At 36.3% G+C, this 72089-nt stretch overlaps 4 protein-coding genes across 6 annotated transcripts; all 4 read right to left on the bottom strand.

Annotated features, from left to right (window-relative positions):
• Nucleotides 1-20089: 20089 nt before the first annotated feature.
• Nucleotides 20090-27198, bottom strand: LOC135644643 (enoyl-[acyl-carrier-protein] reductase, mitochondrial-like). 2 transcript variants are annotated; one of them, XM_065162410.1, is made up of 11 exons: nucleotides 27036-27198; nucleotides 26732-26938; nucleotides 26425-26522; nucleotides 24011-24142; nucleotides 23752-23895; nucleotides 23555-23657; nucleotides 21757-21856; nucleotides 21499-21575; nucleotides 21323-21401; nucleotides 20439-20557; nucleotides 20090-20283 (listed from the first exon to the last, which is right to left on the bottom strand). In XM_065162410.1, exons 2-11 carry the CDS (start codon nucleotides 26902-26904, stop codon nucleotides 20190-20192), a joined length of 1119 nt encoding a protein of 372 aa, XP_065018482.1. In that variant the 5' UTR covers nucleotides 26905-26938; nucleotides 27036-27198; the 3' UTR covers nucleotides 20090-20189. The 2 variants fall into 2 exon arrangements, with proteins under 2 accessions (XP_065018482.1, XP_065018481.1); XM_065162409.1 differs by having other exon boundaries at nucleotides 26732-27131.
• A 1333-nt stretch (nucleotides 27199-28531) lies between these two features.
• On the bottom strand, nucleotides 28532-36972 carry LOC135646204 (zinc finger CCCH domain-containing protein 11-like). 2 transcript variants are annotated; one of them, XM_065165489.1, is made up of 8 exons: nucleotides 36634-36972; nucleotides 36439-36523; nucleotides 36177-36323; nucleotides 35429-35517; nucleotides 30572-30760; nucleotides 30267-30397; nucleotides 30086-30185; nucleotides 28532-29075 (listed from the first exon to the last, which is right to left on the bottom strand). In XM_065165489.1, exons 1-8 carry the CDS (start codon nucleotides 36805-36807, stop codon nucleotides 28878-28880), a joined length of 1113 nt encoding a protein of 370 aa, XP_065021561.1. In that variant the 5' UTR covers nucleotides 36808-36972; the 3' UTR covers nucleotides 28532-28877. The 2 variants fall into 2 exon arrangements, with proteins under 2 accessions (XP_065021561.1, XP_065021562.1); XM_065165490.1 differs by having other exon boundaries at nucleotides 28532-29069.
• A 1105-nt stretch (nucleotides 36973-38077) lies between these two features.
• On the bottom strand, nucleotides 38078-40238 carry LOC103994823 (uncharacterized). The gene is made up of 3 exons (XM_009415262.3): nucleotides 39872-40238; nucleotides 39651-39800; nucleotides 38078-39585 (listed from the first exon to the last, which is right to left on the bottom strand). The coding sequence occupies exons 1-3, from the start codon at nucleotides 40151-40153 to the stop codon at nucleotides 38221-38223; spliced, it is 1797 nt and encodes a 598-aa protein (XP_009413537.1). The 5' UTR covers nucleotides 40154-40238; the 3' UTR covers nucleotides 38078-38220.
• A 7089-nt stretch (nucleotides 40239-47327) lies between these two features.
• LOC103975084 (probable LRR receptor-like serine/threonine-protein kinase At1g67720) lies at nucleotides 47328-67796 on the bottom strand. Its single transcript, XM_065162097.1, has 15 exons — nucleotides 67522-67796; nucleotides 65394-65925; nucleotides 55985-56490; nucleotides 55762-55894; nucleotides 55557-55628; nucleotides 55379-55447; nucleotides 55225-55296; nucleotides 54892-54960; nucleotides 49930-50081; nucleotides 49621-49862; nucleotides 48748-48874; nucleotides 48615-48683; nucleotides 48344-48527; nucleotides 48029-48164; nucleotides 47328-47927 (listed from the first exon to the last, which is right to left on the bottom strand). Exons 1-15 carry the CDS (start codon nucleotides 67589-67591, stop codon nucleotides 47592-47594), a joined length of 2769 nt encoding a protein of 922 aa, XP_065018169.1. The 5' UTR covers nucleotides 67592-67796; the 3' UTR covers nucleotides 47328-47591.
• Nucleotides 67797-72089: the final 4293 nt, after the last annotated feature.

Raw genomic sequence — 72089 nt, 5'->3', positions numbered from 1 at the left:
ATGAAACCGAGTGAAACCATTGGCGACATGTTTACCCGTTTCACGGATGTCGTCAACGGTCTAAAAGGACTCGGAAAGAGCTTTTCGGATTTTGAGCTTGTTAATAAGATACTAAGATCCCTTCCTAAGAGTTGGGATCCTAAAGTCACCGCTATTCAAGAGGCAAAAGATCTGCGAAATTTCCCTCTTGAAGAACTAATCGGGTCATTAATGACCTACGAAATGACTTGTAAAGCTCATGAAGAGCAAGAAGACATCCTTCCAAAGAACAGGAAGGATATGGCACTCAAAACTTCAGAATGCCACTTGAGAGAAAACTCAAGTGATGAGGACTGTGATGATGACTTGGCACTTCTAACAAGAAAGTTTAAAAAGTTCTTTAAAAGAAAAAAGTTTAAGAATGATGCAAAAAATAAACTTGAACCCAAAAAGGACTAAGTAATCTGCTATGAATGCAAAAAACTGGGACACTACAAGAGTGATTGTCCCCAAGTCAAGAAAAGAACAACAAAGAAGAAGGCGCTCCAAGCAACATGGGATGATTCGAGCGCATCTGAGGAAGAGGAGTCCAACACCGAGCAAGTTGCTCATTACGCCTTAATGGCCATCGAAGATGAGGTAACAAATTCAATAGATGCTGATTTATCTTTCGATGAATTATTAAATGCTTTCAATGACTTATTTGACGAATGCAAGAGTATAAGTAGAAAATATAAATTGCTGAAAAAGATGCATGATAGTCTTACGTGTGAGTTTGATAAGTTAAAAGTCGAACATCATGATAGTTTAAATTCATGTATCAAATGTCATGATTTAGAAACTTTGCAAAAAGAAAACCTGCTACTCAAGGACACCTTGAAGAAATTCGAGATTGGTAGCAAGTCATTAAACATGATCCTTGCAAACAAGGGTCACATTCCAAAAAGGAGCGGAATTGGATTTGTGAGAAGTCCTCACCAAAATCCAACCACCTTCATAAAAGGCTCCATCTTACATGTTCAACACCAAACCAAGTGCAACTTTTGTTGCAAAACTGGACACAAGACACATTGTTGTCCATTCAAGAAAATAAGTCCAAACAAACTAATCTGGGTTCCTAAAGGAACCATGACAAATTCTATGCAACATGATAAGAAATGTAGATCTATTTATGAGGCACCCAAAAGCAAATGGGTACCTAAACATCATCCTTTCTTGTAGAAAACTAAACCATCGCAAGCTAGGAGCAAGAGATGGTACCTTGATAGTGGATGCTCAAGGCATATGACCGGAGATCCATCTCAATTCTCTAAGCTCACTAGCATAGACGAAGGATATGTCACCTTCGGAGACAACAACAAGGGTAAAATCATTGGCAAAGGAACCATAGGTAACAAATCCAACTTCTCTATTGAAGATGTTTTACTAGTTGATGGTTTAAAACATAACCTCTTGAGCATTAGTCAATTATGTGATAAAGGATATATTATAAGATTTGAATCTAATGCTTGCATCATTGAAAAACCACACAAAAATATATCTATGATTGCATTAAAACAAAATAACGTATACACTATTGACATCAATGACTTATGTGATGAAATGTGTTTTGCCGTTATGAATGAGGATGCTTGGCTATGGCATAGAAGATTAGGTCATGCTAGCATGAAACTAATCACTCAAGTATCATCTAGAGAACTTGTAAGAGGAATTCCTCATATCAAGTTCATCAAAGATAATGTATGTGATGCTTGCCAATTAGGTAAGCAAATTAAGGGTAGCTTCAAAGCTAAGAATCAAATAAGCACATCTAGGCCCTTACAATTGATCCATATGGACTTATTCGGACCAATCTCTACATCGAGTCTAGGAGGTAGCAAATACGCCTTTGTCATTGTTGATGACTATAGCAGATATACATGGACCTACTTCTTAAAACAGAAAAATGAATGCTTTAGATATTTTACCAAGTTTTGTAAACTTGTTCAAAATGAGAAAGGATCTATGATTTCGTCAATTAGAAGTGATCATGGTGGAGAATTTCAAAACCATGATTTCCAAGAATTCTGTGAACTCAACGGATACAACCATAATTTCTCGACTCCAAGAAATCCTCAACAAAATGGGGTAGTAGAAAGAAAAAATTGAAATTTACAAGAAATGGCAAGAACCATGTTGAATGAACATATCCTACCCAAATATTTTTGGGCCGAAGCTGTAAACACTGCATGCTATATTTTAAACAGAGTCCTAGTAAGACCCTTACTCACCAAAACTCCTTATGAGTTATGGAATAACAAAAAACCCAATGTCTCATATTTTAAAGTCTTTGGGTGTAAGTGTTTTATCTTGAATGAAAAAGATAATTTAGGAAAATTCGATGCTAAATCTGATGAAGGAATCTTTCTTGGTTATTCTTCGGTTTCTAAAGCTTTTCGCATTTTCAATAAAAGAACCTTAATTATTGAAGAATCCATCCATGTTGTTTTCAATGAGATTTCAGAAATTAAGAAAAATGATCTTGATGATGATATTAATTTTGATTCCTTGAATTTAAACGAAACCCCGTCTCCAACTAGCAACTTGGATGCATCCACTTCCGAAACATCCTTACCCAAGGATTGGAAGTATGTAGATGCTCATCCTAAGGAGCTAATCCTAGGAGACACATCAAAGGGGGTTCAAACACGATCTTCTTTTAAAAACTTTTGTGCCAACGCCGCCTTTCTCTCCCAAATTGAACCCAAATGTGTTGATGAGGCCATGAAAGATGATTCATGGATTATCGCAATGCAAGATGAATTAAATCAATTTGAGAGAAATGAGGTGTGGACGCTTGTTCCTAGGCCAAATGACCATTTAGTTATTGGTACTAAATGGGTCTTTAGAAACAAGCAAGATGAAAATGGTATCGTGGTTAGAAACAAGGCTAGATTAGTGGCCAAAGGTTTCAACCAAGAAGAAGGTATCGATTACGAAGAAACCTTCGCACCTGTGGCTCGATTGGAAGCCATAAGGATGCTCCTTGCCTATGCTAGTTGTAATAATTTTAAGTTATTTCAAATGGATGTTAAAAGCGCTTTTCTAAATGGTTTTATTTCCGAAGAAGTTTATGTTGAACAACCTCCTGGATTTAAAAATAATAGCCTCCCTAATCATGTGTTTAGATTAACTAAAGCTCTCTATGGTTTAAAACAAGCCCCAAGGGCTTGGTATGAGAGACTTAGTTCTTTTCTCATTGAAAATAATTTCATAAAAGGCAAGGTTGATACTACATTGTTTATCAAGAATTTTGAAAATAATTTTCTCATTGTTCAGATTTATGTTGATGATATCATCTTTGGCTCTACAAATGAATCTTTTTGTGAATCTTTTGCTAAAACTATGAGTCTTGAATTCGAAATGAGCTTAATGGGAGAATTAACATTCTTCTTAGGTTTACAAATCAAACAACTAAGCAATGGCATCTTTATTAGTCAAACTAAATATGCCATGAATTTATTAAAAAGGTTTAACATGAACAACTCAAAGGCTAGTAACACTCCTATGAGCACCTCCACTAAGTTAGAAATTGATGAAAGTGGAGAAAGCCTTGATCAAAAAACTTATAGGGGTATGATAGGAAGTTTACTTTACCTCACTGCAACCAGACCAGACATCATGTTCAGTGTAGGACTTTGTGCTAGATTTCAATCAAACCCTAAGATATCTCATCTCAAAGCAGTTAAAAGAATATTTAGATATCTTAATGGTACCACAAATCTAGGATTATGGTATCCAAAATCAGAGAATTTTGAGTTAATTGCTTATGCTGATGCTGACTTTGCTGGCTGTAGATTAGATAGAAAAAGCACATCAGGATCATGTCAATTTTTAGGACATGCCCTTGTTTCCTGGTCATCAAAGAAACAAAACTCGGTTGCACTATCAACAACCGAAGCTGAATATATTGCAGCAAGTGCATGCTGTGCACAAGTTGTATGGATGAAAAATACCTTAGAAGATTATAAAGTTCATCTCAAAAATATTCCAATTAAATGTGATAACACAAGTGCAATATGCTTAACCAAGAATCCTATACAACACTCAAGAACGAAACATATTGATATTAGACATCACTTTATACGAGATCATGTCACCAATCATGACGTAACCATAGAGTTCATTGATACTAAACATCAACTAGCTGACATTTTTACAAAACCTCTAAGTGAAGAACAATTTGATTTCATTAGAAGAGAATTAGGAATGTTGATGTGTCCGAACAGATAAATTTGTTAAAATCATTTTTTCGGACAATATTATCACTTGATTATATGTGAAAATCTGCAACAAAATCTTGTCCGAATGCATCTTATTTATGGAACAGATTTTCTCGTACACCTTCATGAAAATTGAGTTTCTGAAATAGATTTGATGAAGTGATTCATGTGTATGTATTCCATCCTGCAAAATCTTTATAATGGATTATAACACAAAGGGGAAGAAGTATTTAAAGCAATCTATGTAAAATTCCTCTATAAGCTTGCTATTATTATTTTTTGGTATCATGATTACTATGCTTTTTGTTGATGACAAAGGGGGAGATATATATATGAATTGATAAACACTGCCATGATTAGAAATACTATGAATGATGCTATGAACACTGCTATGATTATGCCATCCTTGCATCACCAAGAGATATATGAACATGTGCTAAAGTTTGCATTATGCCCTGAGTTGATATCTTATCATGTGAAGAAAATGCAAACCTTGCTAGAATATTTCAAATGTGTGCATCATGTAATAAGTTTCACGGCTTTAAATGATAATGTTCAAACTACATGATGAATAGTTACAAACACATCATACAAACTTGATGATGTATGTCAAGCCCTGACATCATCTTTGAAGAGATACATCATGATGAGTATCATGATGGGAGTATTGATAAGTTTAACTGATCTAACTTATCAATACGTCACTTGAATTCTTAGGTCTTGAATTCAAGGTTGACTTATCTCAACGATGGCATATAGACAGGGGGAGTTAAGGATAACTCCATAATCAATTGATTGTCATCATCAAAAAGGGGGAGATTGTTGAATCTCGGATTTTGATGATGAAGTCAATTGTCATTTGTTGTCTAATCTATGTGTTGAGATAAGTGTGCAGGATTAACTACGATGAAAGATAGACAAGCAGCAGGAGTTGCGCCGGAGTCAAGTTCATGATCACGTTGGGAGTTCGAGAGTTCGACGGAAGTTCGGACGGTCGTCGGAGGTTCTGCGAGAACAGATCCGAGAAGTCCAGAAGCTTGCCAAGCGAAGCTCGTCGGAACTTGCCAAGTGGATCGTCGCAAAGTCCAGGAGTTTGCCGGAAGTCCGCAGGAGCATCACCGAGGGTTCATCGGATGATCGACGGAAGTTCGCCGGAAACTCGCCGGAAGGAGCGATTGACGCACCGAAGCAAAGCTGCAGAAGTTGTCTTAGATTTAATCGTAGTTAGCATGTTGATTAAGTTGGAAAATGGGAGGTGATCCCATTGGCTTAATCTTGGGGCAATTGGGCCCCTGAAAGATTGAAATTGGGCCGAATGGAATGAACCATTCGGACCCTGATTGCACTAGGAGGTGCAACCGCCCAGGCCAGGAGGTGGCACCGCCTGGGCTAGGCCTTCCAGCGAGACTGGGCGGTGCAACCTCCCCAGCCGGGAGGTGGCACCGCCTGAGCTCAGTCTTCGAGCAAGACTGGGCGGTGCAACCTCCCTGGCAGAGAGGTGGCACCGCCTGAGCTCAGTCTTCGAGCAAGACTGGGCGGTGCAACCTCCCTGGCAGAGAGGTGGCACCGCCTGAGCTCAGTCTTCGAGCAAGACTGGGCGGTGCAACCTCCCTGGCAGAGAGGTGGCACCGCCTGAGCTCGGTCTTCGAGCTCTGCCAGGCGGTGCAACCTCTCCAGTCAAGAGGTGCAACCGCCTGATCCCAGAATTCCGGGATTTGATTGTTTTGAGCTCCAAATTTGAATTGGGTTGGGGCCTATAAATTCCCAACCCATTCAGCACTGAAAAGATACAGACCTACACCGAAATCTTGATCTTTTCTGTGATTCTAAGAGCTCAAAAGTGTTGTAAAGCCTTTAAGTCTCCTCCTTCTGTTCTTCAAGTTTTCAGTTGTAAAGTGCGGAGAGAAAGGTCTGTAAAGGTTGTCTCCTGAGCCTGTCAAAAGGAGAGAAACTGTAAAAGGGAAGTTTGGCCTTCGCCTATTGAAGGAAGGCCCCTAGTTGACGTCGGCGACCTCGTCGGTGGAGGAAGCCAAAAGTGGAGTAGGTCAAGGCTGACCGAACCACTCTAAATCTCTAGTTTGCGTTTATTTTTTAGCACTTTATCATTACTGCAAATCTCCTTCATTACTACTGCTCTCTGCGCTTTCACGAACAAGTTCTAAGTGCTGTTCTTCCGAATCTGCATTCAGACGTAAATTCGTATTTTCGTACATTACAGTTTACGTTTACGTTTGATTCTGCAGAACTGTCTTCCGTGCTTTTACGAACGAGTTTCTTTGCAGTTTACACTTACATTTTGATCCTAGTGATAACTGCAAACTGTCCTCTGCAATTTTACGAACGAGTTTCAACATTTAGACGTAAAACTACATTTAGACGTAAATCGGCTTTCCTCGCACAATCATCAGATCTCAGTTCACGTTTACGTCTTAATTTCAACTGCATACTGCCTTCTGCGAGTATACAAACGAGTTTCAAAGTTCAGACGCAAATCTGCGTTTAAGACGTAAATCTGCGTTTAGACGTAAATCTGCGTCTAGACGTAAATCTGCGTTTAGACGTAAATCTGTTTTTTGCAGATTACTTTTTGAACTGTACAACAGCAGCACATTGTCTTTATACTTCTGCTTAAACTGCTCCTAGACGCAAACTGTGTTTAGACGCAATCTGCGCTTAGACGCAATCTGCGTTTAGACGCAATCTGCGCTTAGACGCAATCTGCGCTAAGAAGCAAACTGCGCTTAGACGTAATCTGAGTTTAGACGCAATCTGCATTTAGACGCAAACTGCGTTTAGACGCTAACTGTGTTTAAACGTAAACTGCACTTAATCATAAGTAATCTTAGAATCGGCTTTTGCATCAAAATAGTCTTTATCGAACGAACGCAGCTTTCGTTTTTTAATCGCAGAAAAATATCCGCTGCACTAATTCACCCCCCCCCCCCCTCTTAGTGCTCTCGATCCTAACACCTCTTAGATTAGTGGATCTCTATCCAATAATCTCTCATCGGCTCTTATTGGATCTTATCTATAGGTTCCAATAATTCATGGGCTTAATGGATATCTACTAAGATAGGAGCTCCGGTGGATATCTTATATTTGAATCTCTACTTGTCGTAACACCTATCATGTGTGTGAACCTCTAGGCCCAATAACGAGCTGGTCGTGAGTCATACTATTGGGAAATCTGGAGTGACATCACATGCGCAGCAGAAGAACAGAAAATAAAATCCCAGAATTCCCATAAAAAAAAACGAAGGTTCCATCGTCATGTAAAGATTAGTGCGCAAAAACTTGTAAAATTGAAAAACTACACATATAAGAAAGATATGTTACCTAAGAAGATCATATATCCCTGAAAACCTATAGATCTGTAGGAGAGGATGAAGGAGGCCAATTGTCCTCCTCTCTAGTGGTGATCCATATAACAGGGGCTACGAAGACACTCCTTAAATCATTACTCAAATCTCTTCCTCGCGTGTACCACATAATTAAGAAGAGGCTGCCCCTTCTTGCTGTCCACATGCCCCAAATAGGGGTTGTAGTATAAGGAGTAGAGGGAGAGAGGAGAATAGGAGGTGACAGCCAAAAAGAACCTAGCCCATGGCCCTTTGGTTCCCTTATATTTATAGAGGTCCTCTATAACTTGCCATAATAGATCCTACCATATTGGGTACTGGATCTCTATCCAACTACCCATGTTTCTTATATTAGTGGGTCTCTACCCAATAATCTCTTATTGGCTCTTATTTGATCTCATCCATAGGATCGAATAATTCAGGGCTTATTAGATATCCAATCAGATAGGGGCTCTAGTGGATATCTCATATCCAAACTTCTACTCGTCACAACGCCTACCATATATGTGTGACCCTCTATGCTCAATATCGAGCTAGTCATGAGTTATACCTGTTATAACTCATTCTAGCTCAGTGAATTATTTTCTCCATAATAATTCACTTGACTCATCGACTATGGATGTACTAGGCCACTACGTCGTAGTCCCCAAACGATATAGGGGAATCCAATCCATTGGACTTGTTTATCCTTAGTTACCATATATCTATAGTCCATCATCTATCTAATACCCTAGAGACCATATATCGGCCATGGTGTTGTCAGGCTCATATGATTTCTACTCGAGTCTCGCTTTAATCGAATTTTCCCGGAGAACTCTTTCTCTCTCAATCCAAATGACCCTAGCCAAGGATTTGTCTAAGTAAGAATATATGAGATATTTCTCTCAAAATATCAAGAGCGGATAATCCTCTATTGACACTCAATAGCCCTCGTAATGTTGGCAATCACTCCCGATGATCGATTGTGTTAGATTTGAAACTTTCGGGCCTCTAAGTCTGGTCTCAAATAGTAGAGTGCTCATATAGGACATTCTTGGTGTCTCAAGTCTAAGGACCAAATACACCACTAGGACTATGGAATCATTATTTGACAATAAGACATCATCAACCATCTAACATTCCATGACCAGAGCAATCAATGAACTTATTATCTAATGAGCGCTTACACTATATACCTAGTGTCCCTATACAAGCAGCTATGAGACCAGTTGCCTCCATCATATAGACGAGTATATAGTATACCAGTCTGTCTGGTTATCTCGATGTCCCTCTCGAGTAACCTATTGTTGGGATTATTTAGGGTTTATGTTTAAAGGTGAATCGGTCTCATTATCGTAATCTCATCATGATCCGATTCTCATTGCACAAATCCATAGACATCACAATATATATTCATGGAATAAGCAATATAAAATGATAAAATATCAAATAATATAATAAGAAAAAAGAGTGCGTGTCATACCACACGTGACATCCCTCACGTGATTGGCTTGTAGGGCACCTATTATTGGGAAATCTAGGACGATATCACATGCATAGAGGAAGAACAAAAAAACAAAATCCTAGAATTCTCATAGAAAAGAAGGTTTCATCGTCGTACAAAAGTTGGTGCGTAAAAACCCACGAAACCGAAAAACTATGCATAAGAGAATTACATATGGAGATCGTATATCCCTAAAACCCGACAGATCTATGGGAGAGGATGAATGAGGTCAAGTGTCCTCCTCTCTAATAGTGATCCACACGGTAGGGGCTACGAAGATGTTCTCAAATCGTTGCCTAAAACTCTTCCTCGTGTGCACCACGCAATCAAGAAGGGGTTGCCCCTTCTTGTTGTCTGCACACCCCAAATAGGGGCTGTAGTATGAGGAGAGGGAGAGAGGAGAATAGGAGGAGGTAGTCAAAAATAACCTCTAGCTTATAGGTTTTTGGTTCCCTCCTATTTATAGAGGCCTCCTATCAACTTAACAGTAATGGATCCTACCATATTGGGCATGGATCTTCATCCAACTATCCAAGCCTCTTAGATTAGTAGGTCTCTTTCCAGTAATCTCTTATTAGCTCTTATTAGATATGTTGGGTACTCTTGGGGGCAACATCACATGCGTAGCAGAAGAACAGAAAATAAAATCTCCAATTTCCCAAAGATTTGTTCGTCATTGTGTGAAGATTGGAGTGCAAAAATTCACAAAACTTAAAACTACGTATAGAACATATTGTGTTACCTAGGGAGATCGTATATCCCTGAATCCTTGCAGATCTCTAGGAGAGGGCGAAGGAGGTCAAGCGCCTTCATCTCTAGTGGTGATTCACACAATAGGGCTACGATGACACTCCTCCAAACTCCAGGCCTGCTCTAAGGTGGAGAGGGAGAGGAGAATAGGAGAGGCAAGCAAAGGCTCTAGCCTATGAACCACTGAATCCCTCATATTTATAGAGGTCCCTTGTCAACTTAACCCTAATGGATCCTCTCCTATTGGGCATTAGATCTTCATCCAACTACCCAAGTCTCTTAGATTAGTGGATCTCTATCCAATAATCTCTCATGGGCTTTTATTGGATCTCGTCCATGGGATCCAATAATTTAGAGGCTTATTGGATATCCAATAAGATAGGGGCTCTAGCGGATATCTCATATCCGAACCTCTACTCATCGCAATGCCTACCATATGTGTGTGACCCTCTAGGTCCAATATCGATCTGGTTGTGAGTCATACCTATTAGAACTCCTTCTGGCTCAGTGAATTATTATCTCCATAATAATTCACTCGACTTATCGACTACAGACGTACTAGGCCATTACGCTGCAGTCCCTAGACGATACAGGAGAATCCAATCCATTAGACATGCCTGTCCTCAGTTACCATGTACCTATAGTCCCTCATCCATCTAATATCCCAGAGATCGTATACCGGGCATAGTGCTGTCAAACTCATACGGTTTCTTCTCGAGTCTTGCTCTAATCGGATTCTCTCGAAGAACTCTTTCTCTCTCAATCCGAATGACCCTAGCTAGGGATTTGTCTTAGCAAGAACACATTGGATATTCCTCTCATAATACCGAGAGTGGATGATCCTCTATCGACACTCAATAGCCCTCGTAAGGTTGACTAACACTCCCGATGACCGGTTGTACTAGATCTGGAACATCCAAACCTATAAGTCCGGTATCAAAGAATGGAGCACTCATACAGGATATCCTTGGTGTCTCAAGTCTAAGGACCAAATACACTACTAGGACTACGGAATCGATGTCTGACAATAAGGTATCATTAATCATCCAGCATTTTGTAAGCGGATCAATCAGTGAACTCATTCTCCAATGAGCACCTATACTGTATCCCTAGTGTCCCCACATGAGTAGCTATGAGACCAGCTACATCCATTATATAGATGAATATACAGAACACAAGTTTGTCCGGTTATCTCGATGTCCCTCTCGAGTAACCTATGATCGGGATTATTTAGAATCTGTGTTTAAAGGCGAATAGGTCTCATTATCGTGATCTCATTACAATCTGATTCCTATTGCATAGATCCAACGACATCATAATATATACATTCATATATGCAATAGTCAATATAAAGTGATAAATGCCAAAATATAATAAGCAAAACGATTACATTTCAAGTCACACATGCCATTAGTCACGTGATTGGCTTGCTAGGCACATATGACTAGTAGGATCTCATTCATAGGATCCAATAATTTAGGGGCTTATTGGATATCCAATAAGATAGGGGCTCCAACGAATATCTCATATCCGAACCTCTACTCGTCGCAACGCCTACTATATGTGTGTGACCCTCTAAGCCCAATATCGAGCTGGTCGTGAGTCATACCTGTCAAAACTCTTTCTAACTCAGTGAATTATTATATTTATAATAATTCACTTGACTCATCGACTACGAATGTACTGAGCCACTACGCCGCAATCCCTAGATGATATAAGAAAATATAATCCTTTGGACCTATCTATACTCAGTTACCGTGTATCTATAGTCCCTCATCCATCTAATATCCTAGAGATTGTATACCGGGCATGGTACTGTCAAGCCCATATAGTTTCTATTCGATTCTCGTTCTAATCGAATTCTTTTGAAGAATTCTTTCTCTCTCAATCTGAATAACCCTAGTCAGAGATTTGTCTGAGCAAGAACACATGGGATATTCCTCTCATGATACTGAGAGCGGATGATCCTCTATCGACACTCAATAGCCCCCGTAAGGTTGGCTACCACTCCCGATGATAGGTTGTACTAGATCTGGAACCTCTATACCTATAAATCTGGTATCATAGGGTGGAATACTTATACAGGACATCCTTGGTATCTCAAGTCTAAGGACCAAATACACCACTAGAACGACAGAATCGTTCTTTGACAATAAGGCATCATCAACCATCTAACATTCCATGAGCGGATCAATTAGTGAATTCATTCTCCAATGAGCACTTGTACTGTATCTATAGTGTCCCCACATGAGTAGCTATGAGACCAACTACATCCATCATATGAATGGGTATATAGCACACCAGTCTGTCTGGTTATATGGATGTCTTTCTTGAGTAACCTATGACCAGGATTATTTATGATCTGTGTTTAAAGGTGAATCGGTCTTATTATTATGATTTCATCACGATCTGATTCTCATTGCACAGATCCATGGACATCATAATATATTAATGCAATAGGTAATATAAAGTGATAAAATATCAAATAATAATAATAAGAAAAAATACTACGTGTCAAATCACACGTGTCATCATTCATATGATTGGCTTGCAAGGCACCTATAACTAGCACGTATGATTAGCTCATACCTGTCAAAACTCCTTCTAGCTCAGTAAATTATTATCTTTATAATAATTCACTCGACTTATCGACTATGGACGTACTAGACCACTACATCGTAGTCCCTAAACAATATAAAGGAATCCAATCCTTTGGACCTATCTATCCTCAATTACCGTGTACCTATAGTCTCTCATTAATTTAACATCTTATATTTCGTATACTTGGCATGGTGTTGTCAGGCCCATATGGTTTCTCCTTAAGTCTCACTCTAATCAGATTGTCCTAGAGAACTCTTTCTCTCTCAATCAGAATGACCTTGACCAAGGATTTATCTAAGTAAGAATACATGGGATATTCCTCTCATGATTCCGAGAGTGAATGATCCTCTATCGATACTCAATAACTCTTGTAAGGTTGGTTGTCACTCCTAGTGACCAGTTGTACTAGATCTATAACTTTCAAACCTACAAGTCTGGAATCAAATAGTGGAGTACTCATACAGGACGTCCTTAGTATCTCAAGTCTAAGGACTAGGTACACCACTAGAATGACATAATCATTGTTTGACAATGAGGTATCATCAACCATCCAGTATTCCGTGAGCGAATCAATCAGTGAACTCATTCTCTAATGAGCACCTGCACTATAGCCCTATTGTCCCCACATGAGCAACTATAAAACCAATCGCCTCTATCATATGGATAGGTATACAGCATACCGATCTCTCCGGTTATCTCGATGTTCCTCTCGAGTAACCTATGACGAAGATTATTTAGAGCCCGTGTTTAAAGATGAATCGATCTCATTATTATGATTTTATCACGATGTGATTCCCATTGCATAGATCCATGAATATTATAATATACTTATGCATCAAGTAGTATAAAGTGAGAAAATATCATAATAATAATAAGCAAAAAGACTATGTGTTATGTCACACGTGTCATCACTCACGTGATTGGCTTATAGGGCACCTATGACTAGTAAATGTGACTAGGCTAGTGGTTCATATTGGAAGTACAACCTATGAAATGAACTGTGAGCCCATTATAGTTTGGAGCCACTAATGAACATAGTATAGCATATCATTTATCAAGCATAGTCTCTCATAATATTTAATTATATTGATTTCTTCATGATGCGTGAGTGATTGGATGAATGTAAATGAATGATCATAAATGTTTATGTATCCTTGCCGAATGCAGGTACGACGATTCCCTTCGGGGATTATCAAGCCATCATACGTGACAGTTAGATGATTCCTCTATCCATTGTTGAAAGGAATGTGTCTCCACTTGGGCAGGTGAGGAATATCACTTCATCCGTTGTTGGGAGTACGATATGGGTTATCTCCATCCGCTATTGGGAGGAATCCATCTCGTGGAGTATGCCTCTCCATTCGCTGTTGGAAGAGTGCACTATCAAGTGTGATATATGCCTTTGTTATCTGATTATTATGTATATATTATATGTGGCTAATGCATGATTTTATTTATTATATAAGAAATTATATTATATTTCTGATGCATAAAACGTTTTATGAGAAATCGATATATTATCATTTTTATTAAATTATTGATATTTTTATATATTTTATAAATATTGAAGATTATTTTTATGATTTTTCAAAGGTTCCTACTAGCATTTGTGGTTGTTGATATGTTTTTATCTTATATTTATTTTCAAAGTAATCTATTATTTTATAATATATCTGAAGGTTGTGTGGACGAGACTTATGATCCTACCAAGAATGTGATCCTTTTTCTAGTTAATAAAATATTTATCATTTTAAATAAAAGAATTTGAATTCAAAAATAAAGAAAAAATAAATTATGAATAACAAAATAATAATTTATTATATTTTATAATTCTAGGATGTGACACTTTTGGCTTATTTATTTATTGCCAAGGATGGATCCCCTTCCCCGGGAGCTCGAATGCATCTAAAGGGATTTCATAGGCTTTGAGGGATTTACTTTGCCTTATCAGCAAAAAGAAGCTTTAGGAAGCTTATTGGTAAGGAAACTACATTTATTAACATAGATGAAATCAATAAATTTCACAATGTAGCCGAGCTGCTGCATAACTATTCAAGTGCTATCTGTTATTCTCACACGATCTAGTGGAAGAGGTCTTAGCTATTCTGGTCCCTATGCTTCCTTTTGCTTATAGATATGGACGCCACACCCTCTCAATGCCAATAGCATTTAAGGTGCTTACAAGTTTTTGATAGCATCTGGATTGCTGAAAAGATGGTTTGAGCCCTCAATATACCTCCAAAGGTAAAAATATTCATTTGGAAGATTATTTGGCGTCAGTGCCCAATTTCATCATAGTTATCGAGAATTTATTATTCTCAAATATCTCCCTGTCATATCTATAATTTATTTCAGGATTTAGATTTTTATATTTTCTTTATATGCTCCTATGTCTCCTCTTGCTAGATATTGGTGGAATCTAAACTCAATTACTCTTTCAAATTCTTCAATTCTTGAGAACAAGACACTTGGATCAATGAAGAATCTAATCTTGATAAGGATTATGATATTTTCCTATGTAGGTTAATTGCTAACTCTCTACAGTGTTCATATATCTATTGAAACAACCAACTATTACGCAATCGTCACTCCACATTGCTATCAACTTGGTGTCATGCTATTATTATGTCTAATGATTACAAGATTCAACACAAGTCTACAAAGATACATAGACCCTTATCTTTTGTTACCCAAATAACAACTCCTCATCATAGTGATAAGACCCTAGGATTTTATCATGAAAGAAAGGGGAGAAAAGAGAATGATCGCTTTGAGGGGATCAGCCTCTTTGATCACTTCGAGAGGATCGACCTCCTAGGATTTGTCAAAAGACTGAATAATATTTCATTGTCTTACATCACTATTCATAGAGTTACACATAGAGTCAACCAGGACTTAAACTCTAATAATAAATATTAAATAAACTTCTATCCGACCCTAACTAAACCAAACAGACTCAATAAATATTATTCAAAAGCTTAGAAAATAATGGGATCCTAACAATTCCTCTCTCTTCAAATCAACCTTGTCCTTAAGGTTGAGCAGCATTAAACTCGGAGAGCTTCTCTTTCAGTACTTCAGTCATAGGCTATCTATAGCACATCACAATACGTTGATCAAGTAAGTATGGTCTCCACTTTTTTATAGTGTAAGCAATAGGTCAACATTTCAGTATAGTAATCATTGCAAGAAACTCCTAGTCATGTATAATCAATTTTATCTTTAAATATTTACTATCACAAGTTAAAATCCGTCCATCAATGATCTTTACTTCCAATATGTCACAACCTTCAATCTGGTAGGCTAATCGATCGGCAACTTTACTGTCCACAAAATTGTTAGTGCTACCAGTATCAATCAAAATAGTGAGAGGCTGATGTTTCAAAGTTCCTCTAATTTTCATAGTTTGTGGGTTAGCGTAGCTAGCCAATGCATGCACTGTATGTGTGATAGCTTCAGTATCTTCATCAGTTTTCACACCTTCATGATCGGAATCCAACTCTTCTGCTTTCGGTTTCTCCTCATTTGACTCAATCATCAAAAGTTTCCCTTGTTTTCATCGGTGCTCCTTACTCCACTTTTCATCGCAATGCCAACACAAACCCTTCGCTGATCTTTCTTTGAGCTCTTCTCGAGTTAGTCTTCGAGTGTTAGGATTTCGACTGGGAGTAGATGGGGTGGGCTGCTTATTGATCACCTATTTATTGACACCTCTGTTTCGACGATATTCTATGCTGATTTTTTCCTTATGTAGGTATGCAAATGAGATCGTAGCTATCATAGTGCATGATTGACGAGCCTTAACTTCACACCGAATATCTAGATTGAGTCCTTCGATAAATGTATACACGAGTTGTCGTTCAGACCAAGCTCTAGCTTGATTTGATAATCTTTCAAACCTGCTATGATATTCCAACACTGTAGAAGTCTGACGAATTTTGGCGAGCTATCCATCAACGTTCTCGTATTCTGATGGGCCAAAGCGAACAAGAAGCCCTCTCTTGAACTACTTCCACGAGGGAACTCCGTGGTAAGTTTCATACTAATCATACCACTAGATTGCATCTTCGTCTAGTTGGATTGAGGCTATTTCTACCTTGGATTCTTTTAGGATCTAATGGAAACGGAAAAAATTTTCTGCCCTAGAGATCCAACTGGTCGGATCTCCATCTTCCCATCTCGGAAATTCCACCTTCATGTGTGAGTAGTTTGTGTCACAATCTTGGGGCCCTTTTCCTATATTTATATATCTGTGCAACGTAAAACTTGAGCCCCCATCTTGTTGAAATTTGCTGAGGCTCTCCAATAGGCTTTTTTTGAAATCATTAAGTGTTTCTTACAACTGGTTCTCAATTCTAATTTCCAATGCTTACATTTGTACTTTCATTGAGTTACCGATGGCCATTGTGTAAGACTGCAAATCTGTAATCTCAACTCTTGTTTCTGGTGTCGGGACTAGGTCATCAATCACTGCCCTATTCGGTGCTGTTGTTGTGATGCAATCGGTGGCAGCATTGTGGGAATGAAGGGTTGCTACGAGGATGCGAGGATGTAGTTGTGATCGTTGCATGGAAGGCAAGTTGCTTGTTGCGATCGCTGCGTGGAGGGATCGTTGTTGCTAAGGGCTAGGAGGCAGCGATGGTGGTGCGGTTGGGGGTAGCGCCGCCAAGGGCTCACCGCTGCGGTGGTTGCGACGACACGAATGGAAGGTAGCGTTGCTCTATCTCTGTCGCACTAAGGAAGGAGGCGCTGGTGATGCCAAGGGATCGCATGCAGTTGAGGAAACGACGGTGGCTATGGCAGTCACGGTTGCCTTGTTTTGATCGCTACAAGCAGGGATGGTCGAGCGACTGCAGTTGCGACCCAAGGGAAGGCAACGATGGTGGCGTGGAGGGATCACTACTACTAAGGGCTGGGAGGTAGTGATGGTGGTGCGGCTAGGGGTAGCGCTGCCAAGGGCTCGCCGTTGCGGTGGCTGCGACAGTGCGGATGGAAGGCAGCGTTGCTTTGTCTCTATCGCACTGCGAAAGGAGGCACTGGTGACGCTGAGAGATCGCATGCGGTTGAGGAAACAGCGGTGGCTGAGGTGGTCGTGGTTGCCTTGTTTTGATCACCACGAGGAGGGATGGTCAAGTGATTGCATTTGCGACCCAAGGGGAAGTAGTGATGGTGGCGCGGTTGGGGCCAGCATCGTTGACCGGGAAGCAACGACGGCGATGGGGCTGGCCAAAAGCAAGGGAAGTAGGGGCCCCTTTCGAGCAACGTCATCGACGGTAGAAGTGATAAGGGGGTTGGTCTGCTGGCCAAGAAGAAGCGGCTGCGGTCCTTCTCGCTCGAGCAGGGTGGAGCAGCAAGGAGGGAAAGGCTACTGGCCAGGGAGCAGTGACGACAGTAGTCGTTGACCGGGAAGCAGCGGCGGTAGTGGGCCTGGCCAAAAGCAGGGGAAGTAGGGGCCCCTATTGACCAAATGGGCTTCAGATGGGGGAAGATGTGGTTGTGGCGGTTACGGTGCAACGAGGAGGGGAGGTTGCTGGCTGAGGTTGGGAGGCTACGTGTAGGCTGAAGGCTGGGTGGCTGCGGCGACGTTGACAAGGTCAAGAGGTAGGGGAGGGTCTGGTGGCTGCAACAGCAGAGGATGCTCTGTTGTTGATGCCGATGGAGGAGAGGAAGTGGTGGTCATCGAGGCTAGGAGCAAAAGGGAAGACGGTCACGGGGCTACGACGGGATAGGACATTGGCAACGTCATCTCCAGCGAAGGATTAGAAGGATGACTACGGTGGAAGGTGGGATGAGGCGCCCTTTTCTCGCTCGAGTGGGATGGGGGCATGAGCGGCTGCAATGCAACGAAGGGGGGAGGGGCGCTGGCCGGGAAACAGTGGTAGTGATGGAGAACGGGTTGCCCTGCAGTGGCGGTGGAGAAGGGGAGCAGGGCAGAGTCGGTCGCTGGCCGGAGAGCAACGACGGCGGGTGGGCTGGCTGGAAGCAGGGGAAGCATGGGTGCATGGCTACAACCTCTTCATTTTTTTTTTTCTTTTTATGATGATAGCTACGACAACACTACACCGAGAACACCAAGGATCACCGCTCTAATACCAATTGATAAGACCCTAGGGTTTTATCATGAAAGAAATGGGAGAAAAGGTAATGATCGCTTCGAGGGGATCGGCCTCCTAGGGTTTGTCAAAAAACTAAATAATATTTCATTGTCTGTCGAAAAGAAATGATTACATTACTATTTATAAAGTTCACCTAAAGTCCACTAGAACTTGGACTCTAATAATAAATATTAAATAAACCTCTATCCGACTCTAACTAAATTAAATAGACTCAATAAATATTATTCAAAAGCTTAGAAAATAAATGGATCTTAACCCATATTTACGGTGATGAAGAATTGTTATTCGGTGGAATCAATAGATTTATAGAAACCAAGAGAGTTAGCAATCATAGTTACTAGAGATTGGTGGAATCTAAACTCAATTACTCTTTCAAATTCTTTAATTCTTGGGAACAATGCACTTGGATCAATGAAGGATCTGATCTTGAAAAGGATTCTGATATTTTCCTATATAAGTTAATTGCTAACTCCATGTGGTTTCTATAGATCTATTGGAACAATCATTTGTTACACAACCGTCATTCCATGTTGCCATCCACTTGGTAGTATCTAGACTCTTGCCTTATTTTATCCAAATAACAACACCTCATCATAGTTTCTATGCTTAATGTGATGGGTCTTTCAAAGCTTCCTCTAAGTTGGCTTGTATGGGTTCGCTATTTGAACCACTATTTGATCCATTATTGCTACTGGATGAAATTTTGTCATGGTTTTTTCTCCTGATATTATTGAATGTCTAGCTATTTTCATTATCTCTCAAGAGCTATTCAAGAAAGCTTGAAAGACATTTGGATCAAAACAAATTGTGGTTTATTATACCTTTGACTTAAAACCCAACTTCTTTATCATGGGCAGTCAAAGTGCCAACATAATCTCCTTGGTCTTACATTACTGGTAATATGAACAAGAAAGCTCACATATTAGCCACCTTAGCACGTTTAGAAAGATCTCAGATGTGATATTCCAACTAACTTTTGTTTGAGCATGTTTAGAGATGAATAAATGATTTATATTTTAATAGGCATGTTTCATTTTTGTTTTTAAACCAAAAAAAAAAAAAAAACCAGCCAACAGTTAAAAGTTGTTTAGTCTTCTTTAACAAAGCAACATACTACCAAGACGCATAGTTCACCACACAAGTCGTAACTAAAGTTTTACTTAATTCTTATTGCAAACTTCATCTTAAAGCAACAAAATTAAGTATGGTAAAGAAGGATAAAAGATTAGACAATCTAGTTCATTAAGTGTCAATCCATTTCTTGTGTCATGATATCTTATGCCATCAGCACATTTCCAGAAGTTGGATTATGCCTGTTAATGTGTACAATAGCTGCTTCCATGCCTGATAATTAATTCTAGTTGAAACTTGAATATACCAAGAAGAGTTTCAACATCAAATTATGAAAGATCAAAATGCTTGATGTATAATTGTAATGCCAAGCTGATACTTTTATTAGCTACTTGTAAAAATATCATATTTGGCTAGTCACAGTTCATGGAGCAATGATCTGGTTATTACTTAGTTGAAGCTAAAATATAAAGAAATGATAAAATTAACACAAAACAGATACAGGTAATGTTTCATATCTGTTTATTGCAAATGCCTCTTCATCATTTACACAAAGAGTTTCTGTGATTTAGAATCTGATAACCTGTTTGGGATGGCTGCCTGATTTCCCAAGTGCCTTATCTAGTGCAGTACTGAAATCTTCCAAAGGAACCAGCTCCATCCTGCACAATATTATTTCTATCGATGTTAAATTCTCAATAAGAAAGAGTTTTAAAGTATGCCATATAATCAGGTCAGTAGAAAAAAATTAGCAATAAAGCGGTGACATTTTCCTGATAGAGGAATGTTCATAACAAACTCAAGATAAAATACATACTCGTACTTAAGCTTGCCATTCTTCACCAAGGTCAAAATGTGGTCTATCATTGGTATACAATCTTTAGCTTTCTCTGAATTTGTCCACTTCTGCAGCCAAAATCCCCGCAGAGCAAGATCCTACACAGAAAAATATTTGCATCAAATGGAGTTCCTATTAGCATGAAATATTTAGTAAAATAATCAAATGTATGAAAAGGCCTAAATCTTGATAATTTAATAATTCTAGTTCAATAACCAGTGCTAGCTATTAGTTGATTGGCTCCACTTGGTTCCAGTGAATCCTTCTAACTTGAAATCTAGAAGAAAAAATGTATTCTTTATCAAATTTAAACGACCATGGATCGTGAAGCGGTCAAAGCTAAAACAAGGGCTAAGTTGCATCAATAGCAGCTATTAGTTGATTGACTTATTTGGTTCCAGAGGAATCCTTCTACCTCAAGGTCTAGTAGGAAAACATGTTTTTCTTCTCGAATTTAAACGGCCAAGCTAAGTTACACCATAGCATGGTTTTGTTGTAGGGCCTTCTTATACAGACATCACCATGCTTTTTAGTTTGATTAATGTCGCTACACATGCACCATTTGTTCTTAGTCACAATAAACCATACGTACTTTAACTGGCAGCAGCAACTACAAAATTATTTGGCAACCGAGAAAAAATAAGTTGAGATTTAAACTTGGGATCCTTAAGGTTTTAATAAATCAGCAGGTGCCACAAAACCTAAAGACCTTTTTAATCAAGACATGTTGAAAAAACAATTTTCTCTCCTGTTATACAGTTGAATTTGAGGCATCATTTCTCTTCGGGTAACATACAAAATGTCATGCAACTAAAAGAGTACTTAAACTAGATATTGGTTCTTTTCCAGTCACAGAGACTAACCTTGAAAATGAATGCTGAAGTAGGTACAGTGACAGGTTTCCTTGACATGCCTCCGTATGTTACCATGGTGCCTCCTTGCCTGATGCAACAAAATTAATAGTACTCAACCAGTTACTGAGGTATTGATCTGCTTAAGCAAAAAAGGGAGGAAAACAATTACTCTATGTTGGAGTTACCTCAACAACTTGAGAACCAGTGAAGCAGCACTCCCCCCAACACAATTGAATCCTAAGATGGGTTCTGGCAGATCACCCTGACAATGGTGACTAAATTTAGTGCAAAACAAAATACTCAAAAGATAAAGTAAACAAAAAATATCCTCATGGAAACTTCTCATCAGCAAGTACACAATGGGCAAAATAGCAGCGGTAGAAGATATCTATATCTAATATTCTACTCCTAGGCAGACTTGACTAGTTTAAAAGTCATCGAACCAGAAGACTCTTGATGTTCTTCACTTCCAGCTGGCTTTCAGTGTACACCTCGTCTGCCCCAAGATTCTTAAGTTTTCCTTTAGCTTCTTCTGATCCAACTCTTCACATGCACGGTAGAAAAGTAATTGAATCAGGACACTGTTATAATAACCAATTTGAACTCCCAAGATACAAAATTGAACATTTAAGCTAATAAAATATTCAAAAATCTACCCAATAAACAATTCTTATTAATTTCACAGCAAACTTTATAATAAAATTTAGTTATTGATCATATGGATATAAAACATTCTTGAAAATCTTACTAGTAACTCCAAATAAATACAAGAAGAACTATTCTGCCTTTCATAATATAACAAGAACAAACGTATTATACTCGCAAATATTTACAACAAAAGTTTTTAAAATGTACTATCTTGCTGCATGAAAGTCTACAAACAACCCAACAGGGCCTAGGACTTGGTCCATGATACTCGTATATTCCAGGGATTAGATATAAAACTAATTCAAGACATTTTACGTAAAATTGCTAATCAGATTTCTTTTAAGTTGTAACACCCTAATAATATGACCTTTTAAAAGATTTTTTCTTTCATGCTTACCATACAAAAGAAATAGCTTCAGCCTCTAACTACAAAACAACATTATGTTATATGTATGAATCAAGTAAAACTAAAATTTATTACTATTTTCTCATCTAGTACACATACACACAGTCAGCAAGGTTACATAGTCCCACTAAGAGTTTGGTGGAGCTGAAGCGAATGGTATACTCTAAAAATAGAGAATCTAAAAATGTTATTATCATCTTCATATATGGAATCAAGATTAAATACTCAGAATAATATGCAAGGATAAACTATATGTATTGTTACTTTAAACTATCAATTGCGTTTGGAAAGAAAGGCTCCAAAAGGTTTGGCTTTTGCTCTTTAGAGATAACATGACTAACTGTAGATTTTCAGCATGATAGGTTCAATTTCAACTTCATTTTCTAAGTTCATTCAAATTACTGCTGCTTAAGGTCAGAGATACAGTTCACATAAGCAAAGAGGTTAGATCATCAAATTGATATTTTTTTCTGGTTGAACTTGTCCCAAGTCTTGGTTTCAAAACCCTGGTCAAACCTCAAATAATCCAAAAAATGGCAATCTCTAGATACTAGCTACAGAACAAATAAAAAATTGTTTTAATAAGATAAAGTACATAACAGTAAAAGCAAAATGTTGAATGCCTTAATTAACCTTGATTTTTTGTCTGTTCATGGTGCTCTAGATATTTAAAAAATCATCTAAAGCAGAAGCAGCAAAAAAAAGAGAAAAACATGTGCTGCTCCTAGAAAATTTAGCCCTATAAAGTGTGCAATAAGGAAATATCTGTATTAAATATTTTGAGTAATGATGCTGCTCAACTCTTCTTAATCAACAGCATGAAACTTTACCCATCATTGACTGTTGACATGCAAGCAAATGAGAATAAGAAGTAAAGGATACATGAACCACTGGGGAATCAGATAGTTTGATGTGCCATTTTAGTATTTATGAAGAAAGATTAAAAAAGTAAAGGCTATCATCCACTTAGTTTGTATAAAGTCCCTCAAGATTTTGGCAATTGCTAAAGATGTTCTACTCTTCAATGTGATTCTAGGTATGATCAGTTACAATTTAGTTTGTAGTCACCATCAGCATGAAATAAACAAGCACTCGATGAATATTTATCATGTAATCTCTATAATTTTGTATCAAGTCTTTAGCTGAAGAGAAGAAATCAAAATTGTTCAGTAAAAGTTCATTTGCACCTGTCTCTTATAATATTTACACTATGGACACCCTGAATTCTAGCAAGCTGAATAACACATTGTCCCACAATACTCGTAGCACCATTTTGGATGATGGTATCACCTGATTTCATGAAGTGAACAATCAAGGGATGTTGAATGAAAAGAAATCTAGAACTCAAAATCTTTTGTAATATAGCATGCTAAAGAGACAGGACCAGGGCTCAGCTTGACAAAATCTTCCAGCATCCGCAGAGCAGTCAGAGGATTTACATTAATGGTCGCAGCATACTCCATAGGAACATCTTTATCTATTTTGTGCCAAACAGTCTCTTCTTTCACAATATAAGTTTGCCATGTTCCTAAGAAGCAAATACATAATCATTTATTAAGAAAAAGGACATGTAAACCATTTATGATTAATGAAAAAAACATAAATACTTAAGAGATGCATTTATCAGGTAGGAAAAAACTTACCAAAGGATGGAGGAGATGGTATGACCCAGTCACCTACTGAGAGATTACACACACCAGAGCCCACTGAGTATACTTCTCCAACCCCCTCATGTCCTCCGATTGCAGGTAGTATAGGCCTCGCAGGGTAAACACCTTAAAAATATGTTGAAAGAAGACATTAGGAAAACCAAATTTTAATTCATATAATCAATAAATAATAAAAATCAGGTGCAAAACTGAGCATTCGTAAACTCCACTAGCCATAAGGATGAACAGCTCTTTCTATGCAAAGTACTTCCACTGCCTCTTCATTCTCCTACACCGCTCCTCTCCTCATCTTCTTCTCCTACGACTCTCCTCCTTCTCATTCTCCTTCTACTCCTCTTCTTCTCCTCCCCCCCTCCTCTTCTTCTCCTTCTCCTCCTCCTACTTTTATTTCCCCTTCACAGTGCTGGTCAGTATGCCATTGTATCATGTGCTAGTATACTAGTATATATCATGCTCGTACTAGTACGACCAGGTCCTAGACTGGTATGGGTCAGATACAGAGATTTAAAAGCTTTTTGAAGAATTGTCAAGGCCTCCAAAATTGTCTCCAAGACAAGGAGAAGATAACATAATAAGTGCTAGAGTTATGTTTTGATTTTGCGGCAGGATTTATGCTCTCGCTAGTCAAATTCAACAAAAATAATGGAGTGGCAACGGAATTCAGGTGTTTTTTATGGTGATGTAATTATGGTGGTCCTTCATAAGATTATCCAATCACTCATCAATTTTTTTCTTAGGTGACTGAGTATTTGTTTCAGAATATTACTGAAACATGATGTCTTCTTTAACTTGCACCACTGCAGATGATTCTGACATGCATCTTCGATAAAGGTCATTGGAATCAACTCAGTTTGTTATCAGTTATTAGATGTGACATTTCTTTCTAGGTTTTCTCCAAGTCAAGGAGCACAAAAGAACCTGCCAGTGAAGAATAAGATTGAAGGAGATTGATTAATCTAACTTTTACTTTTAGTAAGCAAAAAAATTATACATACATAACCAAGAGGCATTATGCGAGAACAATATCCTTTTTAAGAAATCTTGTCACTCAACAACATCCTTTCTAAAAACACATCCACAACTTCAAAGGACAATTCAAAAGGTGTTTTTTAAATACTATCTCTAACCAAAATAGGATCTTTATCATCGCAACAACAATATGAGTTTATAAGACATCATAAAATAATCAAGACAAAAAAACAAAAATCTAAACGAAAATCACTAGGAATAGAAAATCCAGCTAAAAGACCCTTGCATATGGCAAACCAAGGTAATACCTCCATGGGTAATGATTCAGGGTCCTACTGTATCAGAACAATGCACCATATTATCAAATCAATTTTTCTTGGCTCATAATACTTTAACCAAAAGGACAAAAGCGAGAAATAGAAATAAGAGGTAAACTTATAGGATACCTAATGGACAAACTGTATTTTGTATTACACAAAAATATGATACAAAAAATTCTCTTACATATAGACACTCCAACACCAATATGCAGAGGGACGTAACTGAAACACACAAGCAAGGTACTTATAATTGAAATAGAAAATAGAAATACAATGTTTAGGAGGCAAATATGCAAGCATGAGCGTTCTAACAAAAGATGCATCAACTACATTCAAAAATCCATGGCAGTACCAGACATAAAGACTTCTAATAATAAAGATAAACAAACTGCTAGTGAGTCTTAGGGATGCTCTAGCATTATTTAGCGAAACATTTATGGCCACAAAATGTGCTGGTAATAACTTCCAACGAACATTCATTGTCTGCTGGAATAAAACTATCTAAACATAATGGAGTTGACTATATAAAATCATAAGGTGCTTTATTTCAACTTATGATTAAAAGCAGTTTTACCTTTTAATACAACAATGAGGCTTGCTATGTCATATCAATTTGTATGTGAAAAAAAGAGCCATCTAGGCATATGGGGCATAATATAGGTGAGCTTGTGAGGGTGCGTTGGAGATTAATACAATGGAAGGACTAGACTGCAATTAACAGAGGCTAAGGTCAGGGATGCTATAGACTGCAAATGATATAGTTCTTTCTTGGAAATAAATAGGGAAGAAGAACGTATGATTTATTGAAAAAAAATACTGCACTTGTGAGTTGAGACAAAATCCTACTACATAGAGAAAGAAATGTATGAGCGAAATATCTTGTATACTAAAGCAGACATTTCTCCATTTCAGAAAATATGCCAAACCAAGATTCAAGGGGAAAATGTGCACGTAAAACAGCAAGCATCAAATCCTGGTACATGTTTCCTTCTACTTAGAGATAATGCAGCTAAGCGCAAAATGAACCAAAATTGCTTTACATTCCATCCTAACCCAAAAATTGAACTTTCAAGAAAATGAGCAATAAAAACGCCAAACCTTCTATCCTGTTGATGTCTGAAGGATTGATAGGAGCCGCAAGCATCTTGACGCACACATCATTCGCTTTCAGTTCCACGGGCGGGAGATCAATTACCCTACACACCAAGTAACGTTATGACATTGAAAACCAGCAGGTGTTGCCTATGTCTAACAATAACGTCTTTAACCAATCTTATTGAAAGTGAAGATAAGGAAATTGAAGTAACTAGGCCAGGAGAAGGGTAAACCAGCCAGCGGAAGAATCTGATTCAGAATCAGAAATATCCATAGAAGTAGCAAAAGATTAAAGGGACTGGGAATGGACCTGGTGACCTGATCTGGGGGCCCTTGCTGTTCGTAGACGACGGCCTTGGAAGGCGGAGAAAGGTTGGTGGCGAACCCTCGAAAGGTGTTCGACGTAATACGCGAAAGAGGGAATCGCGGGCAGCTTCTATGCGACACGCCGAGGGACCTCAGAGTCAGCCTGAGAGACGCCATCAGCGTTCACTGCCGCGGTGAAGTGTTTCATACGCTGCGGAAGCACATAAATTGAGCGAGCCGTCAGGAAGCGTCAAGCAACGGTGGCGTCGTCGCTACGCTCCCAACAAAAACGGAGAAGGTACACTCACCAGTTCTCTCACAAGGAACAGGATTCAGGTTTACACCTGTGGTTATGGGTGAAGAACCTGCGTAGGCTCCGCTAATCTCACCCTCTAATTGGCTCAGTTACGAAGCATACCCAGCACAACAACCTCCAAGTCTTGAGACCACGGGGGCAAGGCGCGTGACGTTATCATTTACGGGACCCAGAGCTCAGGACCAATTGAAGGAGCGCCTTGTCGAGATCGGAACCGCACCCTTCAACGGGTGGGAACAGCAACCAATGGGAGGAGTCCCTGCTGGAGACCGGAGTGGCAGTCTTAGGTGATGGTTCATCACCTAAGAGGGTCCAAAAGAATAAAAGACACCAACTTTTTGAACAGGGAAATGAGAGGCATTGAATAAGAAGAGCGAGACAGATTGTTCTGTTTTTTTATACAATTTTATACCCACGAGTTCTTATATGTTTGTTTATACACACAACCATTTTCACTTTCATGTAGTTTTAGCTACTCATTATTCTATTATGTAGTTTAAGTTTCATGCAGTTGTGATGTGTGGTTAAATTACGACATCATCGACCTTAATCCAACCCACACGTCTCAATTTGAGAACCTCGACCTAATTTCATCATAACTTGGCCATCTTTAAATTTTTATTCAAGTCCTCTGACATAATTGTGACCAATAATGAGTCAATTAGTTTTAGCATTCTTCCAAGCCTAATGCTGCTGTTGACTAAAGATCACAATTTTGCTTCGACTACTATTAGGTTCTAAAAATATTAGTTCTCTTTTAAACCTCCGTCCGAGTTCCAAAAGTGTAATATGCACAAGTATTTGGAAGTATAATATACTTGAATGCAGGTACGCTGCAGGTGACTGGCTTGTGGCTAACATAACACTTGAAAATGAGAGCTGCTAGATGTAAAATTATAAACGGGCAACCGCAAGCCTCCATTATATAAAACATAAGATATAAGAGATGCATAAGTCACCATGCAAGATGTTGCCAAGTTTCGGGTCCGGGTGTTGGATTAGTAGTATTTACAAGTGACGGGTAAGGCATTTTGGGATGAATGGTATGGAAATGTAATCTCGATGACATGCCATCTTTAGTCAGATTTGATGTATTCTAATGAATGCTATCACAACAGTAACTAGCTAAGCTAATCATTTCTATAGTTATGTCCAATAAATGACAAGCATAAGAGTTCCTTATCTCATGTTCCACCAGTTTTAGCAATACCCATACGAGTATGAAAACAGAACCCCAGAGGCAGCATAACAATACAAGTCATGTATCGTCACTGGCATCAATAAAAAATAACACTACAATTATCATGTCTAATACATGCTAATTCACCCAAAAATAAACAAAATTTCAGACCACTAAACGAAACAAACTCATTCGAAAAAAAAAAACAAACAAACAAGGCATCAAGATGTAATTACTCAACTAACCTGGAAGTTAAATATTCAGTGTCAGCATCAGCACTGAGTCATCACTATAAAAACATGATAAACTTGCAAACGAGATTAAATAAAATGATATCAACAAAGTAATTTCAGTTTAGCTATAGAGCCCCGTGATAATCATTCTCTGTGTCTTTTTAACTTGTGAAGCAGAAAAAATATGCATCAAAACTTGCTTCTATGGCACAGCAAGCAATCTCTATAAGAATTTAATGAGATACAGCCAAATGTAGGACCTTGATTAGAACAGAACCAAGTTCTATCACTTCATGGCTATCACACTACTGATTTTAAACTCAAGCCTTGAAATGCATTGTGCAGAATTGCCATCATAGGTAATTGGCATGCAGGGCCACAGAAAACATCTGGCTACGAGCTGCAGCTAATTGCAAGCATCTTAAGATTGTGATTCTATGCCTGGCTCATGTATCTGGATAGATGTTCTAGATAGGCTTGCTTCCAATTCATTTAGCTCATCAATATCCAGTTCATCATCATCATCATCATCATCATCATCATCAGGGATTTCTGAATTCATGTCAACAGAAGGCATGGAACTTGATTCCTCCACCCCTGGCTCACTCTTGACCTGCAACTAAAACCAAATACATCATCAAAAATTTACTCGGAAGAGCATTGAAACATTAATAACACTGCCCATGAAGCTAAAACTAAAAGCAGATATCAAAATGGTATAACAAGCTCACAAGAACTGGGTGGAAAGGTAAAGTTAAGCTTTTCTATAAATTTTACTGGAGTATAAATAACAGATTCCAACGTACAAGTCAACCTCTTAAAAAAAAGGTCAGTTATCAGTGTTATCGTGGGTGGCATCCCATCCCATCCATCGAAGAATGTGTAAGACCTATCAAAACCCAATGCAAATCAACATCTGTGTTTTTCTTAGTTTTAGTGGGTTCAGGTTAATGCGCCACCTTCTGAACATTCATATTTAAACTTAATAACTCTTATCATTATATCAAGCAGAATAAAAGAGTGCAAAGTAATGTCTATACAGTCAAAAACATCCTGAACAGGACTACTCTGTTGGCACCATAACATCATGAATAATTGGTCATATTCTTTCTCATGAGGCACCAGAAGTCCAAAATATGATGAAAATAAAGAAATTGTTTGGTAGATGGGTCATTACACATTCAATCTTAAAAAGAAGTTTTACAAACCAACAAAAGAAAAGATGAATTGTATAATGCAAAAAAAGACAATATAAATATAAGCACATGAAAAAGCACTCTGAGGAGCCATATCAATCAGAATGAGAGGTGGCAAGGAAATAGGATCTAAAGCCATCTAGAAGTTTGATTAAAAAAAGTGAGAAACCGATCATTAAAAAAGACAAAAAACCAAAGGATGGACAAAAGAATTTATTGCAAATTCTTTAGCAATAAATTTCAGGTGTGTTTTTAATTTTGAGATCATATTTCATTAACACCCCCAATATAATTTAGAGCATAACCATATTGATGATATAAAAATTTTAAAAAAAAGTTCTTTAACCAAAAAACTAATATGAACACAACCTCTGGTATAACAATTTTATTGAATGCTCTCCAAACTAAGGTAAATTAATAATTAACAGATTACCTTCTCAGTAGATTCAGGTTGTTCTTCTCTATTATACTTCTCATATGCCTCATCATCATCAACAAACAAACTTGAATCTGACAGAAACAACTCACGACCACTGAAATAAATAGAAGGTATTAGTTGCAATGATTAGAGAATAATGTACAATGAATGTACTGGACAATAAAAATAAATTTACCTCATGCGGTCATTCTTAGCCCTATCAGCACGCATTGCAGCAAGATCAGCTTCTCTTTCTTCCATCTTTTTCCTTTTCCATTGTGTGAACAACTCAGGAGTAAGAGGAGTTGACGTCGAAACTTTTGCCCGCTGGGGAAGGAAAAGATCATACAAGCATGAAAGAAAGTCCCATCTTGGAAAACCAAGAAACTCCAGACAATAAAAAAAGCATGAGATTGCCATGAGAAGAAAGGGATAAGCATGAAGATGCTACAAAGGCACAAGAAAAAGAAAACAGATAACAAGCAGCAGCACTGCACTTGCCTGATTTTCTATCTCTTCTTCAATTGTTATCTTTTCAGTTTCTTCCTCCAGTAATGCTTTCATCTGAGATTTCAATACATAACCAGGAGGAAGCGCATGCCTATAATGGCAGTCCTTGCCACCATTTGGGCAAACCCAGAACCAACCATACTGCTTCTTCTCCACTGCATCTAAAAAGTATTTACAGACCTAACAAAGAGCAGATGTTACAAAGGAATGATAACAAAGTTTTGAATAGAAATATGTTAAACATTTATTTGGGACCAAACTTCAAAAATATCCTATCAATTTGCTACAAACTATTTTTTATTTGTTTAATGAAAATAAATATCAAACTCAACAAAAACAGAAGTGCAAATCACCAAACCCATTTAACATAAAGAACAAAACAATCGAGCAAATCAAGCTGTTTTGTACCAGTGTATAATACCCTCCCCAATTCACATGCTCCATCAAAACCCCTCTAAGCAGATTGCTTGGTCAAATACTTGAGATCTTTCATATAACACCAAGAATATTGTAGAATCCTTTTTGACTATGCAATTTCAAGAACAACCAATGGAAAATACAGAGCAAAGATGATAGAGAAAAGTGAACATAGCATAAGTCCGATACAGTTGCTTTTAGGAGTATCAAGATGGCATTCCAGACTAAATAAATTGGCTGACCAAGCATAAAATGCTATGGATTATAAGCATCACAAAATAATGTCATTTATAATTGTAAAGAGATGGTTAAATAAAGAAAATGAACAATTTGAGATTTTTGTGAAAACTATAAGAAAATATCTGAAACATGCTCAAGAACTCGCAGTATTGCAGTCAGACCTTCAAAAATAACTTCCGACATTGACATTTTTCTCAATGCATGGTTAGCATGCTTGTGGACTTCTGATTATGGTGTTCACTTGATAGGCTGATTATACTGATGCTGAGCTGCAACAAGCAGCTGTAGCTCTTTTCAGCCACAAGATGATAAATTAAAAAAAAAAAGAGAAAAGCTGGAATAAGCTAAAAAGGTGAGAGGACTACAGATGATAGGCTGTTGCCTCTTTTAATTGTTTTCCTTATTTTTCTAAATAAGTCATAGAAGTTAGTTGTTTCAGCTGTCATTGTCCAGTATAAAGAACTACAAAATTGGCACGGTTGAGTGTATGAGGCTCCCATTGATGTAAAGGCTGAGACTCTAATTAAAATAAGAAAAGAAATCAGCCAATTAATCTTCGTCCTGATAAATCCAACTGCCTTTTCTCTAAACAGAACACAATTCCATTTTTGGAATCTATATAATGCTTCAAATAGCTGAAACTAACCAGTCAACTTGATTTCTGATTCTGAATAACTCTTTTTGGGTAATGAACAGCAGCAGATACATAACCTTAGCCACTTATTCCTTTCACAAGAAAACTGAGTTCTTTAAGTATTCTTTGTAGTGTTTGAGAAGCCCGTTGAAGATCTAAACTGGAAAACAGTGATTAGTTTTTACAAGAAAACTAATCCCCTGAGTCAACATATGACATCCCAAAGAAACATGGGAACAATTAGCTCCTTAAACAGAAAATAATGAAAATAAGAAATACAACTCTAATAAAGCAAGATTCAAGGACTTATAATATTCAATTTAAAGACCATAAATGATTTATCAGCCGATCTAGACTCTAAATTGTGTCCCGAAGAAATTAGAGGTACCCCAATAGAACAAGTGAGTTATACATAAAAGTCAGGTATCTTGGAATTCCAAGAGCTCATGCTCCCATTGATAATTGATGAGTTATCATGTTCTGTTAATAGATGAAATTCAAATAGTCCCACTAGAATAGACCATCATCAGAGGTTGCCATTCTAGTTACGGATCATATAAGTCCTCGCTTGGACCAATACGGTATCAATTACTTACTGAGGCAGACAATGGCGTATAACCATGTAATTGACCCAAAAGGTCCCCATAATGTAGTAAAAAGGGAAAAACAAAGAAGAGAAGAAAATTTCAACCATAGAATTTAACTGAAAGAAAATGAAAAAAAAAAATACTAATCATTAACTATCTTAGAGCTTTGAAGCTACCGGTGGCCAGAGGGGAATGGCGGTCGATTTAGTTATTAGGGCATCAAAAGCAATGAGGGAAAGAAGGCATGAAGTAGATTTTACTTTGTTGTTGCCACCGCAGAAGTGGGCATTCTATCCCCTGCTGCTAATACCATCGTCTAGGAGGAGTCCCCAACCTGGAAATGATGGCACAAGAATGGTCTCGATGGAGTTACAAGAAAGAGAAATATAACTAGTCATGATTATAATTCCTGGGGAAATCAACCAAAACATTTTTACCTTTTACAATTTCATTGGATAACTGAGCCAGTTAAACCTAGGAGCATCACTTTATGTTGCAAGTCAAGGGTTTAATGTGTCCTGATTGAAATCAATTGTGTTTTTGGTAAAATTTTGAGAAAAAAAAGGAACAAAAATGTCTCAAGCAATCCTGCCAAACATTGCCAATCCACATGCTAATATAGCAGTGATTGGTAAGTGTCATTCAACATGGGTGGTATCCTGAGAGGGGAAATCCTTGGCCATCATTAGTTTATTTGGTAGTGCATCTCAATGATTATGGTTACTGTAACCATAATAATACCAACCATTATGTTTTTCAATAAAATGAAAACAAATTATCTGAGCAATAAACAAATAAATTATACTTCCCAAGTATATGAGCTCAACTACATGGTTCCCATTCTGCCATTGTCATGTACACCAAGTTTGTGACAGTTAGAGAAAGCATGTTCCTTGTTACTAAAGAACAGAGGAAGGGAAAAACAGAGGAAAGTGAACATAATAATAGTAACAGATAATAGAAAATTGATAACTATGAGACTCGATCTGGCTCAAGGAGTAATTCTTGAACATGAAGTCACACATCTCATAAATGGATGAGAAAAATCATACCATTGGGAAATAAAATGTGAACCTGCACCACTTACACATAACATGAGTGGTATGGGTTCACTAAATCCTAAGAAAAGAGGCACCTAGAACTCTCCAAATAGAATTCTTAATATTAAACAACAGTGCCTTCTTGTATCCATGTTATGACTCTTAGACCCTAATTACCCTCAGTGTAGGATTCTAAAACACCCTAAAATAGCCATTACAACTAGAAAATCCCTGAAAAACAGAAGCCAAATCTACACTCACTAGGAGTGGTAATGAGATTTAGCTTGCTCTCTTTTTTCATAAGTAGGAAGAGTGTTGGTTTAAACCCAAAGCAGGAATGCCCTTAAAGTTTTCTGAACTGTACGCTTGTATTTTCTTCTACTGGTCCAACTAAGAGTACTGTAAGAGCTGGGTTATCCATCTCCAAGTTGGACTGAGCCTTCCTAAATCTATGGGTTGAACCAAAGTGCGCTGAAGCTAGATTCAGCTAAAACATGAACAGAATTAAACTCCAACAAGTTGCAACCCATTGAATCAATGTGTATATGGTTAAAAATACACAGTGGTATTCCGCCAAGGTGCCTTGCTGGCCGAAAATGCTGATTTATGGTTAGAAGAGCCTGCGGCTGATAGGGTCAGAGTTGGACCACATTGTAGCATCCATTTAGGAACATTAACCATTTTATTTTGGGAGTAATTGTTGGCCTTGAGCTTTCCATTTATGATTTCTTGATCCACTTCCTTGAGGCATCTCAAAGTTTAAAACTGGCTGCTAATGTGGGACACAGACATAATGATATATTGACATGCCAACAGGGAAAATCATCAAAATTAAAACACAAGGCATCATGGAGACCACAGAAAAAGCATATATTTTCTATTTGTTAATATAACTTTACAGGTTGATATCTATTATGTATAATTTAAATAATGATTGCTGCATTTTGTGAAAGCACTTCAAGTCAATATCAGTTATTCACATCATACTAGGGGACAGTCTGGTGCATGAGGCACCCACCAATAAGGGTCTAGGAGGGCCGATCTGCATATTTTTATCCGTGCAAGTAAAGAGGTTGTTTCTATTACTCAACTTCTGGTCACTTGGGTAAGAAAAAGAGCAATCCAAGTGTAGGTCCAAGACTTGCCCTCATGTTCACGTCATACTAAGTTGAAAACCAAAATGCATATATTGTGCCAATACTCAATTTACCTGGAAGCTTTAGGTCTATGTTATAAGCATCCAACATTAATACGAGTGCAGATGACATGTGCCCTAATACATTCTGAAATTTCTGATGTATGTTGGTGAGTTCAAACAAGTTTAGTGCTTGACACAAACAAAACATGGATAGAACAAGCATTATCTATGAAATCTTACGAAATAATAATAATGCTTTGCAGTGTTCTTTTGCAGACATCTTATGAAATTCTTACTGCAAGCAACATGCCAAGGCAAAATTCACCTCAAGTCGCCTTCTACTTAACCAAGCTAAGGTAATGGAGCTCATGAAGTTGCAGTACTTGTCGAATATCGAGTTATTATTTATGTGCTGAAAGCCAAAGCTACATTAAAAAAAAAAATTCATCGTTGTATCGACCAAAGTAAAGTTAGTAGGTCAAGTCATCAAAAGAATTGGAGGAAATATGAACGGATAAACATTAAATCATCATATAAGTTGACAATCATCTATATTTAAAGCATAATCAAGCAAAAGAGTGCCGATAACATTAACATGTTAGGCTAACATTAAGAATGAAAGAAAATCATCCACGTTTAGGAAATTATGGAGAAAAATTAATATTGAGGAAAAGCGGAAAACACTCCAAATGATCCTATTACTAAATATTTTTAAGGAATTGAAATACATCATAAGCAAAAAGCAACAACAATAATGCATGTCCAAGGGTGGAAGTAGTTAATGACACATACAATATCAGTAGGTTTGTTCTGATTATACTCCTTATTCTTTGTTTCAACGACCTTCTCCAACATTTCCTGATCCCAATCCTCCATTGTTCCTACACCACATGAAAACCAAATTAGCCCAAAAATATATGTACATACTAATATTTCAATTCTTCTTAATACCCAATATCCTAAACCATAGTGCACAACAATCCTTGCAGATTAATGGAACATTCTCACTTTGTCTATTAACATGATAATTTTTTGGCAACTATCCTTTTTTTCCACCTCAAAATCACACATCCCAAAAGTTTAAAGAAACCATCCCTTTGACCTTCTAACCTTTTCTAAGTAACTATTACAACTCTAACATCAACAACTAAGCAATTAATCAATGTCTTTTTATTCGTTAAATTTAGTGATGTACCTCCATTCTTTACCAATTCATCTTAGATATAAGACCTAGAACATTTCAGAGCTCTTAAGGTACAAGTCTTACATTTAGATCTTGAAAGTTGGGTTGGAGGGTTATTAGAACTCTACAAGATAAATGGTTACACAAAAATATTCTCTCACAAAAGATATAAATAAAAAATAAAGCAAATAAAGAGTTAAGTCATGTTGTGAGGGTTCTTTACCACTGAAAGATAATAGAAAGTAGTTAATAATGAGTGCCTGAACTGAACAAACTATGGACAAATAGGCAGAAGGTCAGATATGTACTATGATTTAAAACCTAAAAAATTGAAAGTAGCAGTGCTCCATTCCTGACCTTGATCACGATCACGCTGATCGCTGTACAGATCGATCTTCTCACCCTTCCTCTGAACATTTAGGTCATGTGAGAACTTGCACTTGAAACCTTTCTGACATTGCCCGACCTTGAAGAACTCGCACAGTATCGACTTGGGGTCGACACCTAAGCCAGAAGACCAATATTCACTTATCAGAAATACAATAACAATCAATTGAACGACCCTCAATGACTTAATTAATCTAAATGTTGGTGCTTCAAAAAGAAGAATATCACATACCAACTGGGACCTTAGGCTGGCTGACGGCAATCTTGAACAGATCGTTCAGCTCCTTCTCTCGGGCCTTATCTTCTTCCTTCTTCTTCTGCTCTTGCATCAAACAATACATTGACCAACAAAGTATATTATAGATTTCGCTTTTCTCCATTGGAAGAAAGGGTGATAGAGATCGAGAGAAAGAGAGAGAGGACGGACCTTGGCGGCGATCTTGGAGGAATCAGGTTTGGGCTGGACGGATTGCTGCAGGCTCTGGACGTACTTTTGAACATTCTTGCTCTTGTTCTTGTTCTTGAGCCCGAACGTCTTGTCCTCCACGACCTTCTGCTTCTTGGCGAGCTCCGACTTGGACGGCTGGCCCTTCGGCGGCATCGGCGGCGAAGTCTACTGAGCTGCGTTTGAAATCAAACGAGGAAGAGAGGCTATCGAGGGAGCGATGCCCCTCTAGATCGACGGGAAAAGGAAAACGAGAAGGGAATAGGGCTTGAGTCCGTACAGTCGGCTGCCTCGTTTGCTGTGGATTTCGGCAATCGGGTGTTGCGGTGGAACGCCTGGTGTTATCGATGCCAATGAGAAGGTTCGTGGGGGAAGTCCAACTACAAAACGGGCCAAGCCCAAATTATGTTCTTGGGCTTAATAAGTATTTCGTTTCCGGGTTTACATGTCTACCCTTATAAATCTTGAGGAGAGGATAATTGATCCTTACAAATCTAACGCATAGAAATCCTTAATATTTTTTTACTTTTAAAAATATATTTTTAAATAGTTCAAAAGAATATTGATGTCAAATAAAGTTATATATATATATATATATATATATATATATATATATATATATATATATATATATATATATATATAATTTATTTATTTATGTATTCTTAAGTTTTACTGAGAAATATAAATAATTTAAGGTGAATTCAGAGCCTTTCTTTTTATTTTTTCGCGTGCAGTTTTTCTATTTTGATTTTTCTTATAGAGCATCTCTTTTTTTTTTCAATCAGAGAAAAGTACTCTCCTTTGTCACTTATCTTATATTATTTATATATAAAACTAGCTTAGATAGGCCCTTCAAATTTTAATATTGTTAATATATACATTTAAAAGGACAAGGTTAATCTATATGACCCTCATCAATGTATGGACTCACGAGATTCCAATCTATCTAGTCTTACCCCCTTCCCTGTATGCCAAGTTATTTCGGCAAGTCCTAATACGACACGTTGCCCTACGTATTTTCTATGTATATATTTATAATAATAAATAAGAATGACAAAGACGTAGTAACAATTATAGTATGAAATCCCTCTAGATGATATCTATCAAGGATGGGTCAAATAGGTTAAAAAAGTTGAGACATAGTCCAATAACCATCGTTAATGACGTCTCTAACCATAAGAATCATCTTTATGGTAACATACTGTATTGAGATTTGTCCTCGTTAAGAACTTTGAAATCGTGTAGGAACAATGTATGACTGTGATTAGAATCTATTACAAATGTTCCAAATTCTCATTTCTTTTTCTTTCTACTCGTTCCCAATCTATTATTACCTGAAAATATTTCTATATTAATTGATGAATATATGGAGTGAAATGGTAAACCGTATATATATATTTTTATTTATTTATTTATTTTTTGAGCTGAAATCAAAATCATCTAAAATCTATTAGGTCCAAATTGGACTGAACCTAAATTATCCGATCCTGAACCCGAGATCAGGGTTACAGGTAATTAATTAGTAAGCAAGTGCAAAAATTTCACGTGTGATTCTGTGTCTTATTATTATTCCTCAATTAAAGGCGCTACGTAGTGGAATTCTATTTGCAGATGACGATGCAAAACTGCTTCTTCCATCACCCCCCGATTCACGTCCTGTTGGAGTTCTCGCAGTGGAAGCGCCGCCAGAAATCCCTTGATGTATTCTTTGCAGCAGATGACACCTTCACACACGGCCTCTCCGTCTGTGTAAGCCCCTCCACCCTGTCGAACGTCTTGTCTGCATTCATCTGAGTCTCCCGCTTCAACGCTCCGCTTATAGATCATACTCTGCCTGTCGAACTTCAGAATGTATGCTTGATTGCATCCCTCGAAGAGTCTCTCCCCGAAGGTGTCGACCAGATAGATGGCATCGCCTTCGATCCTGAGGACGAAGAAGTGATCGTTCCAGCTCGCAATGTATATCCTTTCTTCCGACGGTGAACTACGCAGGAGCTCATCCCAAATGTTGTCGAACGACATCGTCCCTTGCAGAAAGTGTAGGCTGTCGGGCGTGTCGTCGAGGCCGAAGAATCCTACGTAGGACATCGTCTTGTTCTCTGTCAGCGGCCGGACTTTTGCTTCCAGTACCGTGTCGAGGTCGAAATGCTGATCCGAGAATTTCTCCTTGTGGGCCTCATCCGCACAAAGCTTTCTCCACTCCAGGGATCCTTGATGTATCAGTTCGTCGAACTGACACCGCAGTGGCAGAGCTTTCGGGTTGTGATGCAGCCAATCGGCGATGACGACGGCGAGCACCGTACAGGCACTCTCACCTGCGGCCTTCTGGCTACGCTGATCGATGGATGCAAGAAAGACGTCGGCGACGAGCTCCATCCCCTCGTCTCTGCTGCTTAATCTTCTTCTCTCCCACACGCCGACCTCGAAAGTTCCTTCATCTTCGAATCCTCGATCTCGAGGTTTCTCCTCACGCTGCAGCAACGCAGACTCGGTGCTCGACTGTTGGTGCCGCTCGAGATCGATATCGTCACCTCCAACATCACTGCATGATTTGTTCAGAAGTGGCTCTCCTTTCGGGTGCTTTGTGGCTTTGAAGCTGAGTCTCGTCTTGTTCGACAGGAGCCTAACAAGGGAAGGTTGTCGTTTGACTGATGTCTGCAGATTTTGTTCTTCCTCCTCGTGATCTTCGAGCTTTCCAGGCAACTCAGCACCGAGGAGGATGTTAGCAGTGGCTATTCCACTATAACTAAATTCATGCTCATCTTCTGAGGAAGAATTCCCTAACGATGGATGTATCATTCGATTGCTTGAGAATTCAGTACCATAGTTTCGCCGCAACCCCACACACGACAAGGCACGCGAGCTAAGAGCTCGTGGCCGCGCGAAATCCATGCTGCCTTTTATGTTGAGCTCCACGACATGCAGTTCAACCTGCGCAAATATGGGATACCTCAAATTGTTGAATCGAGAATAAAGAAGAACACAACATTAATTACCTTCAGCACAATTTCCGCAGTCTGGTCCTTAATCTTGCATCTGATTGGGATGCTAATTGTTTTCTTGTGATTTGGAGAGGCGTACTCGGCAATGTCTATCTTGGTTTCTCCGTACACCGTAGACTTACCGTTCGAGTTATTATCAGATTCCTGCAAGCATTTCAGATCAAATTAAATGCATGATATTTGTTGTCACATGACACATAACATGGTTGACTTACTTGAACTTGTAGATTGACAATCCAACTCTTGTAACTATGGGAATTCATCCTCTTAAGCTTGCAGATGCAGTTGAATTCTTCGTTCCAAATCACGGTGCCGTCCGGTCTCATGTGCTGCTTGGAAGTGCAGTTCTTCTTCGACCCCCGGCGCAGGAAACCGACTTTTCTTCCACTTCCTCTCCATTCTATTTCCACCATCAAACTGCTCTTGCCGCAATCCCCCAGCTTCTCCACTGGTATATTCTTGAGTTCATGGATGAGTAGGATTAGCTTAAAGCTCATGGCGGAAGGAAATCTTTGGCTCTGTTGAAATGCTTCTTCAAGCAGATGGAGAAGAAAGGTCTTTAGAACTGGGATTTGGGTTCCTTTGGGACATTAAGGCTTTTGTAATTATGTCGGATTTGGGTTGTTCTAAGTCAACTGCTTCTCGTGTAAGCAAAGATTGCCTTGTTCAGAAGATTGACTTGTTCGGCCACAGCCGTCCTGCTTCCTTCAAACTTCCTTATCCTCTTCACTGTTGTGTCTTATTTTTTATCGCATGCCCTTGATGACAATATTATCATTTGGACATGCTATTATTTAGATGATTGACATTAAAGACCTTTGAGTATGCTAATTGCTTCGAAATCAAACTGGTGTGTAGTCTAAACTTTTAGCTTCTTTCCATGATATTTGTTGCCTTCCATCATAGCTGAAACTGTTAACTAGTTAGTAGCATTCGACTAATTGTCCGGTCCTATAATCCAACAGGCAAATGAACTCTAAACCACATTAATATCTTACAAACAATTTCACATATATTTCTATAAATGGCTAATTTTTTTTGTATTTACCCTTTTAAATTTTAGTTCAAAATAAATGCACTAAAGGGTGTAATTTTTTAGAGAATTCACTATCGACCATGATTAACAGGAATTAGCTTGAGTTCTACTGGATGGATTAGGATAGAAATGACATAAATAATAGTGTGATTTTTCTTTTAAAAAATTCAGTTTTTTCCTCAAAATGTGCCCCTATTTTTATTTTAGATATTACTATTTGCAACTCCCTTCTTTTTATTTACAATTCCATGCTAAGAATTTTGAATATTCTTAAGTTACCCCTTCGTAGACATATATGATCTCAATTTATAATTTATTGTAATAAAATATTTTTACTCCTTATCTATAATCTCATTTTCTTATCTTTATCATCATCTTCTTTGTCTCCTCCCTCCTCCTCTTAATTGGCAAAGGTAACAAAAAATAATTAAAAAAATATGATGAAATGGAATGAACCGAAGATCGAAGAGAATGTGAGACATAATTTTTAATATTTATTCTAATAAATTATTTTTTTATATATTATATAATAACTCGAAAGATATCATCTTTTATATTAACCTAGAAGATAACATATTTCGAGTTTTTTAAACTATCCAATAGGATGCATGGGCGGTAGAAAGAGTCGACGATAAAAGAGTAAGAGACATATGGGGAGGAAAAAGAAATAGAGGTTAAAAACATAATTAAAGGGATTATGATTAATAAAATATTAATTTATTAATTTTTTAAGGGATTTTGAATAGTAAAAGAGCATAGTAAACTACTTTATTTTTCTTAAGTGGTACCGTGTTTCAAATAATATCCACGATATCCTTCGTCAACTCTGGTATTTTTTCATCCTTTATAATGTTTTGACAACATTATAAAGTTTTTTTGAAAACACAATAAAAATGATACAAATTGACTCATAATCTCAACTAAATCAACTTTAAATCTAAAAATTTGATACCATAATGATACGTGAGCAATGACAATCAAAGAAACACAATAAAATGTTATTTATAATGTTTTTAGCACCTCATTAAAATATTATTTGAAAACATAATAAATGATACAAATTGACTCATAATCCCAACTAAATCAACTTCAAATCTAAAAATTTGATACCATAATGATATGTGAGCAATGACAATTAAAGAGACGATGTTATTTACAATGTTTTTAGCAATTCATTAAAATATTATAACACTATTAGAAAATATTATACGTGAACCAAATGAAATCAAAATATACTAGAATCTATTTGATATATCATACTAGGATTCAAATAGATATTTATAATAACATACAAATAACATAACCCAAATAATGATCAAAATTAGCTTGTTATAGTGTTTTGACAATCACAATAAAACATACTTAAAAATACTGTAAATGATTTAAATAGACTCCAAACCTCAACAAAACCAACTATAAGCCTAAAAATATGTTATTATAATAATCTACAAGTAATGATAATCAAAGATATATAATATGATGTTATTTTTCAATAGCTTCATAATATTTTTAGCACCTCAATAAAATCATTGTAATGTTATTGAAAAACACTAAATCAAATAAAAACACTATAACGATTCAAAACCAATGAAAAAATTAAGAGAAAAAATATCATTGGAGTTGGTAAGAGGTATTTGAGGTATTATTCAAATTAGAGGCACCATTTAGAAAAAATCAAAACAGAGGATGCCCTTTAAAAAAAAATAAAAAATAAAGATTTTTCGAAAGAAATCGCCCTATATAATACAGTATAAGTATTTGGAGGGTTATTTTATATATGTTATATTAAATTTGAAAGTGGTGAATATACTATTTGGCAATTTACCTAAAAAGGCTCCTAATAATAGAGTTTTATGAGATAGCATATCTATCTTTCGGTTTTAACAAAAGTACCCTTTTATTTAAAATATCAAAAATATTTTAAAATCGAGGACCCTTTTTATTGAATCGAGTTACCTAATTCAAACCAATCGATCTAAGGACTAGGTTGGTTTGGTCGGGGTCGTAGTCTGAGTCAAATCCTACGAAATAAATTGGGTCAAATTTGAATCAAAAGGCAAAAGGGGTTTTACAAGCATTACATTGAACGAATATAACATTAATGTAATTGATAGCTAGCCTTCCTCTTCTCTCCTCTACTCCTCTATGACAACAACATCCTTTCCTCTCTAATCGTTAGATGAACTCCTCTACTCTTTTCTGGTATTTTGCAAATGACGATGATATTATTAAATATCAGATTTTGATAATAAAATTAATTGATGAGTTTATGATCTAATCTGTATTTTGAGTGATGTAGGACTAACTTTGATTAGAAAAGGTATATCAATTAAATTAAGAAGAATCGGATGTTGAGCCAGAGTGAACATGTTAAAAGATTAGATGTTAGCCGAAGGATTGATCAATGTGTTGGTAGAAGGACTTTGTGCTGTGAGTTTGGGTATCGGATCGGAGGATCAGACATTATGCTAAGGAGATCGAAAATTGCGAGAGGTCAACATGCTGATTGGGTAATACGCCGAAGGAGAGGACGATGCGCTAAAGGATCGGACGAAGCGTCAGATGAACCAATAACATGTCGAACAACATAGAATTCTAGTCTTGTAATCAATTATCTTAATTGGTCATAGTTTGATCGTAATTGAGTTAGTTTTGAATATAAACATGTCAACTTAATTAGGGCCCATTGGGCCTAGGTTGGGCTTGTTTTGGGCCAAGTGGAAGACACATTCAGTCACCCAAGGTTGGTGGAATCACCTATAAGTTGGAAAAGTCAAGAGCATACTTTTTCAAGCTGTCAGGTGATGGTATTTCCAGACTGGGTGGTGGTACCGCCCAGACACAATCTCTCAAACTATGTCAAGCAATAATATTACCAGTCTAAGCAATGGTACCACCTAGTATCAAGTGGTGGTACCATTAGATTAGGCAATGGTACCCCCTAGTATTAGTGTTGTAGGCGGTGGTATCACCCAGCATAAGCGGTGGTACCGCTAGTACTCCGAAATCTCGAGGATTTAAATTTTGACTCTAATTTTTAAAGTCATTTGGGGTTTATAAATACCTCAAATTTTTCTGCTTAAAGTAACATGAAAGGTAGAACAAAACTCTATGATTCTAAGGTTATAAACCCTGTTAGAAAATTGAGTTCCCTCCTCCATGTGCTTAGAAGTTGTTCTAAGGGAGAGTGTGAGGGAATACTTGTAATAGAGGGGTGTAAATGTTATCTCCTGAACTTGTGAAAATGAAAAAGAGTTATAAGGATAGTTGATCTTCACATATTGAAAGAAGATCGGTAGTGAAAGTCGGTAGCCTCGAGTGAAGAGAAATCGGTAGTGAATATAGGTTGGGATAATCAAACCACTATAAATCCAGTTTACACCTTTTTCTACATTTCATTGCTATTATATTTTAAGTTAATTGCTCAGTTCACTTACTCTAACTCAAGCATGCTATTATTATATTTTTCGTTGAACAAAGTTTTCAAATCTATATGATTTTACGAAAGCACTAATTCACCCCCCTCTTAGTGTTGATTTCGATCCTAACAAACATCCTTTCCTTTCTAACAATGGCAAACTCCTCTACTCCTCTTCGATAACGAATGGCAATGGTGAACTCCTCTACTCTTCTCTGGTATTCATAAATGATGATGCATCCTCCCCTCTTCAGATGTGGCAAACTCCTCTACTCTTCTTTGATGACGAACTCCTATGCTTGTCTCTAGTGGCGATAAAAACTCCTATGCTCCTCTTTAACAATGAATGTCAGTAATGAACTCCTATACTTCTCTTTGATACCACCACTTTGATACCAATTTTAGGGTATTGAATTGTCCAAATAGGTGAGTGTGATTGAATTGAGTGCAGCCTGAGTATATTTTTAGTAATTTTTTCAAACATACTAAAACTTCTCTATAACAATCATAACATAATTCAATATATTTAGTATCTTTTTTAATTTATTTTTATTTTTAGATGATTTAAAAATTAATTTTTAAAAAGAGTATTATAGGTTTAACCTATGATATCACCCAAGGTCAGTAGAGTACTAGTTTGGAGCGAGACCACCACTTGTCTGGTAGTACCACTACTACCAAGTAGTATTATATTGAGTGGTCTAAAATAAAAATGTGATAGAATGTAACTCGAGTTACAATAAACATAACTGATCAAAACTTATTTGAAAACTAATACGATATGATTCTAAATTGATTACTATTATTTTTTAATTTTTTTTATGATTTTAGTGTAACTAATAAATTTTGGCATGTGATGATCCTAAAATTATTTGAAAACAAAACATATCTCAACAAAAAAATTATCCTAAAATCCTCTTTGCAAATATTATCAAAAACAAAATACAACAATGATGGTAACATTAATTGTAAAGTGATAACTTCAAATTTAAAATTATAATAAGTTTAGAATGTCTTACTGTATACTTGTGAAAAATTTGTATATATATATATTTATATAGGTATACTATCCCTGTAATAAGTAGGTTATTCGAAATTAATAATATCAAACTACAAAGATGTATTCATTTAATACTATATATATTTTTTATTATTACAGTGAACAATTCATGTTGCGATAGATCGATGCAACCAATGCTTCAACAACACTGCATAGGACAATGTCAAGACTTTTACGACATTACAAATGTTTCATCAGTATTATGGTAAGTCTGAAACTGCATAAAGTTACATGAGGATATGACAATGAACCATTGATTTGTCATTACCAACGTCGTCATCGAGACCCGCCTTCCTCTCTTATCCGACGATGCCTACCTACTACCACTTTAGATGACTAAGGGTCGTGGTATCCTTATTTTTTATTGGCTATAACGATAGCAAAAGACTAACCATCATCGGTAAAAAGATTGGCAATGACTATCTTCTTCTACTTGCACTAGAAGAATGGGGTGGTGGAGATGATTTAAAATTTTATTAAATCGATCTAGTTCAATAAAACCTGATCTGAATAATAAATCTAAATTCATCAAACTGGTTCAATCTAAAAAACCATAGTCAACAAACATCGGATATTTTTTTTAATTTTATAAAAAAAGGTACCAGCATGCTAAAAATGAAAGATGAGACGTCATCCCATAAAATCTCATTATTATAAAGGTTTTTTAGGCAAATTACCTTATAGTATTTATCAAACTTTAAAAAGAACAAATTATGTACAAGCCCCCCAACATAAATCAGCCAACTGTTCTTCTACTGTCATTATTCAATCGTTGTTGACTCGAGAGGAATTAAAAGTTATATTCTGTCCCATCCTTCTCTGCCTAATTCATGCGGCGCTTTTGAACCGGTCCAGTTTTTCTAGATGTGGCCAATGGCAAACTAATAGGCCTACAATGACCAATTCAGCCCCATCATCATTCCTATTACACTCTTTTGTTTTTGACCGTGGAAAACACGGCAGGCACATCGTCAACGGCAACAAGAAGGCAGCACAATAGCTTGTCACAAGTCGCAGAATACGTCCCACCAATGCTGACAATAATAAATGACAATTTGCATCATCATCATCATCATCATCATTTCATAAATCTTTGAATGTTTCGTAAGTCTAAATCCACATTATGAGAATCGAGAGGGTCTTCTATTCCTGCTGCTTCACAATTTCAGACGTTATCCGGAAGGAATGCTGACTACTATTGTTTTTATTATAATAATTAATTCATCAGATTTTTGTTTCTGCAATAAGCATTTGACCAATTAGTCTTATTGTTGATGTTCCTCTTTGTTTTCCACCGTGTCTTAAATAAAGACCATATGCTACTAAAACTCTTAATACAACAATATTATCAATCACTAGTTCAAATTACATCCACAAATCGTAGCTGTTCCAAAGATCAATTATTGGGGTCCAAACGTACTCATCATCATATTAAGGCTTTAGGCTTCATTTAAGAACATGCATACACGTAGCGGTTTATTTAACTTGATACTTAAATGGTTCTTGGCATGATGGGAGGGAGAGCTTTGTTTCCTCCTTCGCTCCAAGCGTTGGATCCTACTTTAGTTGCTCAGCCCTTCACCGAAAAAGCAAAGAGAGAGAGAGAGAGAGAGAGAGAGAGAGAGAGAGATAGCAGTCAAAACATTTGTTTAGTTGTTCATAAGTTTCCATCTTCAAATCAAATTTTATTTTTAACACTTGTTTTCTTCTTCAAAGCTCATACGCTATATTGCAAGTAAAATAATTAGCAACTCAACTTAATTCAGCTGATGAGAAATCAACTCCTCATCAAAGAGAGGGTTGATTAACCTAAAAGGAGAAGAAATTGGGTCACGTATCCCAAAACCAAAGTCAATATGGAGTGCCATATAATTATCATTCTTTCATCTTCTTTGAATTGCGAGGAAACTGAGGACTTGTTATTGTTGTCGCTTATTTTAACATGCCATTCGATCAAATCTTACTTTTACATCCTCATTTCTAATCATTTCATTGTTTCAATATATTATTTAATTTTATCATCATAAACTAACCATTGTTCGTAAACTTTCATGATTATTTCTTACCCCATTGTGGTGGTTTATATGTTTAAGGGTCGATTGATGTTGTGTCAGGTGAGAATTAGCAAACGAGAAATGAATGTCAAAACATTAATCAGAGCTAAATCACTTCATTTGGTAATACACTTCAAGAAAAAACGAGAAAAATACAAGGACACAACATTTCTCAAAAGCAACCACTCTAGAAAGATGGAAGTCCGAGGAACACTCATCGCATCAAATTCTTCTAGCATAACTCTTAAAAGGAAAACTAAATTAGAAAGATGAAGCTACATGCAAATGCAACTGGCCGCTATGCTCCATTTCCTCTAGATTGCAAGTTTGATCATAGGAATTGAACTAGACCCTAGTTTTGTATCCGTTACCGAAGGTCAGGCTGCACAAACAACTCGGGAAAAGAGGCATTCTGATAAGTAGGCAAGTTCAGAGGGTGGTCCACATTCATGGAAGTGCCTACCGGCTTTTTTGAGTCTCTCTCCATCACACAGTTCCCGTCGAGTTCTGATCCATGTTGGATTGCAATGGCCTGCTGGATCTCCTTGAGCACTTCTGATATCGATGGCCTTTGCGCTCCATGTGGTTTGACACACATGATAGCTATCTCCGCAATTTTCCACACAGATTGTAAGTCGTAATCATCCTGCAATGCGGGATCGACAACAGCCTCGACGTTACCACTCTCGATGAACGATTTTGCCTGCCATATGAAGATTCAGTGATCAGATAACAACATGGTGATGTTTCATTCTGGTCAAAACGTACAGGACAACTTTTTGCAGCAATGAACTATGAACTGACCCATGCAACAATGTTACGGCAGTTGAGGCCAAAGCTTTCACTAGATATCGGCTCTTGACCTGAAATCAGCTCCAGAAGTATAACACCAAAACTGTAAATATCACTCTTCTCCGTCAGTTGCTGAGATACATAGTACCTGTGCATGTTTCACACTAATCAATCTGGAATTGCTGACACTATTTTGCAAGATATGAAACTCAAAACAGAAAGAAAAATGAATTAAAGAGTTCTTTGCAACATTATGATTTCAGGCAGCAACCAAAATTGATTTCATAAGCATCTGAGATAACCATAAACGAAATAAAAATGTCTTACTCGGGGTCCAAATATCCAACAGTCCCCCGAACCATGCTTGAGACATGGGAACCATCCACTGCATGTTTAGAAAGACCAAAATCAGATACTTTAGCTCTTATGTGATTGTCGAGGAGAATGTTGCTGCTCTTAAGATCCCTATGGATAATGGTAGGAAAGCAGCCCGTGTGGAGATACTCGATGCCTGAAAAGATTCGAGATAAGTGGTCATGTTAACTTCAGTCTTTTAAAACTAAAATTATGCATTGAAATAGTGTTCTCGCGATTCAACCTTTTGCAGCATCCTCTGCAATCTCAAGACGATTGATCCAACTAATAGTTCTTTCTCGAGCTGAGGGGCCTGCAATGTTTCCAAATAAGAGGTCCGGTATAGACATTTATCCAGAAACAAATATATGACTTACCACGAAGATGCTCTTTCAAGGTTCCATTGTGCATAAATTCATACACAAGGATGTTTTTCCCATCCTGTTGACTGTAACCAAGAAAAGTTACGAGGTTCCTGTGATGGATTCTTGAAAGCAATGTGACCTGAAAGAATCATGTTAGTCACTATACTGATGATAGGAAAAGAAATTTTTAGTATTGATGAAACAAAAATAAAAGGCAAAGTAATTAACATTACACGGACAAATGTGATGCTAGTAGTGGCTAAGACATCTTAGGGAGAAGAAAAGTAGAACTGCAACTTTGATCTGGAAAGTGAGCTGATATCCACCAATAAAGTTGAAGTCGAAATGCTGTTTTACAGCAACATAAAACAATTTGGGAAGCAAATGGGAGTCCTAATCCCACTAGAACTACATCAAAGACAGGAAAGCCACACACATTTCTGACATGAATAGTCTTGCCAAGGGATAGTATTGTAGCAGTACTATAGCATATTTTGTGGATGATGCTATAGTAGCAATTTAAAATGCTATTCTCAACATATTACATATCATAAATAAGAAATCATAGATTAGGTTAGACACCCAGTTGAATAAGAGAATTTGGCATTAGCAACCCTATAAATAAACATGAATGTAACCCTAAGTTTTGTCTTTGGGACTATTGCTTTTTCCCTACTAGCATGAATAAAGTAGAAGAGGTAATAGTAAACCTAGTTTATCGTTTTCTTTGGACGCTTCTACATTTCAAATGAGATAATGCTTGTTAGACACATACAGGGAGATATCTACAACCAAACGACAACTAGATTTCAGTAAATTGAAATCCTTTTTATAAAGTACAAAACCTTGAATTGAAACATACCGTGATAACGTAGGTACATTTACCTCGTTCAAGAATTCCCGGATTCCTTGGAATGAATCATTGGTAAGAACCTTGACTGCAATTTCTTTTCCATCTGCCAACTTCCCATAATAAACTATCCCAAAACCTCCGGAACCAATTTTCTTTTCAAATTTACTGGTGGCACCTTCTATTTCAGACAAAGCAAACCTATGGGCTGATTCTGCAGAAACTTCACTGAAGAAAGTACTCAATTTTTGAGCTGGTTGAACACTGTTGGCATTCTCTGGAGGATGGAAAAGTATTCAGGGTCATGGTCCTTTAAAACATCTACAAAGAACTTCCAAGCATACCTTTTGAAAAATTCTTCCTTGTTTTGTTTAAGAACAAGTAGCATAAGATAGAAATTACAAGCAGCAAGCTAGCTCCAAGGACAGAACATATGATGAGTACCATGCGATTCACATTTTTCTTCCCTTCATGTAGACCTTCATTTCCTGAATAGCTAAACACAAACAAAACAATACCCCTTTTGAAGTTCACTACTAGTAAAGATAAATGGTTGATATGAAAAAGAAAAAGAGAAGATTAAACTTATGTGCAATGTCTGATTACACACATTTCCGAAGGAAAAAAAAAACTATAATCACCAATAATTTTCCAACTTAACATAAATTAACTACTATAAATAATATATTACTTTACTTAAATTATTAATTTCCTTGTTTGCGTAGTATGGTTAAGGAAATGATTAAAATTAATTTTCTTAATCATGTGGACATGTTAAAAATTTTGCCAATCAATTAAATTATTAATTGATTTATTTCCTAATGAGTGGTGTGATTTTTAGGAAGTAAATACTTTATATATATTTTTGTGTAAACCATAAGAAATGAATATTATATTTCTATATTTGTGTGTGAAAGCAAAATAAAAATAATTAAAAATAAAAAATAAAAAATTAAATAATTACTTATCTTTCAGGCGATGGGAGGATTGAAGAGAGGATTCCCCGAAGAGATGATCCCCGAGGAGAGGTAGTATCCTCTATTCTTTTCTAATAAGCTTTGATTCATGTCTTAAGATCTTTGATATTAGGATTATTATAATTTTATGATGCATAATAATGTTTTAATTTTTAAATTTTATGATTAATAAATAATGATAATTGATTTGTAATGTTAGAATGATTATTGACTAATAATGATCACTTAAGCTTCAATGAATTTCAAGATTAATTTAATTATTAAAATTATTATTTTTGAATTAACATAATAGTTTTAATTTATTTAATTAGATGTATCTGTGTTTCAAGAATTATATATGAATTTCTATGAATTTAATTAGTTTTAAATTTAAGATTATGAATTTAAATTTCTTAATTCAGTGAATTGGTGTTTGACCTGAGTTAGATTGATCTATAAGATCGGGTTGACCCAGCCCTTATGGCAAGGTACTACCCGAACCATGTGATTAGGCAAGACCCAACCCATGTGACCATATACGACCCAACCCATGTGGCCAGGCATAACCCAGCCCATGTGACCATGTATGATCTAGTCATGTGGCCAAGTAGGAGCTAGCATGGTCCAACTCATATAGCCAGGTACGACCCAGTCCATGTGATCAGACATGACCCTAACTTGTGTCTAGGGACGACCTAACCCACAAGCTAAGCGTGGCTCGGTTCAGTGGTAAGGTTCAGCTTAGTCTACGAAGTTAGGCCCGCCTAGCTATGCAATTGGTGCTAAACACATTGTTGTTCCTCTATCCAACTCGTTATATCTTAGCCCAACCTATTACTTAGGACAGGCACATGCGACACATGTGACCCGTCTAAGACTCTAGTGGGTCGATTCGGTTTAGGCTAACACTATACGACATAGTCTAATTTCCTTTCCCTTTGGTTTGAGCTTATTAATTGACTGAATTAGATAGGTTTGATCAGTTCAAGACGGTTTAAGGTGATTCTAGACCAACTTAACTAGTTCAACCTACTCGACCTAATCAAAATCAATCAAATCTAAATTAAACTAGTCTAGGATGATTCAAACTGATTTTATAAGGATTTGAGGTTGATTCTATTATATCATAATTGAATTGAGTTTGGTTCAAGTCAATTGGGCTATTCCAATTAGGGTTCTGATTGATTGAGGACTATTGAGATATTGATGTCTTACGTTGTGATAATTTATTTCATCTAAAAGTGTCATTTAAAAATGATTATTGATTTTTTATATTTTTTAAGTTTATGATATTGATATGATTATTACCATATAGTATATGTAACTATGTTAGTGGTTCACATTGGAAGTGTAACTTGTGAAATGAGCTATAAGCCCATCATCGTGTGAAGCTATCAATGAACATAGTCTAGTAGATCATACATCAAGCATGGTCCCTCATAATATTTTATCATACTATTTCTTGAATGCATATGTGAATGAATGGATGAATGTAAATAAATGATCATAGTTGCTTATGTATCCCTACCGAAGGCAAGTAGGGCGATTTCTCTTCGAGGATTAGCGGGTCGTCAGATGTAACAGTTAGACGATTCCTCCATCTGCTATTGGGAGGAACATATCCTCACTTGGGCAGGTGAGAGATACCACTCTACCCACTTTCAGAAGAAATCAATCCCGTGGAGTATATCCCTCAATCCGTTATTGGGAGAGTGCACATTCGGGTATGATGTACTCCTTTATTATTTGACTATTATGTATGTGTTGCATGTGGCTAATGCATGATTTTGTTTATTATACAAGAATTATCATTGTTTTTCTAATGCATAAGTTTTATAATGAATCAATATATTATCATTTAATATTAAATTATTGACATTTGTATATATTTCACGAATATTAAAAGTTATTATTATGTTTTTTCATAGGTTCCTGCCAATATATGTGGTTGCTAATATGTTTTTATCTTATATTTATTTTTTAAGTAATCTACTACTTTATAATAGATCTAAGGCTTGGGTGAAAGAAACTTTTTTTTATTATTTGTGGTTCTATCAAGAAGATGTGATCCTTTTTCTAGTTAATAAAATATTTACTATTGTAAAGACAAGGATTTAAATTCAAAGATGAAAAAAAAAGGAGTGTCTTTTGTAAATTATGAATAATAAAATGATGATTTATTATTTTTTATAAATTTGGGATGTGACAAAAACTATCATGAATGATGTCTCGATATTAAAAAAAGAATTGAGCAAGCAATTCAGGTACATGAACATATAACATCCCAAATATTTAGAATAAGCTATATGAATTTATTTTCAATTGTTGAGCCCTCAATATAGGATAATATTCTTAGATAAATTAAGAGCAATTAAATTTTTTTTTATTATTTTAGTTTAAACTTTAGGGCTCCCTTCACCTCACATAGAATAACTAATTTTAACTAATTTATTTAATCTAATTAAGGCATCTACCGATCCCTTTGAATATAAAAATATTACCATAAATAATTTTCTCACATTTTATTGATGCACATAATTGTCCAACAAAGGAAACATATATTCTATGTTCCCTTGTTACTGACACATCCACCTCAACTTTCTATTCTTGGCTAAACTAATTTTTTTCCAAGAGTTTTCTTGTTGACTAATAGTTGGTCCATAAAACGCTAGCTTTACAATGGTCTTACAAAATTTTTCATTCATTTAATAAATACACAACAACCTTCTCCACATTAATTACTCTGCTTTAATTTCATTTAACAATGTCTTCACTACTCTTTTTGTCTAATCAAAATTAGGCAGCCAATGACAATATGATCAAAATCAGCAAAATAAAGTAATTAAAAATTCAGAAACTAAAAAAATATAATTAAAAGACTAAATATTAGAAAATATTTTTAAAAATAAAATAAGTAATGTAGAGGAATTTTTTATATTATTTCTGTACAATACCATATATTTTAAGTTTCAGTAAAAGCAATATTCATTTATATTACAAGATATAATTTATTAACTATATATTCATATAGAGATGCACTATCATATTTTCATAAATTATAACTTAAAACCAAAAACTTCAATTTTTTACTTAACTCGAGATGACATGAGAATGGAGAATGAGCAAAGACACAAGCAATGAATAAATTGCAAGCAAGTCATGAGGGATTTGTGAGCCAACATCAATCTGATCATGAGTAGAAGCCAGCAATGAGGTAAGTTCCGTCGGTCTCCCTCCAATTCTTCACATCCTCCAATCTCTCCTTCCATATCCTCTCTTCCTTGTCTTTCTCTTTTTTCTTTCTACTATTTCCCCTTCTTTCCCATTTCATGGTTGATCATGCGAGTATAAAACAAAATTGATACTCAAAATGAGTTATCTCATTTCTTTTCCTTCTTTCAATCACTCTTTACAAGATTTTCATAATATGACATTAACTTAATTTCTTTATAGTTAGAGCAATCTTAAATATCACCCTCGTTCTTGTATATGGATACCCAAAATCTTTTCCTCTCTTCATCAAACATATTTTTACTTCTCAATTTTTGTCAAATAAACTAGTCAATGAAACAATCACATGGTCTCCTAAATTCTTTCAAATCTCAGTAAGGATATCACTAAGTCCTACCATCTTATATCAAATTGGTAATCTGAAAACAAATGGTAGAACCTTACATATATTTCACCACATCAATATACCAATGCTGTGGGTTGCTTTCAGGCAACCTCTTCATCCACCTTTTGTACCTTTGGACATCTGGGAGGTGAAAATGCCTCGCATTACTTTTAGGTGACAGTATGATCCTATAATGAAATCAGTCAAGATCTACCTTTATTCCTTGTATAAAATTAAAATAGATTTTTTCTTCTACCCTTTCCATCTAAACTCAACTAGATTTTTATAAAAGAGATCTGAATAACTATAGCATTGACCAAAGTACCATGAACAGGGACAATCAAACCATTATAAAGAACAGTTGTGTAAATGATGTTAAGCAAAAATTGTGTCTAAATACTTCCTCTACTTGAGGAATTTGCAAGTTTCTGAGTTAATCTGAAGAAGTGCAACAAGGTTAAGATGCAGGATGTGCATCGGAACTCTAAATATAATTGTATAGGTTAGAACCCTTCAAACATAATGAATGAAGGCCAGAAAAAAGCTAACATATTAAAAGAAAGAGAGAAAGTAGGGTGTTCTCATTGATGTTATGGTTAGCTAGATTAATCTTCAATAATTATGTTTCATCTTAGGATAGCTAATTAGTATGCACACATATTCTCAATCCCATATTATTAAAATAAACTCAAGTACTAGCGCTAAATAGCCTATGAAGAGGAAGTGATACTCACTTGAGAAAAATATTTTTATGTAGGAGCCCCTTTGGAACTACTCCACTCAACTTATTATTCTGCAAGTACCTATAAAATCAAAATTTGCAAATGAGTTAATTTGTATAAATAACATATGTAGTGGTGCATGTGACAGAGATCTAAGCTTTTGGGATCAATAAAAGAGTAGCATTTATTAGTTGTCTGGTAGAAAAAAAAACTAGCTTAATTTCGTGACATGAAAAATGCAGGTAATACCTTGAACTTTCTGGTAAAATAGATACAAAGATGAGCTGCAATTTCTAGATTACTATATTAAATTTAAGTAACAATATCAGGAGCTATAAAACTTACAATTCTCTTAGACTTGGCAGATCTCCCAGTGACGAAGGAAGGACACCGGTCAATTCATTGTTCTCAAGATGACTATATGAAACATAAAACAATTATTTCTTCAAGCATATGGAAAAGCTAAAGGACATTATTACCAAGATGATTGCCTCCTTACATGGTCTTTAGATTTAAGCATTCACTAAAGTCAGGTATTGTACCAGAAAGTGAATTTTCATCAAGCCATCTGCAGTAATCAGCTGCTTCAGTTTTATAATATGAGAAATATTCAACTTATTGAGATAAGAAAGTTTCCAAAGGCAAACAATTAAGAGAAGAAAAGATCCAGCTCTTACAGTTCAACCAAGCCTGTTAACTTAGTCAGCTCTAAAGGAAAGTTTCCTGTCAAATTCTTCCCAGATAAATTACTGCCAAACAGCAATACATTTACGAGTTAACTAAAGATTCAAGAAGTGAGAAGATTAGACACTAGAAACTTGAAGAGAGTTTTAGACATAGGAGCATCACTAAGAAATCTGTACCAACTCATAATTTCAGTACATGGAAACTATACTCGGTTGTGGATCTGAACTACATTGCAACCAAGACCATGGTACTGGTAGACATGGGTCACCACCTTCTTTTGCCCAATCTGCTAGTGGATAATGAGAGATGAGACTGGCCATGACAGTTGCTGCAGACTCATGAAACCAATATATCTAGAATCAAATATTTATGCAAAAGCACATGCAAAATAGCTAAATTCAATAGAAGGAACAATTACCATCCCGAGATCCATAATTTATTTCGAGGTACTTATAAATTTCTAGGGCATTTAAGATAGGTCCTCTAGATGAATCATTTGTCTTCTTAAAAGCAAAAGAGAATACAAATGGAAAGGAGACATTGGTGTATCCAGGTTCATACAATCGGTATTTTCCCTGAGCATTTTCTTGAACATTCACAGTGGGTTTACTAAATTCTGGCAAGCCTGGAATTATTAGCTTAAACTTTCTGGTTTCATTTGAACCAAAATCTTCAATTTCTGCAAAGTATGAGAACGCCCAACCATTCCCCGGAAAGCCATCCAGATCAAGACGATAAGTTAAGGATCCATTTCGACCCAGTACTGCTGTCTGCATGACCTTTTCAGGTGGTCTTTCACCACTACTAACATCAACTGGCATATCAGTTGATATTGTTTCAGTTCCAGGAGCAACATCAACAAGGTAATTTGGCCTCCTAACAGTATCAGATTCCCATATTCTATCAAATGGATCATCAGGATATCTGCAAGAATAATGAAGAGATCGATTAAGACAAATCCAAGCAGAAAAATTTAACCTTATAGATACTGAAAGACAAGCATATGGAACTTGAGATTAAATTGAAAAATACATGCAAGAATAAAAAATCATAAAAGATAAAGGTAACAGTGTATGATGTTAGGTGCGTAGACATTATCCTTTAATTTTGACCTTAATTTCCAACTATTACTTAACTACCTAGGAGAGATTGTGATTCTTATAACCAAGGCTTCCACCATCATAAATTTTATCAAGGCTGCAAGATTGAATATATGATGGAATGGCAGAAAATCGAGAGTCTGATATCCCCTTTGTTTATCTTCATTTTAACTAATGCAATTTACTAAAATCATATGACTAGTCCAAAGAGAATTTGTCCCCTGTAATTCAACATAGTTGCTATAAGCACTGAAGCAGATCTAAGTTTTTGTTAGTCAACTTTCTGTTCACTTTATCTAACCATCTGGATCCTCAGCCAGTCATCCTGATAGTCAGTCATACCTACAATTCAAATTTCACCATTTTAATAAAATTTTGAACTTATTTTTATTTTTTGCAGAAACATTGTGTCCACCCTACAAGAAAAATGTTGACATACATGAAATTGTAAATTACAAATATCAACTGACAGCAATAAATATTTTTTTTCTTCTTGGGCGCTTCTTGTAGATCCATCTTTCAAAAATTTGAAAAAAATATTGTTAAAGGATATGATGTATAATCTATAAAATTCATTGTTCCCTTACAATATCAAACTCCTGTTGTCTCCTTGCCAAATCATCCATTCAATTAACATCAAACTCTCTTGTGTGGCACTATGAAACATCTAATTAGTAATCTAAAATAAATTGGGTATTTGATGTTTCCTAGAAAGTACAATTTCAAGTGCAACAACATTACTAAGTGATCCAGGACGATGTAGCTGAGTTCGAGTCGAACTCTAATTTGGCTCAACCAGCATTCAAGTCGAACTCGAAATCATTCCCAATCCAACCGAACCAAGCTCAAGCTTGAATCCGAGCTCAAGGATCATATTCAAGTCAATTCAAGTCTCACTCAAGTTCCGCTTAACCCGAGTATGATTCAAACTCCAATTCAGCTCAATCGGGACTTCGACTCAAACTCCAATTCAATGTTGGAACCAACTCGAGCTCAATTTCAAGCCCAGAAGTCGGATTTGATCAGCTCCAACCTCGGGAAGATTTAACTCGAGTTCCATTCGGATTGGAAGAGTAGGTGGCCAAATTGAGGAAGAGAGCTAGGGGCACCAGCCCTAGCAAGGTAGAGTCCTAACCTAGTTAGGGATCTAGGACTAGGAAGAAAGAGTCCTAATCTAGTTATGGCTCCACCTGTAGAAGCACTAGGAAGAGGGAGTGTTGTTAGGAAAAAACCTGTTAAAGCGGAATATTCATTTCTCTCTTTGTGTATCAAAATGGGTTCCTCATCAAAATACCAACTTGATATCTAAATGAAAATATCAACCAGCACAGCATAAACAATAGAGCAAAAATCAATCACACAGTGAGACCAAATCTTTTTAACGTGGAAAACCCAATATGGGAAAATTCACGGGACCGTAGTCCACCTCAAACTTCCACTATCAATAGTAATGATAACAGGTTTACAGTAGGTCTTCTCTATAATAACTAGAGGATCAGAATAATATCAAGATCATAGATCTTGGCTCAAGAATAGCATATATTCATCACATAAGATAGATCTCCTCGTAAGAAAATTCTAGGTCTCACAAAGTGGATATAACAGGAAAGTAATTAGAGAGGGTAAACTACAGATCAACACCATTAGGATTGTAGAGTTTGCTACAAGGATTCTCCATATAAAATTTTGGCCGAAACTGACAACGTTTGGCCACCGATCGTCAAGCAGAAAACTCAGAAACCTAATTTTTCTCTCTCTATTTCTCTCTCCTCTTTTCTCTGCACGCCGCCGCACGCTGCACTGTGCACCTACACACACGCACGCTGCCTTCTCTCATTTTTGCCCTTTCTCTCTTTCTCTCTTTAATTTCTTTGATTTGGGCACAAACGGCCCAATTTGTCCAAGCCCACATATGGGCTGGACCCAACAAGTGCTAACCTAGCTAGGACTCCATCCCTCCATCAATTAAACATGGGGGTGCACAGCCCCTTCAGCTCATCAAGTCCCAGCAGTCCTAGGCAAAGTCCTAGCCGAAGAGAGGAGAGTAAAGAAGGTAAGAAGTCAGCAATCAGCAGCCTACTTCTTACGGCCTGCGGCAACACCTATGCTGCAGAGATTCTTCCAAAAATCTGTCGTCCCTAACAGCTTTCAAAGGAGCCTTTGACAGCAGCAAGGAGAGGAGAATAAAGCAGAAGGAGAAGAGAAAGAAAAAGAGAACCTGCGGCAGCTCTCCTTCAAGTTGCAGCCGACAGTAGTCCTTCCTTGCAGCAGAGCACGCCTTCTTGTACCACAAGTCCAGCAACTTCTTTCCCAAAGGGCAGCAGCTTCCAGCTGCTGCTACAACCCTCAGCAAACTCTGAAAGGGAAGTAGACAGCTGAGAAGAAAGGAAAAGAGAAAGGGAGAGCTCGGCAGCAAGTTCGCAGCCCGAACAGTCCACGCTTGTCGAGCGAGAAGTTCGAGGCTGTGTTTAGTTCCCTTACTTTTATTTCAAAGCAAAGTAGATGGATTTCCCTCTTGGATTTCTGTTTTCTGCAGCAAAAGACACAACTCCTCCACGAAGACATAAATCTGCTCGAGGGAAAGTTCAACATCATCGAATCCTTCCCCCATACGGATCACTAAGATTCCATCGGGACTTGTTACTTGTATGGTTCATTTAGAGTTCCATTAGCATCTCCACTGGGCAGTAGGCTTTCCACCCAGTATATAGCTCAGTACTGGTCAACTTACCACTTGTTACGCCCTATGATGAATTCATTGAGCATTAAAGCTCACGTTAAAATTGCATGATGTATGGACCAAGGTATGCAATATCGTACCATACCGGAGTTTCGACGTTTACTCGGTACGGTACGATATTGTATACCAAGCAGTATACTATTCGGTATATCGCTCAGTATATATATATATATATATATATATATATATATATATATATATATATATATATATATATATATATATATATATATATATATATATATAAAATTCGGCGACGTCGCCTCGTTTATATATATATAAATTAATAAATATATATTTATATATAAAAGATTATATATATTTATATATATTTTTTTTTATAGAAGGCGACGTCGCATCGCCTCGGCGACGTCGCCTTTTCCTTCTCCCACGCAGGGCGACGTCGCCGAGGCGAAGCAACGTTGCCTCGTTTATATATATATATATATATATATATATATATATATATATATATATATATATATATATATATTCTTATAAAAGGCGACATCGTCGAAAAAGGCGACGCGACGTCGCCTTTTATAATATATATATATATATATATATATATATATATATATATATTTATTTATTTATTTCGTTCCATCCGGTAACGGGCGGTCTGTGTACCGGTCAACTGACGGACCGATACATACCGCCCGTACCGAGCGGTATTATTCGAAATTGTATATCTTGGTATAGACTACACAAGAGTCTGCGAGTTAGTAAGCTTGGTTTTGGATCAGACTACATGAAATTGCTTGGTGCAAGCATTGGGTAGAACTGTGTGTTGAGAATTGATTCATAGTAGTTACCGAGGTAGTTACCATGTTCTAGGTAGTTTTAGGCATGTTTCAAGAAGTGGCCCATGATCTAGAAGTTATAGGGTAGTTCCTACAACTAACTCAATCATGGGTGACATGGTGGAGTGAGGCAGTTACCACTAGGTCCTATAAATAGGACCATAGTTCATGAAGCAAGATAGAATATGAATACACTTGGGAATATCTTGTAAGTGTTCTATGTCAATCCTCTTGTTTTAAATACTACATCGGTTTTCTTGATCGAATTGATTCTTTTTACTTACATCGTAGTATTCTGTTTTTATCGTTTCCTTGCTCCTCCATCCCCAACATTTGTGGTATCAGAGCTTAGGTTCAATCTAAACTGAGCATTATGGCTTTCAATGGCAATTCCATGTCGCAACCCCTTATTCTTATCTTCTCGGGTAAATGCTATGAATTTTGGAGTATCAAGATGAAGACTCTGTTCAAGTCTCAAAATCTTTGGGACTTAATAGAGAATGAATATGTAGATCTAGATGAAGAAATCAGGCTGAGCGAGAATAGAAAGAATGACTCAAAGGCATTATTCTTCATTCAACAAGTTGTACATGAAACAATCTTCTCAAGAATTGCAGTAGCGACAACCTCAAAGCAAGCTTGGTTGATACTTCAAAATGAATTTCAAGGCTCATCAAGGGTGATTACAATAAAACTTCAAATCCTTTGTCGTGAGTTTGAAATTTTGTTTATGAAAAGCAATGAATCGGTGCAAGATTTTCTTTCTCGAGTGATTGAAATTGTTAGTCAAATAAAATCTTATGGTGAACATCTTCCTGATCATATAATTGTTACAAAAGTTTTGAGAAGTTTAACTCCGAAATTTAATCATGTTGTTGCCGCAATTGAGGAGTTAAAAGATTTATCTATATTTTCATTTAATGAATTAATGGGTTCCTTACAAGCACATGAAGCAAAGTTAAACAGATCACTTAAAAAAAGTGAAGAAAAAATATTTTAGGTTAAGGGGGAGTCTTCTACTTCAAAAGAAGACAAAAAATCAACAGTAAGATGACATGGTAGAGGAAGATTTCATGGTAGAGGAAATGAAAGAGGAAGAGGACACTTTGATAGGCATGATAAACAAAGACAATCAAATTATGATCAAAAAATTACAAGAGTGGAATTCAATGTCACTATTGTAAAAAGTTTGGTCACATGAAGATAGATAGATTGCTAGAAAAGAAAAAAACAAGCAAGCTATGTGAAGGAAAATAAAGGAAATAGTAAGTTGTTTATGACTCATTCACAAGTTAATGATATCTCAAATGATATTTAGTTTCTGGATAGTGAATGTTCTAATCATATGTCAGGCATAAGATCAATGTTTAAAGATATTGATGAAACTCATAAGTTGAAAGTTAGACTTGAAGATAACAAGCAAATCCAAGTGGAAGGAAAATGAACAATTGAGGTGAAGACAAATCAAGGGAAGATAAAATACCTTGATAATGTTTTCTTTGTTCCTACTTTATCACATAACTTGTTGAGTGTTGGACAATTGATAGATGATGAATATTCAATTATATTTGATGATGGTTCATGCACTATTAAAGATAAAAAATCTGGTTTGATTATGGTAAATGTTTGCATGACGTAAAACAAGATGTTTCCACTTGATATTTCAAATATTGAAAAGCATACTCTTGTCGCAACTCATAAGAATGATTCTAATTTATGGCATACTCTTACCGCAACTCATAAAAATGATTCTAATTTATGACATTTAAGATATAGACACCTTAACATTAAGGGTTTAAGGTTGTTAAATCAAAGATGAATAGTTTTCGGATTGCCTAAAATTAATACACTTGATGAATGTGAAGGATGCATTTATGGTAAATAAAGTAAAAAAATATTTTCTATTGAAAAAGCATGGAGAGCATCTAATTGTCTAGAATTAATTCATGCTGACTTATGTGGACCTATGAATATAAAATCATTTGGTGGAAGTCAATATTTTCTATTGTTTACTGATGATTATAGCCGCATGAGTTGGGTATATTTTCTGAAACTGAAATATGAAACATTTGATAACTTTCGAAAATTCAAAGCACTTGTCGAAAGGCAAAGTGGTATGATACATAAAAACACTTCGGACAGATATATATGAATTTTTATCTAATGAGTTTAGTTCTTTTTGTGAAGAAAATGATATTCACAGAGAATTGACAGCATCATATACACTGGAGCAAAATGGTGTAGCTGAACGTAAGAATCGAACTGTCGTTGAAATGACAAGAAGTTTGTTTAAAGGAAAACACATTCTAAATCAATTTTGGATAGAAGTAGTTGCAACAGTAGTTTATTTGTTGAATATTTCACCAACAAAGGCTATTATGAATCAAACTTCTTTTGAAGCTTGGTATGGTATGAAACCAAGTATAAGCCATCTAAGAATTTTTTGTTGTGTTGCTTATGCTTTGGTGAATTCACAAAATCATCACAAGCTTGATGAAAAATTTGAAAAATGCATCTTAATTGGTTATTCCTTACAATCCAAAGCATATCGATTATATAATCCTGTTAGTGGCAAAGTTTTTATCGACAGAAATGTTGTGTTTGATGAAAGGGCAAGTTGGAATTGAGAGACCAATAAAGGTGGAAAACAAATTCAGATTCCAACAGAACTAGACACTCCACGGAATCAAATGACAGATCCTGCTCTAACAAGTTCATCGTCAACCTCACCTAGTAGTAGTTCAAATTATGATTCCTTAGATAAAATGACATGAAGAAAAGGGCATAAACCTCACTATAATCTAATTAACTCAACCTGAAGGATTTTTGGTTAAAGGGCATGAAGAAAAGGTGTATAAGTTAAAGAAAGCTCTTTATGAGTTTAAACAAGCTCCAACGGCATGGTACAGTAAAATTGATTACTATTTTTTTCAAAATGGATTTAAGATGAGCAATAATGAACCTACTCTTTATTAAAGTAGAAAGATGAACATAATATTCTAAAGGTTTGCCTATATGTTGATGATATTATATATATGGGTTCATCTAACTCTTTTGTGGCAAAATTTAAAAAGTGTATGATGAATAAGTTTGAAATGTCAGATCTAGGTTTACTGCATTTTTTTCTCGGGTTGAAAGTGAAGCAAGGATCAGATGAAATTTTTATTTCACAAAGAAAGTATGCAATAGATCTACTCAAAAAATCTAATATGATTAATTGCAAAGCTACAGCAACACCCATGAATGTAAATGAGAAATTAAAACTTAAAGATGGTACATGTCTGACAAATGTAAGATATTATAAAAGTTTGGTTGGAGGTTTGATTTATCTAACTCATACTCGACCAGATATTACCTTCTCTGTTGGTGTAGTATCTAGGTTTATGCATAGCCTAAGCAAACATCATCTCAGAGTTGTTAAAAAATTCTACATTATAGCGCTGGAACAACAGATTATGGTATTTGGTATTCTCATAATTTTAAATGTAAATTATTTAGTTTCACTGATTGTGATTGGGCAGGAGCTTTAGATGATAAAAAGAGTACTTCAAGTAATATTTTTAACCTCGGATCAGGAGCTATATCTTGGAGTTCAAAAAAGCAAGCAATAACTGTGTTATCAACATCGAAAGCAGAATATGTAGCCGCAACATCAGTAGCTTGTCAAGCAATATGTCTTAGAAGACTTCTTGAAGATCTTCATCAAGAACAAAAAGAAGCAACGGAAATATTTTGTAACAACAAAGCCACAATTGCAATGACAAAGAATTCAACATTTTATAGAAGAATGAAGCATATAGAGATACGTTATCATTTCATCCAGGATCTTGTAGTAAATTGAGCCATAGCAATGAAGTGTTGCAGAACAGATGAACAAGTTGCGGATATCCTCACTAAGTCGCTTCCAGTTCAAAAGCATGTTTATTTCATATCGTAAATTGGTGTATGTAACTATGAATCAAAGAGGAGTGTTGAGAATTGATTCATAGTAGTTATCTAGGTAGTTACCATGTTCTAGGTAGTTTTAGGCATATTTCAAGAAGTGGCCATGATCTAGAAGTTATAGGGTAATTCCTACAACTAACTCAATCATGGGTAACATGGTGGAGTGAGGTAGTTACCACTAGATCCTATAAATAAGACCATAGTTTATGAAGCAAGATAGAATGTGAATACACTTGGGAATCTCTTGCAAGTGTTCTATGTCAATCCTCCTGTTTTAAATACTATATCGGTTTTCTTGATCAAAAGGATTCTTTTTACTTGCATCGTAGTATTCTGTTTTTATCGTTTCCTTGCTCCTCTATCCCCAACATTGTGGTCCTTGCACCATACCCTTATTGGATAGTTAAGTCCTAGTCTACACCAACCATTATAGACAAAGCTTAAAACCATGTATTCTAGTATGATTTTAGGCAAGGATTGAAATATCGTACCGTACCAGAGTTTCTACATTCGCTCGGTACGATACGATACTGGATACCGAGCGATATACCATTCGGTATATATATATATATATATATATATATATATATATATATATATATATATAAAAGAATTTTCGGCAACGTTGCCAAAAAAGGTGACACCCCTTCGCCTTTTTCGGCAACGTTGCCAAGGCGACGCGACGTCGCCTTTTCCCGCTGGGGAGAAAGAGGGCGATGTCACATATTTATATAATATATATATTATAATATATATATTTATTATTTATAATATATATATTATATATATAATACCGCTTGGTAGCGGGCGGTCTATGTACCAGTCTACTGATGGACCGATACGTACCGCCCAGTACAGGCGGTATTATTCGAAATTGTAATCCTTGATTTTAGATAGGCTATTCATATTATTTAAGGTTTTGGAGATTGTAATATTCCACATAAAATGCTCTTAAGATCCATTAACCTGTCCATCCTATCAAGGCCATGTGTGACTTCAATCTCGAATAGGAAAGTCTCATTTCCAGCATGCACTGCAGAAAAGGCTAAATTCATGACAGTCCACAAGGCTTATTCAATCTTATATCCTCCTACAAAAATCATTTGATCATGAAAGTTTACTTTGATGGTAGCAAGAACCAATTCAACAATGCGATAGATATTATGGTAAAAAATTTCTCAACTCTAGCATACACTTAGAATTGATGATGAATTCTAATTGATAAACTACAAAGCATACCTTACAGGATCACTGCTCCCTGCACCAAAGTTTATTCTTGCGGCCAGAGAGAGAAAGAATTGATTTTCATATGTTGTATAGTATAGAGAACCATTGAACTGCCGAAGCTCAAGTGTTGAGATAAATGGTTGCCCCGTAGTGGCATTTGATAGACACACACTAACTGTTGGAGAAGATGCTAACATAACTACCTCTTGAACTTCGATAGTGTTTGCATCAGATATCACAATGGTCGACCAATAAGTTGCCCCAAGAGATATGTCAAACTTTGGATAAACATTGCTTCTATCGAAGTTCCCATACAAGAAAGTTGCTCTTATGAGGTAGCGGGTTCTAACTTTCATGCTCAACATGTAACAGTACTTCTTGCTGTCCGCAGGGAAGTATCGTACTTTCATATATTGCCTTCTCTTCTCACCTGGAACAGATATGCTGGCAGTCTGACCAAAAGTAATCTGATTGTCAGCAGTCCACTCAAGCCCAATTTCATCTGTATAATTATCTGTTCCTCCACAGTCCAAACTTAAAAAACCTGCCGCAGGACATGCAATAATGTAAGACAGTGCTAGGAAAATTTATCCTCACATTATGTACTTCAAAAGAATATTGTTTGCTTATTCGGATCATCCATATGGACCTTCTGAGGTAAACACAGATAAGGATGTTGCCAGGATTTATATCAAGGGTATAAAAAAAACATTAAATACTATCCAAGACTATCAGAATTAAAGCAATCGAAAATAATGTTTTCTACAGTAAGCTTATGGAGCACATAAGTTCATACACACATAATTAAAATGGTGTAGATGTTTTTACATTTTGAATGCACACAGTAGCAACTCATGATTGATGAAAAAAGCTTATTAAATTGTCAACGCAAAGTTATAACAGATACAAAAATACCTGACTACCATGGTAGAATAACATCATTGACTGGAGACTATCAGAAACAAAAGATGTACGTCATATATAATTGCATGGTAGAAACTCACGATAGCAGCACTTCGTTTTTGATATAAACCAAAACAAAATGTCTAAAGATATATGACAAATGCTAAAACTGGAGTAAGGCAAAAGAAGATATGTAGCATAAATAAACAAAAATGTATATGCATACAATTTTATTAGGAAAACAAATAATATCCATGCAAAGATATTTGTTATAGACTAAATGATAAGTGGCCATAATCTAGATGCCTATTGAGAAAGAAAATAGTGACAAAAGAATATCTTAGCTACATGATCACAGTTTATCGTGCTGTTTAAGATCCGATGAAGTGACTTGCATTAAAAAAAGATTACAAGATAATGCTTAAAAACATGTGAAAAATGAAAAAACAGATCATTTGATTCCATGATTAATTAAATATGGAAAAACAATGGAATCTGATCGATAATAAAATGTCCTGGTGCCTCATATTACATCAACCATTTCCAAACTGGACCCCATACAAAATGAGTACAATTTGCAAGTGACCAAGAAAATATCCGCATAATACATTGATCATGAAGCAATAGGAAATAAGCTAAGCTAATTATTCCTCTGCGTCACCCCTTTTTTATGTATCAGTGGCCACCCAACATACAATCATTTATTATCACCCTGGCCTTTGAGAAAATTGTTTCAGAGAAATGCTATACCATGCACGGGTGATCAGACATCCCCTTTTGCCACACACATTTAGTTTCAAAAAAGAAAATCTGAATCAACAAACATCTGCTGGAAGACAAACTAAATTTCGACATTGGATGTAAAAACAGATAAGAAACCCCTTCACATAAAAGTTGCTCCTTTTAACAGTAGAAGAAGCCAACTCTTTTTTTTTTTTTTTTCCTTTTCAGTTCTATTGACCGCTAGCACTGCTCAAGCACTTCATTCCTAAAACGTCTAAGACAAACCAAATTATTGTTTAAGATGCCAATATATTGTCTCACTTCTGGAGGTACTGACAGAGGCCCTTGAAGTGTCAAACACCTGTGCTGACATCTACAAGCACATTCCACACAGTAGATCATTGGAGGCATTGTTAGTTCCATCAGACTCCTAACTATATTGACAAGATTCAAGATACTTCTGCATATGATCTACAGATTAATAAGCGGGAAAAGCCCACAACACCAGACTCACCAGGCATCTGAGCTCTTGATGCAGAGTAAAGAAAGAGGTGGAAGATGAGTAGGTGGAGAAGAGTGGCCATCTGCCGCTGGTGACAGTGAGCGAACTCTCTTGCCTCACTCCCTGCCGTATAAGCTTTGAACAGTGTGAGTAGGAAAGCTGGTGCAGTGGCCTATGATGGCCTCCAATACGCCCCATACTCCCTGATATCATGCTGTAAGAAAGAAATATGCCCTCCTTCCATCTTTTTACAGTGGAAGGAAGGTGGCAGAGGCGCGTTGGGTACTTTTAAGACGGTGGCAGGGAAAGCGAAAGGCCAACTAAAGCAAGCAAAGAACAGAACCGAAAAGAAAAAGAGCGTGGAAAGCTGGTGGCGGATGGTTGACGAGATTCCCCCATGGGCGGTGATGGTAGCGCTGTGGGAGGTGGAGCGGACCAATTTCCAGCAAATACAGCTAATCATAGGAAGCCACGAATTAAATTCGATACGTGGCGTGATTCCATTACTGCCGCTGTCAGAATTGTGTGTATACGGTTTTGGCCCTGTTATGCGGTGAGGGGACGACATGAACACCTTCCGAAAGCCAAACAAGTATTCCTTATATATAATGCTCCTTTAATTTATTCACAGCAAAAGATATCCACAGGAAGATTCGTGCCTTAATTAGCTTCAAATGTTCCATGATGATCATGCAAGACTTTTTTTTTACATCTAATAGACGACAAGAAAATGTTGCACATATGAGTGTTATATCATGGTTAATGAGCTTATTTCGGTAAAACTTCGTAAGCATCGTATATGACATGATGTATATACACACATACGTACTCAAAAAAATATTATATTAATTTCACTCAGCCAAGCACTTATTGATAACAAATCTTAATACAGTCCATATATTATTTTTATTACAATGTGGATAATAATATTTCAAAATTTCCTACTTAAAGTATATTAACATCTTATCTGATAATCTAAATCAATGTTTATGATGGGAGTATATGTAATTTAAGCTGCCACCAGTCGCGTCAGTTCATGATTGTATGGCGAGGGAGGAGACCCTTCAAGCTAAGTAAGGTTACTTCGACGTTAAGCTAAGGGACCGACCAAAGGCTCCTCCCCCAAACTCTCTCACCTCTCACGTGGCCCTTCCACGCACGGGGCCCACCGGCAGGTCTAGAGGTTTCGCGGAGGGGCCTTTGCTACGTGAAACATTGCTTCGTTCTTCCCCCCTGCCACGTGACGTCCGGCATAAATGCTGGTGTCAGCTGATGCAGCTCTTCTTCTGCTGTGGCTTATGGTCACAGCAATTTATTATGAATCGAAAGATGGAAGTTCATGAATCGAGTAATTTATTACGAGGGATGATTTTATTTATTGAGATAGTTATATATATTTAAATTATTTAATCAAATTATATATTTAAATTTATGATTGATCCTCATATCATATACAGATTGATAATGTAAGAAATATAAGTATGTCATTTTATGGTTATCGACATCATAATCTTTTATTATGTCTTTATAAAATTAAACATCCATAAAAAATATGAACGATATAGTTGAAATGTCTTTCGAGCAAGAAGTTTTATGAGGTAGTCAACTTATTGTTCAAAAATATGAATGTAAAAAATACATATTTGGTGTTTGATAACTTGATCTTTAATAAAATAAAAATCGATAATAATATATTTCATCAAACACCGAATTGATGCATAGATAAGTGACACTAATATTATCAATTTCATATATTATAGGAGTGGAGTGGAAGGTAATACCAATTTCATATAGTAGATTGGTGACCTAGTTAAGTTTATTATGACCGAAATTGGCACTATGGGGAAAGGGGGGGGTGGGGGGATGGGGATGGATGAATTAGTGCTTATAATAAAAATGTTGGTTTTAAACTTCGTACGATAAAAAATGACATTTCTTTTTAGACCTCACTTTTCCCTTTAGAAGAACTTCTAAATACTAGGAAGAAGTGACCATATACTTCAAGAGAGATTACAACCTTTCTTTCTCAAGAATATTTTCCCCCTTTCTCAACTCAATTCTTGTTTCTCCATGCAGGAATAGTTGGGGTATTTATAGACCCTAAATGACTTTAAAATTAGAACAAAAAAATGTCTCATTCTAGGTTTTCTAGGTCATGGCAATACCACTACTTGTGCTGAGCGGTACTATCGCTTGTAGCACTAACACTAGGCGGTACCATCGCTTGACACTGGGCGGTACCATCGCCCAGTCTGGCTGTACTATTGCTTGGCATAGTCTCGAAGACTGTGTTTTGGAGATTAAGCCGCTAGCGGTGCCACCGCCTGACCCAACTTTTAGGCCACTAAATGAGTCTTTCTCTTGGCCCCAAACAACCCCAACATAGGTCCCTAATTGAGTTGGCCTAATTTTAACCCAATTACAACTTAAAACTACTTCGATCTAGACAATTATTATAAAGCATTAATCACATGTTGTCCGGTATGTCATTGGTTCATTGGCGCTTCGTCCAATCATTCGGCGCATCATCCTCTTTTGCGGCCTTTTGTCCAATTGGCATGTTGACCTCCACAACTCTGATCTTTTTGGTACAATGTCAGCTCTTCTAGGCCCAATGCTCGAACTTATGACATAACGCCTTCTACCGACTCATCGACCGATCCTTCAACTCGACGTCCAATCTTCTAACATTCCACCCAGTCTAACATTGATTCTTTCTACTTTAATTATCTCTTTATGATCGAAGCTAGTCTTACGTCACTCAAAATATAAATTTAAATCATAAACGCTATCAATTGGTTCATCATCAAAATTCGAGACTCAACAATCTTCCCCTTTTTGATGATGACAACCAATTGATGACAGAGTTTAAACCAAACTTCCCCTATCAATATACCATATTGAAATGAACCTTGAATTCAAATTGAATTCAAGTCAAAATAATTTTAATCATGATTCACATCATATACAATACATCATATATATCATCATAATTAAATTATGAGTATTGCATACATAATCATAATTTCAAAACATCAAATTTCATATACATCAAAGTGTATCATATTATACATAATTCAAATCATCATCGTACCTTCTCCCCCTTTATTATCAACAAAAATGAGAAAAGTGTAACTAGTATATTTTTGAAACATGTAATTTCTACTTCACTATAGAACATGCAAACTTAGCAAGTTTTAGAGATATAAAAATTAGCAAAAAAAAAAATTTAGATGTACAAGATAACATGTTTTTGTATCTTCTTAAGATGTGTAAGTTAGCAAATATTGCTTCTCTTGAGATTTATAAGATAGTACTTCTTGTTTCTCTTTTAAGATGAGAAAGCTAACAAGTTTTACCTTTCTTTGCAATATGTAAGTTTATAATTTTTACTTCTCTTTTGAGTTGAGCAAGCTAGCAACTTTTGCTCCCAAAAAAGAAGGGATGGTTATAATAGTGCAAAACTTTTCCCATTACATCAATTTTTAAATCATCACATGAAATATATTAAGAAAATTTAACTTGATGATGAGATATATAATTCATGAAAATAAATTTGAAGTTGTGAATATCAAGAGACAAATTATGATTCTTTTGGATAAATTAAATAGCGAAAAGAAAAATCATATTAAACAGTCTTGATTCATAAGAATCTCAAGTTATAATTATAAAAGAATCAAGATCATGATTTGAATAAAACTCCTCTTTTATATAAAGCAAAAAGAATCATAGGAGAGACAAATAAAATATCTCGATTCATGCATAATAAATCTCAAGTTATCAAGATCATGATTTATATATTAAAGAAAAATCTCAAGTTATAATTCAAAAAATCATGATTCATAAAAAAAACACCCCTCTTAAATAATACGAGAATACATAATAAGATATATTAATTCATAAAAGATTTCAAGTTATGATTTCGAGGAATCAAAATTACGATATAGGTAAAATCTCATTCAAATTCAAATTCAAATAATCAAAATCACTTTCAAGAGATTCAAAATGACATGAATAGATTTATTAATCTCTTAGGATCTCTTGTTGAAAAATTTAATAAGTTTTTGGGGATAGCATCATTTTCAAGAAAAATAATGCATTCATCTATGTGATTGATTTTGTACAAGCATGCCATTGTTTTCTAAGCCAAAACCATACATTATCGTTTAAACTCGAAAAATAAGATTTATCATAAAAATCATCAAGATCAAAAGTGTAACACATAATTCCAAAACTTAAGATTTCAAATCATCATTACTTCAAATCCTTATGCATAATATAAAATCATCAATCATGAAACCAAACCTTTTAACATTTTCATTACATTATTACATCATTAAAACATCAAGCATGATTTCATGAAATATAAAGTATTTTCAATCAAAATTATTTTATTTATTATAGTAATACATTTTTCTTTTTAAATGAATCTAGCTTTTCATGCTTAATGCTAGGAGTTAACATGCAATTGTGATGCTCAAAATTTTAATTTATTTTAAATCATTAGAAAAAGAAGCATGATTTTATTTTTATTTTTATTTTTTTACTAACTAATTTAAAAATAACTCATGAAAAGCATC

The sequence above is a fragment of the Musa acuminata genome, chromosome BXJ3-8, assembly GCF_036884655.1.
Source record: "Musa acuminata AAA Group cultivar baxijiao chromosome BXJ3-8, Cavendish_Baxijiao_AAA, whole genome shotgun sequence".
Taxonomy (NCBI): domain Eukaryota; kingdom Viridiplantae; phylum Streptophyta; class Magnoliopsida; order Zingiberales; family Musaceae; genus Musa; species Musa acuminata.
Note: the sequence above shows the minus strand (reverse complement) of the source record. Positions and strands in the feature narration are given on the sequence as shown.

Excerpts from the sequence above, each read along its gene's own strand:
- LOC135646204 (XM_065165489.1), bottom strand. The coding sequence starts at position 36,807 with ATGCCGCCGAAGGGCCAGCCGTCCAAGTCGGAGCTCGCCAAGAAGCAG. Across the intron at positions 30,761-35,428 it reads AGAACAAACCTACTGATATT|GTCTGTAAATACTTTTTAGA; the intron begins GTATGTGTCATT and ends GCTCTTTGTTAG. Across the intron at positions 29,076-30,085 it reads AACCTGAATCTACTGAGAAG|TTGCAGGTCAAGAGTGAGCC; the intron begins GTAATCTGTTAA and ends ATTTGGTTTTAG.
- LOC135644643 (XM_065162410.1), bottom strand. The coding sequence starts at position 26,904 with ATGGCGTCTCTCAGGCTGACTCTGAGGTCCCTCGGCGTGTCGCATAGA. Across the intron at positions 26,523-26,731 it reads CCCCCAGATCAGGTCACCAG|GGTAATTGATCTCCCGCCCG; the intron begins GTCCATTCCCAG and ends CTTGGTGTGTAG. Across the intron at positions 24,143-26,424 it reads AGACATCAACAGGATAGAAG|GTGTTTACCCTGCGAGGCCT; the intron begins GTTTGGCGTTTT and ends CATATTTTTAAG.
- LOC103994823 (XM_009415262.3), bottom strand. The coding sequence starts at position 40,153 with ATGAGCTTTAAGCTAATCCTACTCATCCATGAACTCAAGAATATACCA. Across the intron at positions 39,801-39,871 it reads TTGTCAATCTACAAGTTCAA|GAATCTGATAATAACTCGAA; the intron begins GTAAGTCAACCA and ends AAATGCTTGCAG. Across the intron at positions 39,586-39,650 it reads CTGCGGAAATTGTGCTGAAG|GTTGAACTGCATGTCGTGGA; the intron begins GTAATTAATGTT and ends ATATTTGCGCAG.
- LOC103975084 (XM_065162097.1), bottom strand. The coding sequence starts at position 67,591 with ATGGCCACTCTTCTCCACCTACTCATCTTCCACCTCTTTCTTTACTCT. Across the intron at positions 50,082-54,891 it reads CATAAAAATATTTTTCTCAA|CTATTCAGGAAATGAAGGTC; the intron begins GTGAGTATCACT and ends GTTTGTGTTTAG. Across the intron at positions 48,684-48,747 it reads CTTGAAAGAGCATCTTCGTG|GCCCCTCAGCTCGAGAAAGA; the intron begins GTAAGTCATATA and ends GAAACATTGCAG.